The sequence below is a fragment of the Cucumis sativus genome, chromosome 7, assembly GCF_000004075.3.
Source record: "Cucumis sativus cultivar 9930 chromosome 7, Cucumber_9930_V3, whole genome shotgun sequence".
NCBI lineage: Eukaryota > Viridiplantae > Streptophyta > Magnoliopsida > Cucurbitales > Cucurbitaceae > Cucumis > Cucumis sativus.
In genome coordinates, this window is record NC_026661.2 from 13,649,197 (window position 1) to 13,708,322 (window position 59,126).

At 33.9% G+C, this 59,126-nt stretch overlaps 4 protein-coding genes and 1 long non-coding RNA gene across 10 annotated transcripts in view; 1 reads left to right on the top strand and 4 right to left on the bottom strand.

Annotated features, from left to right (window-relative positions):
- The first annotated feature begins 4,610 nt into the window (after positions 1–4,610).
- LOC101215987 (D-3-phosphoglycerate dehydrogenase) lies at positions 4,611–19,043 on the top strand. 6 transcript variants are annotated; one of them, XM_031888688.1, is made up of 11 exons: positions 4,611–4,744; positions 6,247–7,099; positions 7,464–7,499; positions 10,290–10,434; positions 10,516–10,643; positions 11,381–11,452; positions 12,667–12,784; positions 12,861–12,967; positions 13,441–13,482; positions 13,584–13,796; positions 18,727–19,043. In XM_031888688.1, exons 2-11 carry the CDS (start codon positions 7,073–7,075, stop codon positions 18,793–18,795), a joined length of 957 nt encoding a protein of 318 aa, XP_031744548.1. In that variant the 5' UTR covers positions 4,611–4,744; positions 6,247–7,072; the 3' UTR covers positions 18,796–19,043. The 6 variants fall into 6 exon arrangements, 5 of the variants coding, with proteins under 5 accessions (XP_031744548.1, XP_011659111.1, XP_031744549.1 ...); XM_011660809.2 differs by having other exon boundaries at positions 6,247–6,772; XM_031888689.1 differs by lacking the exon at positions 7,464–7,499 and having other exon boundaries at positions 6,247–6,772.
- Positions 11,788–16,674, bottom strand: LOC116405076. Its single transcript, XR_004218152.1, has 2 exons — positions 16,218–16,674; positions 11,788–12,117 (listed from the first exon to the last, which is right to left on the bottom strand). It is a non-coding gene; the product is annotated as an uncharacterized LOC116405076 (long non-coding RNA).
- A 12,866-nt stretch (positions 19,044–31,909) lies between the features above and the next one.
- LOC101215744 (sm-like protein LSM4) lies at positions 31,910–36,815 on the bottom strand. The gene is made up of 8 exons (XM_011660811.2): positions 36,470–36,815; positions 35,171–35,212; positions 34,932–34,973; positions 34,264–34,362; positions 34,080–34,157; positions 33,259–33,298; positions 32,714–32,878; positions 31,910–32,338 (listed from the first exon to the last, which is right to left on the bottom strand). The coding sequence occupies exons 2-8, from the start codon at positions 35,171–35,173 to the stop codon at positions 32,316–32,318; spliced, it is 450 nt and encodes a 149-aa protein (XP_011659113.1). The 5' UTR covers positions 35,174–35,212; positions 36,470–36,815; the 3' UTR covers positions 31,910–32,315.
- A 9,000-nt stretch (positions 36,816–45,815) lies between these two features.
- Positions 45,816–49,197, bottom strand: LOC101215512. Its single transcript, XM_011660812.2, has 3 exons — positions 47,475–49,197; positions 46,533–46,846; positions 45,816–46,172 (listed from the first exon to the last, which is right to left on the bottom strand). Exon 1 carries the CDS (start codon positions 48,691–48,693, stop codon positions 47,809–47,811), a length of 885 nt encoding a protein of 294 aa, XP_011659114.2. The 5' UTR covers positions 48,694–49,197; the 3' UTR covers positions 45,816–46,172; positions 46,533–46,846; positions 47,475–47,808.
- Positions 49,198–53,658: 4,461 nt separating this feature from the next.
- Positions 53,659–59,126, bottom strand: part of LOC101215354 — an 8,568-nt gene continuing 3,100 nt past the window's right edge. The window contains exon 3 of the mRNA XM_011660814.2: positions 53,659–54,152. Coding sequence (XP_011659116.1) covers positions 53,932–54,152 — 221 coding nt within the window. The 3' untranslated portion in view covers positions 53,659–53,931. The remainder of the gene's footprint in view (positions 54,153–59,126) is intronic.

Below are 59,126 nucleotides of genomic sequence, written 5' to 3' on the forward strand. Positions count from 1 at the left end.
GGACTCTGGAGACAATCAAGGAGATTGTCAAGTGCAGAATTCAATAGACCTGCAAAAGCTCTGTATAAAGCACAAGGCTTTTTACGTGAAGAAGAGAAAGGACGATTGGGTGTCGACAGCCGTGTCCTGAAGCAATCCTGAGGAGAGGGCCAATTCTTGGGTCCGTGAGCGTGACACAACCTGTTAAAACTTACGCTGAGGCGTGTAGTCATGCGTTGAGTGGTGTCCTACTGCAGAATAGACACCCTATCACATCTGAGAGTCAGAAGAAGAGTGCCACCGAGGGCAATCATATAGTATTGGAAGAAGAAACACTGGTCATAGCAACCAGTCTGAGAGATGGGAGACAGTGTTCCCATAGATCAACGGTTGTCAGAGAGATGAACAACGACGTTGGCCGCCGTTTCAGTACTCGGCCGAATCTGACTTCAAATCAAGCAAGGAGACGAAGAGTCGTGCTCAAACTTGATTTCGAGTCAGAACGTAGGAAGAGCAGTCATGAGGTTCCACATGTATCGGCTCGTACACAGGTCTGTCAAGCTGATGGCCCAAAGCGAGACACGTCAAAAGAATCCATGAAGGAAAACTCTGTTGCTCATGATGGCATGACTTTGACGAAGGCCGGCAAGTTAGTGCAAAAGAACAGGGGTCGTTCGTTGGAGGCAACACAACCGGGTTTTACAGCTATGAAGAAATCATCAACTGATGGAAGTCCAACAATGAGTGTTGGTGACGGACAATATGTATTGTCGCGTCCTGTTGATTTTTTCTGTATGAAGAAGGAGCCTCAAACTCGTAACCTTGCCAAGAAGTGGAAGCGTGATCAGACACTGTTCGAGCCAATTGAGAGAAAGTCTCGAAGGACTGAGAAGATGGGAAGCATCGCCCCTTGGACCTTCATGTGGAAGGTCAGGATATCGTGACGCCGCGACCTGAACAGATGCGGTTTCTGAAGACACGAAGATCTCCACCTCGTGAGAGCACACGAGGAATCAACAGAAGTTGAAGAAGAAGACCCATGGGGAGGATACACAAGTTTGTGGTGAAGTAGAAGAGCCTCCTCATGGAAGAAGCCTGTGGAAGACGTACCAAGACCGTGAAGCGTGGAGGCAAAAGATCGAAGAATTCCAGCTTTGCCAGTTGACGGTCGACGGGGACGTCAACTGTTTAAGTGGGGGAGTGTGTCACGAACATATTTTTTCAAAGTGTGTTTACCTTTGGTTATATGCTTCGATTACCCCCAGTTTATCCCATCTTTACTTTGCATAACTAGTTTAGGTGTTTGCTTTACATTCTAGGTCATAAAGCTTGGGTGTGACATTTCGGCATTTTCATATGCGCCTGCTGGAGAAGAAAATGTTCAAAATGTACTATAGGGGAGGCATTTTCATATTTAGTCTGCAATAGAAACAACTATATCAATTAGTGTGTATTTAAGAGGTTGGGAGTGAAATGTAGCACTTCTTAAGAACCTTTTAGGTGGTTGAGATTTAAAAAGTGTCATTTAAGCAATTTTTGGATGCTTTTGATAGGCATAGTGACATGAACTTCTTGTTCCAAAATGTTGTAAGGTAGCTAGCTCAAAATTGTTAAAGCATGCATTGAGTGAAACTCATAGTGAAAGTTTGTGAAAGATAGGTGCGAGATAGGTGCAAGATAGATGTGAGATAAAACACGAGGGCTTAATAAACATGCACAAAATCACTCTAAACAAGTTAGAAGGGGTAGCAATTTGATTGTGAACGTTTTGATTTAGTAACTTGGTGAGAATATGCTACTTTTCATGATTCTCAAATATTGTCATTTAGAGTGATTATATGCAATGTCTAGGCTTGTCGAAGTAGAGTCATTTCTTGATTGTCTCCCCCTCAAGAAATGTAATATCAAAAAGCTCTGCAACAATGAAAAGAATCACTATAAATACACACTAATTGATATAGTTGTTTCTATTGCTAAATTCAGATAAGTGAGAGATAGTTGCGAGATATTTTTTTTGCAAAGGTATTGTAATAAATGCTAGGGTGGAGATTTGAACCCGGGACCTCTTGTCCACAGGAACATACAGGTGTCAGTTGAGCTAAGCTCATGTTGGCAAGCGTCTGAGATATTTGCGAGATGTGTGCGAGATAAAACATAAGAGCTTAATAAACATGCACAAAATCACTCTAAACAAGTTAGAAGGGGTAGCAATTTGATTGTGAAACTCATAGTGAAAGTTTGAAACGTGCGAGATAGTTGCGAGATGTGTGCAAGATAAAACATAAAGGGTTAATAAACTTAATAAACATGCACAAAATCATAAAATGACGATGATGATACAGTTTCATGAAGAATTAGTCAATAATAATAACGATGATGAAATTATGGTATAATGTAAAATCCGCACCAAGAACATCAATACATTATAATATCAATAACAAGGTTCATTCTACACAACATTGGCCAATTGAGATCCTTCAATATCCACTTATCTATCTATTCAACATTTGGCGATATAAACCATAATGGAACCTCTAAATTCGTAAACCATTATGGTGCCAAAAAAAAACAAAAAAACAAAAAAACAAAAAAACAAAAAAACAAAAAAACAAAAAACAAAAAAAACAAAAAAACAAAAAGATAGAAAACCAAAAACTTGGAGAAAATGTAGGACTAAGTAAATATATTCATTCATACAGAAAGATGATCACAACTTTTTGGTAGGACTTGAACCATTTAATTTGAGTGATGGTATTGAAGACTCCTTGAATGTAGATGAGCATAGGTCACTAACACTACAATTTCCACATTTTGGTCTAAGGGAAATGCAAATATTTTGTCCAAATCCAACCTATTCACATGTCAACAATGATTAAAAAATTGAAGAAAAAATCAATAAATGGAGATGTAATAAGAAATTACAGGGAAGAATCCACACAACCCAACAAACTTCATATCATAGGAAGCAAAAGAGCACAAGTTACCAATTCATTAATTGCTTAAAAAAAAAGGTAGAGCTGAAGCACAAAAATGAAGAACATTAACGGAAAGAAAAACAATTGAACTTAGAGTTGAAGCCCAAAAAGAAGAACATTAACAAAAAAAAAAAAAAAACAATTGAACTTTGCCAATTTGAAGTATACTTCAACTTTGTTAATGTAAACCCTATTGCACTCCTAGTGCTATGATAGATGCAGTAGGTTGTTTTTCCAAGGGATAAACATCCCACACTGTGTGTGAATGTATAGATATAGAAATGCACAATTATGACTAAAAATATTGTTGTGTATGGGTAAACTATATGGTACAGTATGTTTACAAGGAAATAGTGCCATCAAATTCATCGAATCATGGTACCCCAGACAACAACTATTTGTAAAAGAACATTACATACCAGAAGAGGATTAATTGGAACCCATTCTTCTTTTGGCAGCTACAGTTCTAATCCTACCCGAGTTTCTTCTGAAGATGTTTTCTAGGAAAGAAAAAAAGAAAGCAAATTACAGCAGTGAATGTTTTGGAAGCAATCACAATATGACGAGGATAATTACCACAATGAGTTGAATCTATTAGGATTTCGTTTGATCAATTTCAATACTGATTCATTCCAACTAAAGATGACATCAATTGCTCAAACAGATTTTCCAAACTAATTTGATGGTTTTTGGTCAATTTTCAATTTCCAAAACGAAATTCATAATTTCTAAACCTATAAACAAGAAAATAACGCCCGAAATTTGAAGGAGAGAATAGAAAATTAGGGATTAAGGAAGTACCATAAGCAATTTGAATGTATAAATTGTGTTTGTTGTGTTATATGTATATATTTGCATCTTAAATGTATAAATCAAATATAGTTTTTAATTGTTTCAAGTTGATTTAGGGTTGTTTTAGAGATGTTTCAAAGATGTTAGCAAGTTATTGTTATTGTTATTTTATCTCGCAAACATCTCGCATGTTCTTAAATTCAAATGTTTGATCTGAAATGAATTGATTTAGGGTGACTTTTAACATTTGAATTTCATTTCATTTCAGATTAAAAATTTGAATTTAAGAACGTGCGAGATGTTTGCGACATGAACTACACTGGAGTAAAGGTGTGAAGTAAAATTAAATAAGGGTATTTTCGTCATTTCACCCCAAATTTGTCCTAAATCTCAACTTTTTTACCATCAATCTTAAAACTCTTTTTCTACCCCATTTTTGGCCTATTTTTGACAATTCCCCCTTTGATTGGTAGAAGAGAGCAAGGGAGAAAGGGAACGTGAAAATGAGGGAGGAAAAGAAGAATAATAGTAAAAAGTTTATTTTTAGGGTTTTTTAACTTAACGGGAATATAGACTTTTACTAGTTAATTTGTACTAAAAGTCATCTTTTTAAAATTCCATCCCTACAAAAAGTCATATTTTTTAAATTCCATCCCAAAACTCTTTATACCCTTCCAAATTATTCCATTTTTGATAATTTCCCGTTTATTTTGTACAAATTTCCTTTTATCCCAACCAAAGCCTTGAAGAGGCGGATCGTGAAACACAGCAGTCACAAAGTCTACTGCTGTTCTTGTAAGTTATGGTGATGAGTTTTATTTATTTTCTCTTCATTAACGTTTTAGCTCATTTGGGATGCATTTCTCGTAGTGTTGAAGATGGAAAGAACACACGAGGATAGCAGCAAGGGTTTAATCCGTGTTCTCTTTTGTGGGTCTCAGTTTCCCAGTTCTCATAATTATACATGTGAATACTTGCTCAACTATCCATTTGTTCAGGTATGATGAAGATTTTCCTTTCAATTTCTTTCTCTCCGTGTACAACGTGATGTTCTTCTAATCAACCCGATGGTTAACCAACTCATGTTTGGATTTTGAATCTGCTCTTCACACGCTTCAACTTAGGTAGTTGGGCAACAATATTTTAGAACTGGACTCCATTTTCATTATTTTTTTGTTATTGTAATTCTCTTCCTATGGTTTTGTTTCGGATAATCGAGTGTTTTACATGTAGATTGCATATTCCTTTTATAGTTCTCTAAAGAAAATTCTTGTTTTTGTTCGTGTAATTCTAATGTTTGAACATTTTGCTATGATCCCCTTTTTATTCTTCGTATTGGAAGATTTTGGTTTGTTTCAGAAGCTATTTTCTAAACGTTTGTTTTGTTTTTATATTTATATTTGTTCTTTTACTTGTTTTTAAGATTTATTATTGAATCAATTGTAAAGGTTTAATGTTAATTAACATTGTTATTTATATTGAAATCGTGGTTTATAATGTGATGCTGGAAGAATAAGGAATTTAATGTTATTGTGGATTCTTAGTTCATATAGTTTTTTAATTACTCTTTGATACCCAGACCAATTGGACACTTTATGCAACTCTTTCCTCCTCTTGTACTTTTTAAGTTCTCAATGGAAAGTGCACGTTTCTTAAGGGAAAAAGGACATAAGAAAGTACTTGCAAAGATTTTAGAGAATAGTCAATCAAACATCTTTTCATTAGAACATAGAAATATATTTTCAAAATGTTTCTCAAACTCCTAGGGAGTGAAAAAGAAAAGAAAAGAAAAGAACTACCAACCCAACTGAGCAAAACAAGCTCTTCAAACCTTTTGGAGCAATCACTGATTCAGAACAAATCCATCAAAAAATAAAAAAAGAGCAAAAACTGCTTGGTACAAGATCCAACTCAGAACACCAATTAGGTAGAGCAACAAGAGAATCCACAAAGAAAGCTCCTCAATAACTAAGGTGGATGCTTAGGTTTTATTTCATATAGATTGATTCTGAAATCTTCAAAATAATGTAAAAGATCTTCCTTTATCTGAGGCAATAGAGGCAGGACAAAGAATTTTATTATCCATAAGATGCACCTTAGCAAGCTCACTGTCTTCCAATCTGGAATGCTCATTGTTTTACCTTTTTTTTATATCAGTGAGTATTTAGACCAACTTACATGCCTTGTGACTAATCTTACGGGATAACCCACTTGACCCTACATCATTTAGGTGTCAAGGAAATTAATTCTTAGGTAGGTGACCACCATGGATTTAATCATTGACCTCTTAGCCAATAGAATGCTCGTTATTAGAAAGAAGAAAGTGTTAGAATTAGTGGGCTTGGTCCATAGGGTATTTATGGAAAGATTCACTCTAATTCCTAAATCTTTTCCTTTTTAATTCCATTGTGTATTCTATTTATTCTCTCTCATTGTATCTATTATTCATCATAAAATAATAAAAGAATAATAATATCGTGATTTTTCTTCTGGTACTCAGGTTTTTACGTAAGCCTTGGTTTCGTGTTTATTGCTTTTCAATAAGTATTAGAGCAAAGCAAGAACGAAACCCTAGAAAAGAAACCCATACCAAACCATAACCCGCGGTCGCCGTGGATGCCACCATGGAAAAAATAGTCCACTAGATTTAGAAGCCACCGATCTACACAATGGGCCAATCCTCGCTGTCGTCCGTGCAGCTCTCCAGCCAGAATCAACCTCACGCGCCGCTGCTTGCTCATCTCACTGCCCAGCCTAGCCTCCTCCACGGACCGTCGTTTGTCCAACCATCCTACCCTTCCGGTAATTTGCAGCCCCACGCGTCGCCCATGCCCTCCGGACAGCAACCCTTTACTGCAAATCTGTCAAATCTGTTCGTTCACATGCCGCTGTTCGTCGACCCTTTACAATAACCTTTTTTCTATGGTAACGGGACTGCCTAACTCCATAACAGATCAGGGGTTGAAGCAGGCAAGTCTTCGGTGCATTCCAAAACAACCGAGTTGCTGATGTATTCCAAGAACTCGGTAATTTCGCTTCTTAATTTTGCCTTCGAATTATGTAACTGACTTTGCTGCTGCCTTTAGTGCTTGATCCTCGGCCCATGATAATGGGAAGAATTGTGGGAAACCAATCCCTCTTTATGCGAGCACTGCAAGAAATAGGGGCACACCAAGAATCAATGTTGGAAACTCCACGATCATACCCCAAGATGTAAGAAACATTCATACAACGACAAACTAAACTCAGGATGTGCCTATGTTAGTGAGACTACTAGCACCTCTTAGTTAACTCGCCCTATTGCAAGCCAGACCAGTCCCCCTACTATGGGTGCCATTGCATTGCTCAGTCAGGTATGCCTCAGTCTCTTGGCCTTATCAGTGTTGACGGGAAGAATCATTGGATTTTAAACTCGGGGGCTATAGATCACTTGACAGGTTCTTCGAGCACTTTGTCTCTTTAGCCCCAATCCAGAGAGCCACTCCTTGTACCGGTAATGAGCAATCCAAAGAGCCCCCTTGTACCAGTAATGAGCAATCCATATAGTCGATGGATTTTTAGCCCCAATTGCTGGCAAAGGACAAATAGTTCTCTTTAACGGTCTTTCTCTCCAGAATGTTTTGCATGTGCTTTTCTTACAATTTGTTATCTATCAGTAAGATCACCCATGACCAGCACTGTAAAGCTACTTCCTTACCTGAATTTGTTTGTTTTCAGGACTTGAGCTTGGAGAGGACGATTGACACTGACATAGTAGGAGACTTTACATCCTTGATGATGAGACCTCCAGTAGTAGTATCTCTAGGACTAGTTTATTGTCTTCCTATTTTAGGACTTCTGAACATGACTTTATGTTATGACATTTTCGTTTAAGTCATCCGAACTTTACTTATATGAAATATTTTTTTCTCCATCTATTTTCTAAAATTGATGTCTCCTCTCTATCTTGTGATGTGTGTATTGGAACAAAACAACACTGGGTTTCATTCCCTCACAACCATATAAACCCACACAATTGTTTACCCTTATCCATAGTGACATTTGGGGTCCTTCCAGGGTTACCAACTCATTTGGGAAACAATGGTTTGTAACTTTCATTGATGATCATACTCGTCTTACCTGGATCTACTTCATCACGAGAATCTGAGGTTTTCTCTATTTTCCAAAATTTCTTTCACACCATTGAAACACAATTCCATGCAAAAATTGCAATTCTTTGGAGCGATAATGGTCGGGAATTCCAAAACCATTTCCTTAGTGAATTCCAAAACCATTTCCTTAGTGAATTCCTAGCCTCTAGAGGATTGTTCACCAAAACTCGTGTGCCTACACTTCCCAACAAAATGGGGTGGCCAATCGAAATAACTGTTATCTTTTGGAAGTAGTTTATTTCCTTATGCTATCTACTTCCGTTCCTTCATTCTGTGGGGAGATGTTATTCTTACAACAGTCAACAACTTATTTAATCAATAGAGTGCTTTCTCGTATCCTCCACCTTTAGACTCCCTTAGATTGTCCTAAGAAGTCTTACCCTTCTACTCGTCTAATTTTTTAGGTTCCCCTTCATGTGTTGGGGTGACGGCCATAATCGGACCAAATTTACCCCTCGAGCTCAGGCATGTGTGTTTGTTAGATATCCCTTCATCAGCGTGGTTATAAATGTTTTCATCTGTCATCCAGGAAATACTTCGTCACTATGAATGTTACTTTTTGTAAGAACCGACCCTACTTTCCTGTTAGCCATCTTCAGGGGGATAGTGTGAATGAAGAGTCTAATTGTACCTTAGAGTTTATCGAACCTACTCCTAGTACCATGTCTGACTTCAATTCTCATCTCACTTGCCTACCCACAAATCAAGTTCCTTGGAAAACGTATTACAGGAGAAATCTCATAAAAGAAGTCGAGTCCTCTACTAGTCAGCCGCTGGCTCCAATCCAAGATTCTGAGCCTCCTCGAGATCAAAGTATGGAAAATCCTGCCGAACCTTGTACTAATAATAAGATGAGTGAGAATGATAGTTCTGATATTGCTATTCTTGAAAATGTGGAAGCAAAAAAACAGTGGTGATGATATTGAGGTATGAGCAGGAATCGGTAATAATGAAGCTGAAGAGGGCCGGGAAACTTGATGAGTATGATCTCTCTTTTGACAATCCCATTGCTTTGAGAAGAGGTACCAAGTCCTATACTAAACATCTCATTTGTAACTTTGTTTCCTATGATAATCAGTCTCTATGATAATCTCTCTCGACAGTTCAGAGCTTTTATAGCAAGCCTTGACTCTACCATAATACTTAGAGATATCTACATTGTTTTAGATTATCTTGAATGGAAGAATACTGTCATGGAAGAGATGAAGGCTCTTGAAAAGAATAAAACTTGGGAGATTTGGCTCTACCCAAGGGACACAAAACTATGGGATGCAAATGGGTGTTCTCTCTCAAATACAAAGCAGATGGAACACTTGACATACACTAGATAGGGTTAGTTGCAAAGGGATTTACTCAGACCTATGGTGTAATTATTTAGAAACTTTTTTCTCCAGTTGCTAAGTTGAACACTCTTAGAGTCCTACTGTTTTTTGCTGTGAACAAAGATTGACCTCTATACCAGCTGGATGTTAGAATTAGTGGGCTTGGCCCATAGAATTCCTAAATCTTTTCCTTTTTTATTCCATTGTGTATACTATTTATTCTCCCTCACTGTACATAAAATAATAAAAGAACCCTATTGTGCTTTTTCTCTTGGTACTTGGGTTTCCACGTAAGCCCTGATTTTGTGTTCATTGCTTTCAATAGAAAGTAAGAAATATTACATCTCCAGAAGACTCTTCATCAATTCTCAAGCTTGGATTATCATATTAACGAAGTTAGAAAAACAACTAACACCAACATAAATCTCATCAGCAAAAGGTTTTTGAATGGAGTTATCGGCGGGGGGCGGGTGGGGGGTGGGGGGTGGGGGGGGGGGGGGACTGAGTGTTTCTTGAGAGAAAATGGAATGATCTAAAGTCCAACAATAAAGAGATACCCAGACCAACTAAACATAAAAACTATAATTCAGTGAAATCATCTGTACAGTGAGATTCACTATCGAAAAGACCTAGTTGCAATCGCAACATAATTTAGATGATGAGATAATCAGATTTTTGTTTATGTATACGTAATATAATTTGTAAGAAAAAGAATGCTGCCCTAATCTTTTGTTAATCATCTTTATTTATTTAGAAACTGAGCATTCTTGAGAGAATGGAATTATGTAAAGTCCAACAATAAAGAAAGACCCAAACCAACTAAAAATAAAAACTACAATTCAATAAAATCGATGTACAGTGAATTATACCATGAGAAAGAGGAGGGTTAACCTTTGAAGTACGAAGATTCACTTAGCTTTTGGAATCAAAAAGACCTAGTTGCATTCGCAACATAATTTAGTCGATGATATCCAATCAGATTTATGTTTATGTATATGTATTATAATTTGTAAGAATAAGAATGATGCCCTACTCTTTTGTTAATCATCTTCATTTGTTAAAAATGGTAGGTTGATATCATTCCATGTGAGGATGTACCTAAAGTTATTAGCAACTACCACATTTGTGTTGTTAAAATGATGAAGTTTGATTTTGATTTGATCTCTCGAGCAAGCCAGATGAAGCTCATAGTGCAGTTTGGTGTTGGCCTTGATGGTTGTTACCATGTTTTTTCCTTTTCAGAATTTATGTCCTTTTTTTAAAAAATGTATATATTCGTGAACTGGATAATTGAAGGTGTGGATGTTGATGCTGCCACAAAACGTGGAATAAAAGTTGCAAGGATACCAAGTGGAGTGACTGGAAACGCACTGTCATGTGCAGAAATGGCTATATACCTAATGTTAGGCCTTCTTCGCAAGCAGGTAAAATTATATTTGTTCTGGTAAATATCTTCTGCTAGATGTTATTAGTTAGAGTCTAGGAGAGTTGCTTGCTGTAATGTAAAAATCCCTTGTATTAGTCATGTAACTTGAACTTCCTCAACGTATATCAATAAGCTGTATAAACAGTTTCTCATTAATTCAATTTGTTATAAGCTAAGGTATAGTTCCCTATTTAGAGAGTTACTGGAAGCCGCAAGGTTTATGGAGCCCCATCTCGAAAAGAGAGGGAAGGTTTGGAGGCTCTTTCTTCCCCAACTAAAATTTGTTGAGTCATCTTTAGCTTTGATATGAAACCCTGAACTAGATTGCTTTACAATGGCCTTTGTTTCAAGATAATTGGAATGCATTAAAGATGATATTCGGAAGATATTCACTGTGTTCCATGAGAGGGGTATTATTGATTTTAGTTATAGGTAAAAAAATAATGCAATACTTGGATGCATCCCTGGATGAAGCAATCTTAGTGCATCTAACTCTAATCACTCACATTAAAAAAATTAAAAAATGGTTGGTTTCTTGTTTGAGTAATGGTTGGTTTGCATAATTGAGTATACTTTAAATTGGGGGGTTGTCTTTGTTTGCATAGTCTATTTTCAGAATTGTGAATTTTACTTCTTTCTCTATGTCATGTGATTATCATTTTTCATTAAATGATTATTTTAAAAAAAATTTACTCATTAATTTCATTATATGTGTGTATGATATGTATTTCTCAGAAAGAGATGCAGATTGCAGTTGATCATAAAATGCTTGGAGTGCCAACTGGGGATACACTCCTTGGAAAAACAGTAACTCTCACTCTCTCGTTCTCACTCTTCAGTCAACCAGAGAAGCTACAAATTCATAAATTTCTTGAATAGTCTAAATTGATTAGTGGTAAAGCCTTTAAGTTCTTATTGTTGGAATTCCAAGGCCTTCATACTTTAGGCCTAGGTTTAGGATGTGGAAAGTTGTTGCAGTGACTACTCCCACAGTAAAACAAACTAATCAAGCTAACCACTGATAGGCTAGGTAGCCTAAACTCAATAATTAACTCACTAACTCATTAATTAAGTCATGAAATGATTACAAAGATGCTCCTAATGAGCTTACTTCAATTCACCTTTCCCCACAAAAGTCGAAGGAAAACTCAACGACAGAGTTTTCATTTAAAATTTAGGCAACTAAACTTACAACCAAAATTTGTAGATATGCAGGCATACACCAAAGTCTATCTCATGATGCAAAATTTGGGTTAAACTTTAGCAATAATAACAAACCATTTGCTCTAGTTTAACTATTTGCAATAACTCCATGACATTATAGCGCATCTAAAAAATATCAGTCAAACTAGTTACAGGAAGAAACAAAACCAAACTATTTATGGTACATACGTGCTTTCACATAACTACTGGACAAACTTATGACAGATGGTGTTTGTCTGCAATACGCTTTTCTGAAAGTCAAGTTTTGCCTGTAGGAACAATAAAGGAAATAATGAGCTAATAATCTAAGTGATTAGTATTTATGTATAAAATATTATAACGATACACAACAACAAAAAGTATCATTACTCAAAAGACCTTGCAAATGATGGAGGTGCAAATGATGGAGGTGGAATTATTAAATTGAGCTACTAACTTCTACAAAAGTGGATAAAATTGCTAATATTTTTGTAATTATCTGCATTTCAGAATTTCATGGAAACCTTTACCTTAATACTTGGGAGTTTTCACTAATCGGTACTTCAGGGAGATTGTTGGAATTATTTGGTCAAGTCAAGTTGCACTACTTACTGGCCCTCTCCAGTTGGTCAACATGACTTGCACTAAGGAAATGGTCGACTTCAATGACTTTTGTTGCATTGGGAGCATGAGTATAGCTCACGCATTCTTCTGTCTTTTTCTACTATGTCATAGATTTGAGTCCATCGCACCAGTGGCAGTGGCATAATATTGTCAATAAATTTTATTGAACTCATTTTTCTGTCAACCTTAAAAGAAGTAAATTTCTACTTTTGTAGGTTTTTATCATGGGCTTTGGGAACATTGGTCTGGAATTGGCGAAGCGCTTGCGCCCATTTGGTGTAAGAATTATTGCCACAAAACGCAGTTGGACAGAAAATTCTAGCCAGTTGAATGGTAATAATAGCAAAAGATGATGCTTTCACTGTTTTCATTTCTTACTCATTGGTGAGGTCAATGCCATTTCATAAAGGTGCAAGTGAGGATCTTGTCGATCAGAAAGGTGCTCACGAGGACATTCAAAAATTTGCAAGCATTGCAGACATTGTTGTTTGCTGTTTGTGTCTCAATAGTGAAACTGTAAGACTGCATCTTTGGTTACTTTCTTCTTGCCTCTGCAGAAATGACCATTGGAGAAGCTATGTTTTTGGCATCATTAGATATAGATTGTCATTCTCCTTAATTAGTTTCTGATTCCCATCCCTGTAGATTGAATATCTATATGCTTCACTTCTATATAAAATAGCTGGATGCCCTCTCCCCTTTCACTTGATGACTTTTATCAAATGATATTTGCATCTTTAGCCTTCTAAAAGCTTTCTGATTCCCGTCGGGAAGGTTTTGAACTTAAAACATCTAACCATTTTGTTTTATTTTCTGAATGTTCTTTTACTGCAATTTTATGTTTGTTATATGGTTAAACTAAATCATTGTGGGAAGTCAAAGACTAAGTTTTATGACAACTCAACTTTCTAGTAGTGGTTGTTCTGTTGATACCTTCCAGAAACACAAGTGACTGATTCCCTGAACATGTCTAGTGATTCTACTTTCAGGTCGGTGTCGTGAACAAGTCATTCTTATCTTCGATGAGAAAGGTTTGTGGTTCAAATAGTAAAATCGATGAACTGCTAGAAACTCTCAATTGTACTGTTTACTTCATATGTTCATTATGCTTTAATTTAGTGTTTAATTACAGGGTTCACTTTTGGTAAATGTTGCTAGAGGTCGTCTCCTAGACTATCAGTCCACTTTACATTCCCTTGAGTCTGGTCACTTAGGAGGCTTGGGCATGGATGTTGCTTGGACTGAGCCATTTGACCCCAATGATCCTATTTTGAAGTTCAATAATGTGATCTGCACTCCTCATGTTGCTGGAGTTACCGAACACTCTTATCGCTCTATGGCTAAGGTATTGAATTGACATTTTTCTTAATAGTGCTATGGTGGGTTTAGTTCTTTATAATATGATTTGGTTCTTTATGATACATCATTTAAGCCTTTCCATAAGTTCCTTTAGGTTAATATTATAAAGCTGATTTAGTTCCTTTGTGTAGTACAGATAGAATAAAGGAGAAATATATAATTTGGCTCCTACCGTTTGTCTCATTGTCCAAGTTGTCCCTAATCTATTAAAATTTCAATTCACTTATGTATTTATATTTTGCCATGCTGACTAGGAATTTATGAAGTTATTTTTTTTGAAACGGAGATAAGCCTCCTTACTAATAATAATAATAATAAAAGAGACTAACGTTAAAAGTACAAGAGAATTATACAAAGAGCAAAAGGACTAAATCAAATACAAACAATAGCTAAATCAAACTCAACAATAACACTCAGCTAAACAAAATCCTCTAACTTGGAACCACAAAAGAGTATGTAGAACCTAAACTAGGTACAAAGTAATTAATTAAACCAGATGCCAAAATGAACCCAAAATAAGCTAACAACTTGCCCACAATAAGCTATTATTTATGAAGTTATTAATTTAATATATTTTTTTAGAGAGATTGAATCAGATGACAAAAAAATTTAGAAAAAAACAGTTCATAGTATCTTTTTTGCATATTGCGAATAGGACAAATATGACAAGTAACTAGTGATATCATAGGGCTATTAGAGGGCTATCAGAGGGTGATCCGCTTTTAAATTTGATACTTTTGCAATTTAAAAAATTTAGTGACATGAGCCCTATTATCGTATTTTTTTTTAATTTTTGCTAGCGCCCTTATTTTTTTCTACAGAAACCATCATGGGTTAGCCTAGTGATAAAAATAGACATAGATTCAATAACTAACTAAGAGGTGTCATGGGTTCAATCCATGGTGGCCATCTACCTAGGAATTAATTTCCTTCTCATTTCCTTGACACCCAAATGTTGTAGGGTCAGACGGGTTGTCTCGTGAGATTAGTCGAGGTGCGCATTAGTTGGTCCGAACACTCACGGATATAAAGTAGAAATTTGGGTTCACTTTTTGCAATAGTAATCATTTTGGATTGGGTTTAATTATTCATTATGTTTTCCAATTTTGTGTGTGAAAAGTAGAATAGTGATGTATGTTGACATTACTTGATCTTTTAATCGATAAAATTTAATTTTGTGTAATGATAAATGGTTTAGATGCCAACAAAAGCTTAGTTCAACTGGTATTCGAGTGTAACTACAAAGTATGTGGTTCAAATCCTCTTCGCCAGTTGTTGTACTCAAAAAGAGAAAAAAGGCTTAGATATATGTAATAGAATAATTCTTTCCTAGGTGCAGTTTCACGCCATTACTTGAATAGTAAAAAGAATGTATACATTTCTTTTCTTTTTTTTTAATGAGAAATCACAACTTTCATTAAGTAAAATGAAAGCATACTAGGGCATACAAAAAAAACCAGCCCACAAAAAACACCCCAACTAAAGGAAAGGGGGCCCAACTGAGAAGGATATCACCTGTGGAATAATTACAAAAGGATTTTGAAATCGAAGCCCAAAGGGACATATGAAATCTAATCACATACCAAACCTAGCTAGGATGCCTTTCCCTACCACGAAACACACGATCGTTCCTCTCCCCCCCAAATGTCCCACAAGATAGCACACGCCTCAGCTATCCATAAAAATCAACCCCTTTCTCTAAAAGACGGATTGAGGAGGAACTACTTGATCATCGTACGAACCCCTCTAAGACCAACATGGCTCAAGTCAAACTCCTAAAACAACGTACTCCACAAAGCACGCGTGTAATGGCAATCTCAAAAGAAGCGATCAAGATCTTCCTCTGTCCTCTAACAAAGGAAGCAGGAAAAAGGCCCAGCAAGAGAAGATCTCCTTATAAGCCTATTCACAGTGTTAATCCGATCCAGCAGAACTTGCCAGGTGAAGACTTTCATAGGATGCTTGGTCCTCCAAACCACATTAAAAACAAACTGCCTATAGGGGAGGGATCCAACAACAAACTAAAGAAAGATTTTACATGAGAATTCCTGACTCGGATTAGGACTCCAAATGCAAACGTCCGTCCTTCTCTCCTAAGACTGACGCCCTCAACCAGAAAAGAAGAGAGACCACTTCCATCGTTTCCCTACTGGTACAGAACCGAAAGAGAAGGATATAGAATTGTCGGACCTGACCAAAATGTTAGACATCGTACGATTTTTTCAATAGGATAAATGATAAAGATGCAGAAATTAAGGAGCAAAGGGAAAAGTCCCCACCCATTGATCCTCCCAGAAAAACGTGTCCTAACCCTCCCCCACAAAACAACGGGTGAAACGGGAAAAAGTCGGGAACTCAAGAGAAATATATTGCAGACTGACTGACCAGAGAGTCGCTGATTTCGTACCATCTTCTGACGGTTTCTAAACCACGCCTTATTCGCTCCGGCCTGTGAAAAGTCTGATGGGGTATTAAAACCTTGGTAATTCACGATACAACACACCATAGCGAATCCATCCTCCTTGCCTAAGGCTTACACACTTTCCTCGTCCCATTTTCCTTGAAGAAAGGATCTTCTTCTTCATCAAGACCACCGCACCATGCCGCCAATGATTCTATAAACTCCCTTGTTCGTAAGAAAGGGGGAATGTCAAGGACTCAAGGGTTGTAACCCACCCCCCACCGAGCATCTGCTTCCTCTCCTCTTCAATCACATGAAAGTCCCAAGGGTGGAAAGAGAAACTATCAGTTCTCGAAGCCGGGTGAGTTCTTTGGCCTCTGAAATAGACCCACAAATTTTGACTGCGAGATTCGCACAGAAGATTTTAAACCCGCAACTAATAAACAGAGGATGCTCAAACAATTGCTTTATGGTCCCCCCAATCTGATGAAGCTCTAAATTTCTTAATTGTATTCAATCATTCTAATGAAATTGAATAACGAGCTGCTTGGGTGCAGTCTGACGCCACTCTTACATGGTTTGACGCCATATTGATTAGATAATATGGTGGGCTGCACAAAGAAGGGTGAAAAAATTTGTACATGTAACAAATATTGATTGGATAATCTGGTGGGCTGCACAACGATGGTTGTGCTTTTATCCCTTTTAACTACATAGTATAACAATCAGTATATAGGCAACAATATCATACAAAATACTTAAATGAAAAACTGTACTGCGATTCTAAATTTAGAAAAATCATTGTATTACGATATTTTAATATTTGATTGTAACAAAATTTTTCATAATTTTATTTTGAGTTACCAATTTTTCTTTTTTTCTTCATTTTGGATCGAAAAATGGAAGAGTTGCAGGAATAAAAAATCCAAGGGAGGTTCATGGCCAAGGGTAAAGATGCCCGAGTAACAGTTATTTTGGAATGTACTCGTTGTGTTCGAAACGGTGTTAATAAGCAATCAATAGGGATTTCCAGATATATTACTCAAAAGAATCGACACAATACGCCTAGTCGATTGGAATTGAGAAAATTCTGTCCCCGGTGTTACAAACATACGATTCATGGGGAGATAAAGAAATAGATCGAACCGATCGGCTGTGTGTCACCCTTTTCCAATCCAAGGAAGATGAAAAATTACATATATTAGACATATTTTAGATTTAAATATAAACAAACCAAATCCTATTTCGATCGGATCTAAAATGATTTAGAATTAAGAAATAGGATTTTCGGGATAAGGAATAAAAAAACCATGGATAAATCCAAGCGACTCTTTCTTAAATCCAAACGATCTTTTCGTAGGCGTTTGCCCCCGATTCCATCGGGGGATCGAATTGATTATAGAAACATGAGTTTAATTAGTCGATTTATTAGTGAACAAGGAAAAATATTATCTAGACGGGTAAATAGATTGACCTTAAAACAGCAACGCTTAATTACTATTGCTATAAAACAATCTCAGAGATAGATAGAGAGGTAGGAATTTATCGAACGAACTGCACTCCTTTGTATACGTCAGGAGTCCATTGATGAGAAGGGGCTGGGGAAAGCTTGAACCCAATTCCTACCGTGATGAATATAAGCGCAATTGAAATTCCTGGGGAGTTATACATTTGTGTATTGAGAAGACCATTTACTATTTCTTGAAGCTTGATTTCTCCCCCGGATGAACCATATAGCCAAAAGAAACCATGAACCAGAATAGAACTTGCCCCACCCATGAGTAAACATTTCGTAGTAGCCTCATTTGACCGTATATCTTTCTTGGTATATCCAAATAATAGGTAGGAGCATATATATAACATTTGTCATCTGACAAATATTGATTAGATAACTTGGTGGGTTGCACAAATATGGATGCATGCAGTTGGAGAAGCACCCAAGTATTTTTCTATAAAATATATGGATAAATAGAGAATGGAATTGAAACTATCTCTCATAAATTAAGGACTAAAATACTAAATTATATGTCTAACCTAGAGTAAATACATTATAGAATGAGGACATCCCATGTACCTTTAATTGTTTAGGAATTTTAAGTTCTCACACAGGAAGGAGTTTTTATTAATTCAGACCTGTTTGCTTTGTGCATTTTTATTGTGATAGGAATCTACTGTTTGTTTGTGAATGTGATGGTATTATAAACTGGTTCAATGTAAAAGTTTTGGTTTTAAGGAATGCTGAAAGTATCACATAACAGTATCTTTAACTCCCATGCTGATGCAAGTTGTTATCACTTACGTAGTATATAATTCTAAATTCATAGTCTTGTCGAAGCTCATTATTCAATTTCATTAGATATTATAGACCTCGTCAATATTTCTTTGTATTATAGAATTAAGACGATGGAGTTGCAAATGGTGAATGTTATTTGATTTTGCCTTCATCATTCTTTTCAGTCATATAGTCATATAGCCAATTAACAGAGGATTGATATGCTCTCTACGTGAACTGCAGGTTATAGGGGATGTTGCCCTTCAAATGCATGCTGGATCTCCCTTGACAGGGATCGAGTTTGTCAATTAATTTGTTCCACCTGGCTAGCCAGCCAGTTCAGATGCCTTTTCTTGATCATTACACTTTTCAAATTAAGCATGAACCAACCCATATTCATGTATGCCATAAATGAATCTATATTATCAACAATTTAGGATTTGGTTTATGTTAGCCCTAGATTGGGAAGAATCAGAACTTTGAGACTTAGTTTGTGGTAATGAGATGTTTTGAACACTAAAAATCAAGTTAGTCTTGGGGAGAGTTATTTAGAGGATAAATTGTTTTAGTATGGGTATGAATTAATAAAGTCATAACAAATTAAAAAAGGGATGATGAACATAAAATGACAAACAAGTAAACACTAGAAAAAACTTAAAAATAAATTTTGTGATGATCTAGGTAACATATGAAAAGAAAAAAGAAAGATTGGATTCGATTGTGAAGATATATATTTGGTTAAATGTGAATAGTATATTAGTAGAAAACACTATTTGAATAGTAATAGAGTAACATTATTACATGAAAATTTGTGTGGGGCAAAGAGCTAGTTGTATGTATCCCTTTGCTTTGATCGCTTTTTTCTTAGAATCATATGCCTTCTCTTACGGTATATGTTGTTTGAGAAAGTCGGGAATATAACCCAACAAAGAAAACGACTACAACCAAGTCAGGTCCACTAATCCACCAAGCAAGAAATGTGGATCAAAGTGTCATGAGATTATGCTGGAACGACGGGGTGTTCGGGATTTACAAGTAGGATTTTGCAGGCAAAAATAAGAGAATTGGGTTTGGTAGGAAAGAATGAAGTTTTAGATTTCATAACTGTAGGTTGAAATTTCCTTTCCTAATATGGGTCGACGTCAATCTTCTTCATCAGTTGCATACACAGATGTCACATCGATTTTTTCATATTGACTTTCGATCAAGGGAACAATCTACTTTTGGCTAAGAAAAATGTCTATTGGCACATCTTCTGAGATTGTTAAAGTCGTTGCCAAATTTGCTAGTACATCAACTTTCTTATTTTTTGATCTCAATATATGCTCTAGTATTATACCGTCAAATTTGTCTATCAATTTTCTAGCATAAACGAAGTAGGGCTTTAGATTTTGATGTTTGACCTCGTACTGATAAGAGAGCTAATTTATTACTAGCTTCGAATCACCGAATACTTCTACATATTTTATGTCAAATTCTGAAGCCATTTGTAGGCTAATAACGAGGACTTGGTACTCAACAACATTATTTGAACACAATTCACCGAGTGTGAAGCTATATGGCAACATGTGTTTCTCCAGATAGATGAAAACAATGCTGACACTAACACCACTCCAATTCTTCGTGCTACACCATCAAAGAACATGGTCCAAGTTTCATGCTTTCGACAAATAAAACTTCCTCATTAGGTAAGTGACAAATAAGACTTCCTCATTAGGTAAGCCTTCACATAATTTTCAATTTGATAGAATTGGATATCAACCAAGAAATCTGTCAATGCTTGGCCTTTTATTGCTTTTTGGGAAATATTTACAATATCATATTGTTGGAGTATAATTGCCCATTTAGCGAGACATCCTGAGATGATCGACCTTGATAAGATATAATTGCTCATATTGTTGGAGTTGGGATTGCAGATTGCACTTTTTTAAAGTTGCATTTAACCTTTGAAAGGCAAATAGTCGAGTGGAACCGAAAGTTGAACCTTGACTTTTATCTTCCACTATCGATGTATTCAATCTCTAGAACACTGAAGGACGTGCAGTAGAAGAAATGATGCGGTAAAAAATAGAACTCCTTTAACTTTGACTTTTTTCGCTTTCTTCAATAGTAATGTGGCATGTGCCTACAACTTTTACTTTTCTTTTACCTGATATTTGAATCGGTTTGGAAGACTTATATCCAACACCAACTCTCAAATTAGGTATAAAATATCCTTGCTTTTGAAGCTTATTTTGTGTAGGAGAAAGTCTAGGCCTTTCATCGAATATTTTCATGCTTTTAAGCTTAGTGCGAGTTGTTAAGTCATAACCCGCCTTTGCCATCCACTTATATGTTTTTGGGTCGAACCCCTCAATTGTTCGTCTTTCTGGAAGGAATGCCTGTATGCCCTTTTTCTCAAGTCTTTTAATATTTTGATATTTTGATTGTCAAGTTTTTCGAATATTCTAGGAATGGTGATTCTCCCTTCTTATGTCAAGATAAAGGAACATTGCGTAAAACAGGAGATTTTGTGGCTTTTTCTTGTGAAATTGTCATCTTTTCACTCTTTGGCACCTCAGACTTAGTCCGGGTAGTTGATTCGTCATTCTTTTGACCATTGAGCGCATCCTCTTCATTTGATTTCTTTGTTGTGATCTTTATTTGCTCGAGCTTATAAGTGTCTTTAGCTATAGGAACTTCAGATGATAGGACTTCACTTACATTATCATCTTTTGTGTAAAATTTGGCATCAACAAAGTGCAACTCAGACTCTGAGAATGACTTAGTGTCAGCATCAACCTTCCTAATTCTCTGTTTGTAAAATTTAAAACATTGATGGAGTGTGGAGGTTACGACTCTATTTTCATGTATCCATGGACACCCTAACAACATTTTATAAGTGGTGCTCGAATCCATCACATGAAATATTGCGCTTGTCTGCAAATCTCCTATGGCAATTTCCAAACAAACAGTGCATATCGCCTGTTGTGCTCCTTGATTAAAGCCATGCATCACCAATTTATTGCTTGATAACTCCTTAATTGAGATATCCAATTGATTCATGATTGATTTTGACAGAATGTTGATGGCATAACCATTCACTACAATAATTACGGTCTTCCCCAACGCAGTGCAACGTCGTCGAAAATCCCAAACTGCATCGCGGAAGGCTATCGCAACGTCGTGCATGACGTCGGCAACCACGTCACGGAAAGCACGTTGGGGATACTTTCCGCGATGCAGCTCATTTCGACGTCAAGGAAAGTTTCCCCAGCACACAACCCAGTACGTCATGGGAGCATTTTGCCACGCCAGCGTCGCACATACCTTCTGCGACGTCTGCGTCGCTATAGCGTTTTGTGACGTCTACGTCGCTATTGTGTTTTGCGACATCTGCGTGGTTATATCGTTTTGGGGCGTCCGTGTCGCGGAAGTCATATTTATTGTAGTATTTATCGAATTTGGTAAAGACCCCTTAGTGATTTGCGACGTCATAAGCCGTATTTATTGAATTCGATCTCAAATTTACTAAACCCTAAAAAAATATACATGTGCACTAAACTATACATACATATACATTGCAAATTACACATTAAATATACATATACATATACATTAAATATACACATAAAATTATATTTACAAAAAAATATACTTACATATACACATACATGAAAAAAAACACCTACATGAAAAAAAAAAAACGACATCAAGATGGCAGTAGTGAGCGGTGAATACGGCAGTAGGCGGTGCGGCGAAGACAGTGGGCGGTTCGGCGATAGAGGCGGCAATGGTGACGACTTTTCTCTCCTTCTCTCTCAAACTTTCTCCCTTTCTCTCTTAAATTTGAGTTTGCTAATGAATTCTGAGTTGAAATAGGCAAGACTTTTAGCGACGTCTTTGAAAACGTTGCAGAAAGCGTGTATCCGTGACTCTAGAGGTAGGTACGTCGCAGATAATGTTCACTTTCTGCGACACTTGCTCGGTCACGTCGTAGAATGTCGGATTGTTTCGTTGACGTTTCGACTTTCGACAACGTGGGAGGACACTGCGTCGCGAAAAGTCGGACAACGAATTTATTACGTTTGACCTTCCACGACGTGTGTCATCATTGCGTTGCGAAATGGTTCTCATTTGAATTTATCACGCGACTTTTGCAACATCTTTCAGACTTGCATCGCGGAAAGTATAAAAAACAAATTAAATGTCCAACTTTTCGCGACGTACGTCAGACGTGCATCACGAAAAGTTTATCATTTGAAATTAGGATTAGACTTTCTACGACGTCTCTCGGAGACACGTCACGGAAAGTATAAAAATAAATTAAATATTCAGCTTTTCGCAACGTGGTGGAGACGTTCATCGCGAAAAGTCTAAAACGAAACGAGATGTTTCGACATTTCGCGACGTGTTCAAGAATTATGTCGCAAAAAGGTGCATATGGTGACGTCTTGAGGCGGACGTCGCAAAAAGTCTACTAATGCTGAAGTTTCTTTTAGCGACGTCATTTCGAGCGTCGTGGTAACTCCGTATTCTTGTAGTGATTATCAATGAGAATTTGATTGAGCTTTTGCTCCCAAACATATCTGAACACGAATAAGGGTCGATTGTGAAACTTTGATCTAAGTAACAAGTCCTTATCACTAAATATTATCCATATACAACAAGAATCACATGCCTTCGTTGTGATGTAGAAATATTCGAGACATCATCATTTTTTAACATCTCGATAATTGTATTCTTGATTTCTCACGGGAGTGACAGAAGATCATTTATGTCAAAAGAAGACAATTCCTCTAGCTTGGTGGTTTCTTCCACAGGATCTGAGGGAGAAGCATCATCCTCAGTCGTACTGACTGCATGACATAAAGCGATTTCAATTAGAAAGTTTTCAGAAAAGAAGTCCTTCAAATTTATTGGTTATCGTGGTCGAGGAATCTCCTCATCGATGATTGGTTGAAACTTTCTCACGTTCTTTCTTGTTTTTCTTCTCTAAGACTTACTCTTTCTTCTGTACTATCGGTATGAGCAAGATTCTTTTTTAGCAAAATATTGTTGCGCTTCTTTCGATGCATTACTAGCGTTCATCCCTCATCAACATTCTATACCTGCTTTTCGTCTTCTTTAAAGCCAATAGTTTGGAGGTCGTCATTTTGTAAGGCCTTCGATGAAGAATATATAGAAATAGGCTCTAAAGATTCAAATTGGATCAGACTCTTTGTAGTAGGTATTCGACCATCCAGATGAATCGTTACTGCGGCATGATTTGTTTGTGTCACATCATCGATATCTAGCTCAATCTTTTTGTCTAGAGCTAATTTCATAATCAACTTCATCAATACAAAACATTTCTTTACAGGATGGCTGACAACCTGATGAGATTTGCAGTAATTGGGATCATTTACTCTCCCCATTTCTGTAGGTTGTTTACATTAAGGAAGTAGAATGAGTTACTTTTCCAATAGTTGCTCCAACATATTAGGTAAGACAGATTCTAAAAGAAGATAAACTTTTTCTTGTCTCTCTTTCAATATCAGACGTCTTTTTTCGCCTTCATCTTGGACTTTTTCAATTTTTTTCTTTGGAGACAAACTTCAAAGGGATCGAGCTGACAACCATAGCCTCCTTGGTACCACCCTTCGATACCTTCTGGGTGCTCTTCACTTCTTTATTCTCTTTTCAAATTTTCGGAACCAGCAAATTATTATTCCCTCTATTAGCAACACTTAGCTCCATATCATGAACTTTAGTTGCTAATTCTTCAAAAGTGCGGGTTTTTATTCTTTGCAAGATGTACAGGAGTCCCTAATGCATTCCTTGAGTACACATCTCTACTGTCGAAAGTTCAGCTAATCTATCTTTGGAGTCAAGGCTTAATGCTCTCTAGCGATTAATATAATCGATGACTGGCTCACTCTTTCGTTGCTTGCTGGCAGTTAGCTCTATCATGCTGAGAATACGACGAGTGTTGTAGAAACAATTGAGAAAGTACCTTCTAAGCTGCTTCCAACTATCGATGGATTCAGGCTCCAGGTCAGTGTACCAGTCAAAGGTGTTTTACTTTGAGAGTTCAGACGATCTGTTTCACTAATAAATCTCTTCGTGTATCAGCAGTTTCACATGTTTCGATGAACTGAGCAACATGTTGTTCTAGGTTGCCCTTTCCATCAAACTGTTGGAACTTGGGTGGTTGGTATCCATTCAACATTTTCAAGTTATCGATCCTCTTTGTATATGACTAGGAATACAAAGTGAAAGTTTGAGCAGGTCCAACATATTGAGTTTTGATAGAGTTTGCAAGCATCTCCTGCAATTGCTGAACAGATAACGATGCAATTGAAGTCAAATTTTGTGGTTGAGTTTGTTGCATAATTGTCTTTCCTTTGTCAGTATTCTTGACAGTGTATGTGTGTGGCTTGATTAAGTAGCATCACAACTCTCGATGTGACTCTTTAGAGATTCAATCTCATAGTCCCTTTCTTCAAGCGCCTTCATGAGCATGTTAACCTTCTTTTCAAGCTTTGTCATTCTATTTTTGCTTGTATCCACACCAATCACCATAACTGACATTATATTTGGATGAGGTACCTCCTCATTTGGGCGTTCAGAAGATGAGTTGTACTCATCAATCAGATAATTCTCTTTGATCATAATTCCACCTTTTGGTGAATTGGAGATTTGTTCCCAAATATTCTTTGCGACCTTAAAGGGTGGCATATTCTCATATGAATAAAATTTCCTTAAGCGGCTGTGAGTATTTGGTCGCTTGCTGATATCACCTAGAGTTTTGGAAGTGTTGCCTTGAGATGTCATGATTTTTCTAATGAAGTTCTTCAAAAAAGAGAAAGAGATGAAAGGTAGAGACGGTCCCACTGAATGTGTCAAACTGTTCACATGAGATTTCAGAAGAAATATAATTCATGGAATTGAACTTTGTATATTGATCAATATTGTGAATACAGTCTCTAGTAATTACTCTTTTGATGCTTTCTCTCGAAGCCATGTTAAAAACTTAGAACTTCTTGGTCTTCGGTCTTTCAAATGTTGTAGTTGCAAGTCAGTTTGAACTTCGATCTTTTGGAATCCAAGGAAATTTTAATCTTCCAAGTCTTCAATATTTCAGAAGATATTGATACGAACTTGCACGTCTTGAGAGCTTGTAGAAGTTTGAAGTTTGAATCTTCAATTATTCAGAGCTTCAGTACTTCAGAGCTCCAATTCTTCCTTCAACTGAAGATCTCAAATAAATGACAAAGGTTTCTATTTATAGAGAAACTTCATTGGCTTTAGGTGCTTGGACGTGAGCCAATTTGCTTGTTGGACTTGGGCTAGGACACATATGCTTGTTGGGCTTGGGCTTGAGCCTATTTGCTTATTGGACCTAAATTGTGTTGGGTTGAATAAACTTAATTATCAAAATCCCATAAAAATATAATCATCACAATATTTATTGTGATGACATGGCATAATTTAATTGGTCAAAATGTTATACTCAACACTTAAGCACATCACTATGTTATTTATCATATTCATGACCTTGAGCATGTCCACTCTAGGGTCTGAACCTTTGGTCCAACAAGGTACATGTCTTATACTAAAGCGCATGAGTCATCCTTTGTGCACATTCCATAATCATATCGCCCGTCCACACCATAACCTAAACATATTCACACATATAATGCATTATAGTTGGAGCATGGGGTGTAGTAACATAGAAGGGTCTCATGCCACACCAACGTGGCAAACTGTCCCTACTTGAATGTATTCTAGAAATAAAACTTAAAATAATCAATAATTTTGTTTAATTTAAAATATATTTTATTTAGGGACATTTTTAAAAATAGCAAAATAAACTAAAATATTTACAAGCTATAGCAATGAATTTTATCAATAATAGAATTGATAAACTTTTATCAATGTCTATCAATGTCACTGATAGAAGTATATAAGTGTCTATCAATGTCTTTTATTGATAGAATCTAAAATTTTACTATATATTGTAAATATTCTATCAAATTTGCTATGTTTGACAATTTCCCTTTTAATTGGTTTAATTAATGGATAATAGTTATAAAACTTAAAGTGGGTTTGAAATACATTCTCAAGTGTTTAATTTAAAATACAATTCATTTTGTAAAACTTTAGAGTGTTATACAACTACTTAAAATAATCGGCTATGAGTGTATTTTAAACATTTTTTTTCAAAAGAGTTCAAATAAAAATATGTTTTCTCAAACAAAAAAAAAAAATCAATCCAAATATGCTCTTAGTTCACATAGTCATATTTCATTTTTTTTTTCTAAAAATTAGCCGATACCAAATGAAAATTTGGATTTAAAATAATTAGATCCAAACGTGCTCTTAGTTTCTAATTTTTAAGTTTGTAATTAAAACTTGCAATTTGATTGAACGCTAGATGGTGTCCAATCCAATTACAATTAAAAATGACATAAGGATATTGCTACCATGATCATTATCGTTACAATTATTGAATGGCCCTAAATGATCATGGCAATAGATAAGGTAAGAAGATAGATTACATTTGCAAAACATTTAACTAAACGTGATTAAAAGCAATCCAATAACATTGTGATTGAGATTCATTACCATATAGAATCACTATTTTAATAGATTTAACGAGTGAAATAATCGAAGAGAACAAAAAGATTGAAAGAAAGCTAGATTTGATTTGATGGGACGATTATGAATATGGCATTGTGTATTATTGTAGATAGGGTATCGTATAAAGTAGAAGGCATGTGTATTATTTGATAGAGAGAGAGGGAAGAAATTGAAAGTGGAATTAGTGCATAATGCCGTAGGGATAGCGGTGTGTGACAATGTCCAAAACTAGTGTATGCCTTCCCCCACACCCAACATACCAAACCATATAGTGCACTGAATTCAACTTTTTTTATTAAATAAACATAAAAACCAATGGGGTAATATTGGATCCACCACACGAAAGTGCATGCCATTTCATTTCCACTTCAAAACAATCTTGACTATTTTATTATTATTATTTACCTTTAACCTACCTATAAGAACAATGAAAAAACCAAATAAACAAATAAGTTTCCTTTTCTTATTTAAACAAAATGATAGCTTTTTATTGTCTTGAGCCATTTTAATACATAGTTATGGAGTTCCACCATAAATCATAAATCAAATGTGTGTATAGTTGTATCGTGACATAATCTAACTGTTTTGGTAAGAAAAACAATAGAACTTTATTATTAAATAGTAAGAAGTGTGATTTTTAAGATTAACACGTGTCATGATTCATTTTGAGCATACACTTGTTAAAATAAGGATTAGAATCAAATAAAAAATAGTTAAACCTACAAAAATTAAAAATGATGAAAAAGATGAAGAAATTAGGGTTATGTATTTTGTGTACTCAAAATAATAAATTGCAGAGACTACCGAGATGGGAAACATTGTTTGTAAAACACTTTTATTGATTTTGAAATTAAAAACAAAATGCAATACCATTTGATGAAAAAAAATATAGGAAAAAGTATCTTTTTAGTCTCCAAAGTTTTGAAATATATATGTGTTTGGTCCATGACTCAAGAGTGAGTATGATAGATTGGAAAAACGAGTTGACCAACCAAAACCGACCAGTCGAAGGTGGTTGGTTAGAGATAAGAACGGGTTTGGTTGGTTTCGGTTTGAAAAAAATCTAAACCGACAACTTTTTTTAAAATTTCAAATGTTGATTAGTCCACCTATTGTCGATTTGTACTTCTTTGTAATCAGAGTCAGTTTGAACATTTACTAAACCAACCATAGTCGGTTTGGTCTAAAAACTAACATTGACCGATCGATGCTCATGACCTCTATCCCATGAGTTTTAAAAATATACACTTTTGTTTAGAGTTTATAAACTGGTTTCCAAGTTTTTAAAATGTATTGTTTTAGTCTCCAAAATTTTAAAATTAGATTTAAAAGGTCCCTAAAATAACTTTATAGTTTTATTTGACATTTTAATTTAGATGAACAATTTCTAAAAATCATATGCTTTCTAAAACTATTTTTCTAATTTTAAATATCCTAAAATTACTTTTTTAAAATCAAATAAAAAAATAAGCTTCTAAAATCTTTTGAACCTATTTTTAAAACTCGGAGCCTAAAAAGAAATATTTGAAAAAATTGATATACCAAATAAGTTTATTTTTATAAACTTTGGAACTAAAAATATATTTTTAAAACTCAAGAATCAAACACATACCTACGTCAAAGCTTGAGAATTAAAAAAATAACTATTCTAATATATATATATATATATATATACCCTCTTATCAAATCAAAATGTTTGACGTACGACAAATTACTACATCTCCCTTGGAATATCTTTGACAAGTAATTTTCATGTCTTATGTCAAAACGAGCAATATCTTAATTGACATGTAAATGTGTTAACGACTAAAAGATATACCATTCAAATTTCTCACCTCTAATATATTAAAAGAACAAATTCTCTAAGTTAAAATATAATTCTTTCATATAAACCACATTATATCAATGCTTTTTTTTAGGGAAAAAATAGTTTTGGTGTTGTTAAACTATACTATCAAAATAAGTTTAGTAGTTATGCCATTTTGAATAATAAATTTTTGTACTTTATGTTTCAATCTTTCAACTTTTGTTGAAATAATCATAGACAATGTTTAGAAATTAGTTTTTAGACAATGTTTCTATTCCTAAGTTTATATATATTTTATGCTATTTTTTGTCTACGTTTATTTTCAAAATCCAACAAATTATGACAACTAATAAAGTAGTTTTATAAAAACGTGTTTAATCTTGCGTTTTTTAAATTTGACAAAGAATTCATACATTATTCCGATCAAAGTTAAATGTTAAATGTATAGTTACAATTACAAATAAATAAGCATATATTTAAAAAGCACAACAAAAATTGTAATAGTTATCAAATGAGGTTTTTGTATTTAAGTAGTTTCCATCAATTGCTTTAAAATTGTTTTTCGAACTAATATTTTCAAGGAGAATATTCACAAATCTACACTCTAGATGAAAAAATAAAATAAAAATGAATAAATCATTAGACATCAAATTCAACATATTTGCTACAACAATTAATTCTTTTAAACTGTGAAGGAGTGTATAGTACCTATTAAACACAAAAACTAAAAGTTCACTTACCTATACAAAACTATAGTTTAACTGAAAAAATATGATCTAGTCAACATGAGTTTAGTTCAATTGACACTTGTATGTAGTTCATCTCCTTATTTCTGTATTTACTACCTTACTTTTTTAAAAAAAAATCATTTTTTAAATGTACATTTTTATAATAATTTTGTAATTTTTTCTTGTGGACCTAACCAAACCCTACTTTTTTGACAACTTTGACACTAAGCCCTCTCCTCTTCTTCTACTCTCAACTCAAAGGTTTAAATGCTTAAAAGTAGATGTTATATTGTTTCATTGTGCTAAAGATTGGAGAGACCATGAAGTTTTGTTTGGCAGCTTTCTTTTGCATTTTAACTCTCTCTTTTCTCCTCTTCTCAGGTATTTTTTTCCAAACTAATTAATTTTCCTCTTTCTTTTTCTAACCAAATTGTTGGTTTTTTTTTTCTATAAAACTTTTAATATTATCTCCTTGATTAATTAAAGTCTTACATTTCAATAAGTTGTGAAATTAATATCTTTTCTAAAGAATAACTAAATGAAATGCTGTCTATATGAACCAACTAATAAATCACATTTAATTAACCGACAAAAATAAAATAGAATCATAGAAATGATTAACAGGAAAAATGTGTAAATCAATCTAAAAATTATCTAGCTAGAGAATTTGTTCTATCTTTTCAAGTCAAGGGTGTTTTAAATAAGAAATTGGCAATGCCTAAGTTGATTAAATACTTTTTTTATTTATTTACAATTTATTTAAATAAGAAAAATGTTATTAAATATGAACAGAGATGAAGATGGGAAATGGTAGAGGAAGATGCATGACAGTGATGGATCCTAAAGAATGCAACTTATCATCTTGCAAGAAACAATGCCTTCAATACAACAATGGAAATGGAGTTTGTTTAAGAAACTTCAAAGTGGGTTACCAATGTGCTTGTTATTTTAATTGCTTATCAACTTAGAATTATCAACTCTTTTTTTTTTTTTCTCTTATTTCTTCTTCTTATATTTTGTTTTTCATATTTGTATGGAACGCATGCATCAAATTTGGAATTCTGTTAGGTCGATATTTTCTCCATAAATTATTAGCTTATGAAAAAATCTAGTATTTATACTCAAACTTTAACGGTTGTGTCAAGTTGAACCTTCAACTTTTATAAATGTATCAATTTTATATACTCTATTATGTTCCGTTTGGATAAAATATACTCATCGTGTTAAATCTCAACCTAATTTACTCAAGTACATATAGATATCAATTGAGTTGAACTCAAATTGGTTCTTTGTTAACATCTAAAGTAACGGAAGTTTAGATTTAGAGCTACAAGTTTGCATGTTTGAAGCAATGATTACGTAAGACTATAATAATCCTCATTTGCTATAATAAATACTAGTTAAAAGTCTTTCATTAGCTACCACAAACATTATTTCAAAATTCCAAATTTGCTACTGTTTTTACCGTTTTACATTCATCAATTTTGTATTTTTTGTTACAATGTTTACTATTCTTTTTTCAAATCAAAATAGTTTACACCTCAAACACATACTGTTATAATCCACACTAAAATAATTTACGGCTCGAACACACACTATTTTAATTTAATCTAACTACAATAAGCGTGGATATAATAACTCGTTCCTTACTTCCAAACATTCTCCCAAAGTTGGTTCTTATAAAATTTTTCTAATGTTCGGCATGGAAAATGTGATGCTTGAAATGGGTAATAACTTTATGCTTACAGAGTAATCCAAACGGATTCTCAATCATGTTTGTCAATTAATATTATCATATTACTATATAACAAATCAAACCTTAAGAATGACATTTCTAAACTCATTCAAAGTAGCATAGAGACTACATCTAATCTCAGCCAATCAATACAAGCAAATGTTATCAATAAGCCAATCAATACAAGCAAATGTTATCAATATCAATGTGTGTTTGGCGCAAAGAGTGGTGGGACAAATAGAGTCGTATTCTTTTGTTGTGTATAAACTATTTTAGTTTAATAACAAGATAATAAACACTATAACAAAATAATTTTAATAAAAATTATGGATGTCATATATTAAAAATAATAACTTTTAATATATATACAGAAGAAAAAAGATTTGGAAGTATTTGTTATAACTAATAGAAGACTTTGGATAAGTAAAACTTTTGTTTTATTACTTATTATAGTTTTAGATAGTCTATATTCGTTGTACAGTAGCAATACCCACCCAATATCGCAATCAAAAACAGCACATTGGCATATTTGTTAGAAATATCCAAACAATGTTAAGATAATCAGAATGAACCTCTATATACTCAAAGTACCGATAAATCAACACAGTACTCGAGATTTTGATCGTAGTTTAACTTCCAGATAATTGTGTAGCTAAATTTATGACAGCCTCTCCAAGCCAATAGAAAACATCTGGAAACTTGAAACTCTATCTACATTCCAATCCCCAAAACTATGAAACAATTTTGCAAATCAATTACACCATTAATTAAAATGAACCCGTTTGTCTAGTTCACAACTTTCGCAGAGGTCTGGCACTAAAACCGCACAAATATTCACTCAGGAATCCAGACCAAAAGAAAATGCATAAAACAGAAAACACACGGCTGCCGACGTGAAAACTGGGCAGAGCTTGCATATGCAGTTAGTCCATTTCATCTGTTACCGATATCAATCTGATCAACCTCGTCCCCTGCCTCCAACTACACCAAGAGAAAAAACATGTGATGAGATAATAAGTCCACTTGTAAACGTTTTTGTTTAGAGTTCTTGTTTATACTCTTTTCTATTTAAACCTTTTCCATTGATTTCTAACCTATTCCAAGTCAACTTTGAAGTCAAAGCCAAATTTTAGAAAACTGAAAAACGGAAATAGTTTATGAAACTCCTGTATTTCCTTTGTAAAATTTGGCCCAAGTCTTCTTAAAGGTTGAAAAATTAAACGAAGAAAACATTGAATATCTAAAGGGCATAGTTTATACAGGCCATAGAAAAGCAAAAGCAAAACTGTTACCAAACGGGGAAGCTAAAACAGCAAATGCAAGTTTCATAAATAACAAAGATTCAGTTTAGTTTACCTCTGTTGGCACCAGGTTTCCCACCAGGGCCACCCTTTCCACGGCCGCCAGAAGCAGCTTTTGCACCATCATCAAAGCCTCGCCCCATTCCTTTAGCTGGTCTGACACCAGGACCATCCTCGCGCCCTCTTCCTCTTCCACGCCCTACACCCAGAGGTTTCCTATCTGAAAATTTGGTGGCAAAGCATCAGTTTCCTTACTTGTCAGAAACCAAGAGTAAAGGAGAAATTAGTCTTGGTCTATAATAGCATAGCTTATCTATACTCGTTAGATGTTCTGGACAATCAAGAGTCCAATACATGCATACATTAGCAAATGTATTTAGTATTTTATAAGATGTGATCGAATGTCCATCTTTTTCAGATTTACAACATGGATATTGTACAAGATTTCAGAAATAGAAGATAAGAGTTTTTTTTTTTTTTTTGGAAGAAATATAAGAATTAATTGGTTTTACAATTTCAAATTTCTTAAATGCAAAATACATTTACCATTTTACTTCATTTGACAATCATTATATATTATAAAATGCATAAACAGTATACCTGCACGGCTTTTGGTTTCTTCCTGAACTTTGTCAATAACCTGAAAAACAATACAAATTAAGCGAAATAGAACATTTCACGAGTCTATGTAATTGTACACTCAGGTCCATGCATGTATGAAAGAGATGATAATAATATCGAAACAGTTCATAAAAAACTAGACCATTTACTATAGTTTGTTTGATAGCATGGGGTTCCATCTCAAAACCAATTGGCGATGAAAGGAGTAGCCCATCTATCTTAAAAGTAGTGCGCGTCTCCTTGGTTTTTCCAAGGTGAGACTCTCAACATCTCAACATGCCCCTCAAAATGGTGGTTATGTTGGACCGAATACCTGTTTGAGTTTAATGGGCTCTAATACAATGTTTGATAGTATGGGGTTCCATCTAAAAACCAATTGGCGATGAGAGGAGTAGCTCATCTATCTTATAAGTAGTGTAAGTCTCCATGGTTTTTCGAAGGTGGGACTCTCAACATCTCAACAAGAGCAAATTACAAGAAGGGAGTGATATAACTTAAATCATCAAAAAGAAAAAGAACAATTTTATTGAATAACTTTTTGGTGGATGCCGAGAAGATCACATTCACAACTTAAAGATGATGACAAAGTTGTAAAAGTACAAGTCAAAGAAGAGAGGAAACAATATTAGAAACCAGAAATAAAAATGAGATGCGGCTGACAAGCATGTGACAGAAGTGGGAAAAGAACTAAAGGCAACTGACTTTTTTGTTCCACAACCACATGTTATATGTAAGGTACTCTGATGCATCAAACATCACACAATTAAACAGTAAGAAAAGGCAACAGTTTTCATGAATACCTCATCTGGAACTCGCAAATACTTGATTGTATTACCACGGATGTAACATTCAGGCATTCGCCAAAACCGATCACCGTCCTGACATTTGATAATTGGAAAACATCTATTAGAAGTTCAAACTCCTAGAGAAAGAAGAAAATTCCAAAAGAGAAAAAGAATCATCCATAGAATAGAAGTACATTACTTTAGAAGTACAGATGACTTCCCGAAGATGAATGTTCATCCATGTGTCACAATTAACCAAATGGCCGTTGTAAGTTTCACCATTTTTTAATTCCACCAACTGTTGCAACACAGAAATTATACATTTTTAGAACAAGCACATAAACAAAGTCGTAAAATAGAAGTTCTTGATAACAGCCAGAATAGCTCATGACAAAGCAAAGCAAGATACAACCACCATGTATCACTGGTGGCACTAAAGATTTAGCCAAGCAAAAAAAATCCAAAATAATAATGATAATGATAGACCCCCTATCATTCATCAACAAAGCAGAAGAGGAAAGAAAGTTTAACACATGTGGAAGAGGAAAGAAGTACGGAAATAATAATAAATTTAACACTTCAATTTGATTTGCTATTTTCTTGATTTTGTAACAAGGAAGTTTATTCCTCAATACTATCAATAATATTCTGAAGTTAGATTCAAATTCTGGTTCCCATCATATAACTACAACCATATTAGAAGCGCCAGGGGCTCAATTTGAAACGTATTATCCCACCTATCTGGATATCAAATCAATCAAAACTTTAAAGTAGCAATCAAATGTGATACTCTCTCTTGAATTTACTCTAGGTGCATGTAAGCTCATCTGTGTGTTAACAGAAAGGCAACTGAAAGAAAGCCCTTACCATTGGGTGTCCTTGAGCAGTCTTTAGGAGGGAAAGAGGAAGCTGCAATAGAAAATATCGATTAGAGCACACTCATGAAGGGAAAAGAGGAAACAACAGGTGACAACCACACATTTGAAGGAAATAATTCAATTTATCAGACATTAAATGATTAATACACTCTGAAGTTACACGAGCAAAATTAACCATAGACCAAAAGGAAAACAGGAACAGATGAAAAAACAAGTTCGGGAACATACCATCTTTAAAAATATGAAGCAGACACTAGAAGCAGATACTACCTGTAGAAAAGATAAACCAAAAGAATGTAAGTTCCCAGATGATCATATTATAGTATATATGTAATGTAACTACAGTAGCTTATTGGTCATTTTTCCTTTATTGTAATTCACTAGTTTTTATTTAGGGTTTCCAGGAATGCCTATATACATTGTAGAGAATGAAGTAAGGGAGTTATTTCATATTTCACTCTAACTACAACATGGTATCAGAGAAATCAAGAGTTTAGAACATTCATCTATTTGTTTATTCTTTGACGGCTACATTCCGTTAGGGTTTAAGTTTGGGTCACCAAGTACAAGTGGTCGTTTGTTGACACCTTCACACCGCTCACCTCAGAAGGAGCGCCACCAACATCCACCCCTATCTGAGTTCATCTCTCTCTGGAAGAAGCCACACGTGAGCTTCACACACCACCAGAAGAGTAGGATAAGAGGTGAGTGGTTGATAGAACCTCAAGACAATTTTGAAGGGGGAGTTGGATCATAAAGAAGAGTTTCTTCCTTTGTTTGAAGAGGACGCTCCTTGACCATTTTTATTCAAGGCAACTTAGGAAGTTCTAAACTGTGTACCACCCTTGAACATTTCATTCAAGGCATCCAATGACTAGCTTTACATCATTATAATCCATCAGGGTCAATTTCTATGCATTGTTACTCCCCTAAATCCAATAGTCAGACATCAAACTGATATTCACCCAACTTTCAAGGTTCCCTAACCTACTCCTCACAAATGCATAAGACTACAACATGTCTACCCTCTTCCTCACAAATGCATGAGACCTACAACATGTTTTCCTAAACAACACTCAATAAATCATATAGAACAACAGCACATTCGCATCATGACTCATATGTATAGCAAATGGCCATACTCATAAGCATAGTTGTTCCAATGTCATTATGTAAAAATACCCAAAACACATATAATTCAAGAACATAAGACTTTAATCAGAAATAGATATAATACATACGCACACAGCCAGCGTTTTAAAGCAACATTAAAACTTAATCCAAAACACCTAAAATCAAGACTAAACTACAAATAGAGTACCAAGAAAGTTATAAATATTATAAACAGTGTTCTAAACCCTAAAACTCACCGAAAAGGACTTGGGTCCTTGCTAAAAGTGTCTAAATTGTCCTAAAACGGCACAGAATCAGCAAATAAGAGCTTCCTAAGTGTGCGAGACGAACTAAAGAATTTCAATTGCCCGTAACTGAAATTTAACGCTGAACAAGAATTGGTGAATACCGAACCTTGACGAAAGGGAAAAGAAACTGCTTCTGGTGTGCAAAACGCTCGCTGTCACTTGTGCCTTCGCCGGAGAAGAAGATGAAGACGCAAAGGTAAGAAGGATGAAGGAGAGGAGAAGGACGGGGAAGGTGTCGCGGATGAATCACACAAGATAAAGGGAATTTGGAGAGAGAGCCTCTATATCAAGAGATTGAGGAAGAGGTTGATATAGAGGCGGAGAGGCTACTGGCGGAGGGGGCCAAGGCGAAGGTGCCGAGGCGGAGAGGGTTGAAGGAGACGTGCGATTATGCGAGGTCAAAGACGAAGAGGGTGTTCAGGGAAGAAGAGGTGCGACTATGAGTTATTTATTTTCTCCTATTTCCAAACTCAAACCATCCAACTCAAAATTTAACCCAAAAAAGAATAATTAATTCGTCGTCATATTACCATTTGATTTACATATATTGATGGATAGATATTGATTTCTATACTATGTATTATAAAAATATATATACATTTAAAATTGGTACAATGGAAACAAATTTTATTTGATTGATTAATTGTAATAAGGATGACAGAGACGATGTGAAACATTATGCATTGTTATCGGTTGAAAAATGAACTAGGACTAGATGCAAAAAAAAATTTCTCTAACCGTTAGAACATCACGTGCATAAACAATTAAATCATGAATAAATATAGCCGATGTGAATAATTTTTCAAGTTGGAATTGCTTTTGTTCTGAACATAACTATATTTTAAATTCGTATCACCAAAATGTTGCAAAATCATTATCCAAACACAAATGAAAAATTCGACTTCTCGAATTTGAGTCTGCTAGAAACTTAGAAAGTGAGAATTTCGACTCTCTTTATTCTCTCCTTGTGTATAACGAGTTTTATGTTTTTTTTTTCCTGGTATGTAAATAAAACCCCTAAGGTCTTATTTATGAGCTTCACAAGGCTTTTTAATAAGCTTCCAATTTTCTAACTCGACTTATTAATTAGATCTCCTAATAAGAATTCTCTTATTGGACTTATTAATTACATTTCCTAATAGGACTCCAATTCTTCAATTGAATTTATTAATTACCCAACCTAAAGATAAATTCGAACCAGTTCTTTCGTGAGCGATCTGTTAGGATAATTTAATGACAATGGCCCATAACTCGTTTTGTGGTCATACGTCATAATTGGTCTCTAGCAAGACATTATGATTACCCAAGTTGGTTATCCAACATAACCTAAATCCTTTTATCACATGATATCTATAATTGAATATAAGGTCGGGGTAAAGTCACCATGTCTAATTCAATATTAAAATTATTGTTTATGAGATAAATTTATATTTGAATATGATTCAATTATTAAATTAAATATAAGATATTTAATTTAACTATTAGTTATATGGAGAATTAATTAATAGATTAGTTTATGGGGCATTTTTAAAAATAACAAAATAAATTAAAATATATACAAGCTATAGAAAAATTTTAGATTCTATCACTATAATATATCAATGACTATAAGTGATAGAATTTGCTATAGGTTGTAAATATTTTGTGAAATCTACAATTTTTAAAAATTTCCTTTAGTTTAATTTGATTTGATTTAATTAAATTAATTCAAAACTATAAAATATATAGTTGGAGAAATGTGATTTAAATGAAATATTAATGAGTTAGTTGATTTAAAATTTTTATTAATTTAATATCTTGTAAATTAATAAAATCTCATTATTCTCTCCTACTCCCTCAAGGGGAGTTAAAAGTTAAAATATGCAAAAAAAAAAAAACAGTTTTTCTTAATGATGAAAAATCCAATGCTTTTGCACTCTAAAAAAATAGTTTTCTCTTTAAAACTTTTTTCATCTCAATGGGTTCCAACAAACCAATCTCATCCTAGATGATAGAAAGGTCTTCAACGGGTGGTGTCTCCAAATTTGAAGATTTGGTAGATTAAGAGAGAGTAGACATCAAACTAAGTAAGTTTTTCTCTCTCTAATTTGTACTTAATTAAAGCATGCTTAATAAGAAAATTAATTTCTTGATTATTTTTTGTCAATGTATTGGTATTTTGGGTTTCTCAAATTAAATTGAGGAATGATTCTGTAAAATCTTCCGTTACCAAAGGTTTTTATCCCTTCAACATATCATGCACATCCAAAAATTCTCAAATGAGAAGTATTTGGCTCATGACCATATGTTGCTGGCCAACCTGACCTAATACACACAAGTAGTGATGCAACATGCAAAATAGCTAGCTCTCATAAGCAATTATATACAAACATTTTATAAATGATTTTACTAAACCATTTTGTGTATGAACATGAGCTACATGATGTTCAACACTTATATCCCAATAAACATACAATAATTATCAAATGTTTGAGATGTAAATTCATCAACATTATCAAGTTGAATGTTTTTAATTTATATAATCGGAATAACGTGCTCTTGACTTAATTATTTGAGCAAGTAATTTTGCAAATGCAAGATTTCGACTTGATAAAAAGTACACATATGAGGTTAGCACACGCTAGGCCTTAAGCCAATGCAGCACGGCCAACCCCCTACACCATGTAAATGAGCACCGTTTGGGCTGATTTTAAGTTGTTTTTGGCTATCTTAATATTTTTGGACATTTTAAGGAAAATTTTGGATATTTTTATATTCAAGAAATTAATTAAGGATAAAGTATGAATTTTTTAGGACAAGGAGAATTAGGAGAAATTTCCTAGACCAAGACTATATTCAAGTGATTGTGAGTAACATAATATTTTATATATATATATATTACGTAAAGAATTTATGATGGGCTGGAATATTCTTCTTGGAAACCCTAGCTCTTTTATCTTATTCTCTGAGCAATCATTTTTCTTTTTTTGATTTCATTCTCAACTCAAGCGAGTACACATGAGTTGGGAAAGTTGTGTTAACCTTGGGGAGCAATTGACATAAGCGATTTAGCACCGAGGTCGCACCAAATTTTGCTTTGAGGGCAGTGTTTCGACACAGCACAACTATGATCAACATTTATTTTTCCTACAATCTGAAAGCAAAATTTATTTTTAAATGTTGATCAAATCTGGAACATCATCCGTGAAGAAATTTCCAAAATTTCACAATGAAGATAATGAAGATCTTGAAACATCAGTGTCAGAGGACTTATGTTATATTCTTTGAGTTAGAGGTCGTGGATTACACTATTGCTTTGGATTATTGTGTCCACAAAGGACTTCCATTATCAGCTTATGGGAATCGGCATTTCTCTTGGTTCAAGAGATAATTTTGGTTGTCGTTATCCCACGAATGGAGATGAAGAACGAACACTTTCACTGAAATGAGGTACACATTTCTCAAATTTCATATTTGCTGGGATTGATGATCGAAGGTATTGGAATCGTATCTCCATTGAAGAATTGAGGTAAGTCAGATTCATCTATCAATATCGAAGCTGAACTAACTTGTTTATGTCATTTGACTGCATTGCAATGAGTTTTGTGGAATTAGGATGTGTTAATCAATCTATTCTTGTTGTTTATCATTCATGTTTAAAATGGTGATAGAATTTAATGGAATATATTTTTGGCTCTTGCTTTTCATTAATATCATTTTGTTATATCTGATTGTTTCTTGTGGAATTTTAGAACAATGATTGGCCTAATGTTAGGACACGTGGAAAATATATTTAACTCTCTACCTCTAAACATCTTAAACGGAATGCTTATTCAAAGCGTTAAACTTGGTTATCTCATTGACATTTAATGATCTTTTGAAAGGTTAACTACTAGATAAACCTAATTGTTTGAAGTACTTGAACCATCTAAATTTGACCAATTTACATGATTGTGACAATGTATTTTGGTTTTGTTGGCTTTACTACATAAATAGTTTAAATGTAGACAATCATAATTTGATTGGTGGTTTATTCCACAAATTTAATTTCTACACACGGTATAAGAATTAATAGCTAGTTTAGCTCCATGCTATATTTGAGGATGATATTCCGTATGTATATTTGATGAGCATATACTATAATATCTCGTATAGTGTTTGACAAATTTATGTTATAGTATTGAGATGCTATTGTGACAGAGTTGTGTGTCACTTATGTCCTGAATTGTCACATAATTTGAAAATTTTATTTCATGTCTATATTTGAGCATGATATGCAATATGCGTTTGATAAGTATATATTGAATATTTCATTGGCAAGTATATTGGTTCATAGTTATTGTATTGCTATTAATACCATAGTTGAAATGCGATTATGTTGAATTTGAGTTAATCAACAAAATGATACCATGAAACTTTTGATATATTGTGCATCCAAATATTTGAAAATGTGGGGGTGTCAAACTAAGGTATCATATCTAGTGTTCAAGAAATATTTAGTATGATTAAAAACATTTGACTATGTTTATTGATTATGCTCACAGTAGTATCACATATAGATTTATAAGTTTAAATGATAAATCAATTTGTGAATATTGAGACACTATTTTGATCTACTTGAACATGTTTATTAGCATGATAGTATGAGTAGAAATATTTATCATGTATGTTATATTTAACAAAGTTAATATATGACTTACATCATGAATTGTTAAGATTAGTAGTATAACATCATTTGCATATTACTCAAGTTGGCTAGTAGTATGAAAATATGCAAATTTCATTGCTTATGAAGCTCATAAGATTTTATGGAAGTTTAAGGTATTGTTTAAGCTATCAAATATGTGATATCTTATAAGGCATGAGGACTTATACCCTAAGTTATCCCTAAAAAGTGGTATAAAGAGTCGTGTCCCTGGTTTAGTCTTGTTGATCTAACCCTAGGTTCGAACAAAGGTGTAGTGGAACCATAAAAAAAAAAATAGTTACAATATTATTCATGGTTGAGCTCTATTAAATAATCAATGTGTTCTAAAGAGGAGGAGTTAACCTACCTAGATAAGAGTTAAATGAATAAGTGTCTATTTTAGGGGAGGTTCAGTTGGAACTTTGTTCGAGGGGAGGATTGTTGGGAATGTGATCAAAGTCCCACATTAGATAAGGAAACTAATCATAAATACACAGGTGCAACTTTATACTTATGAAAAATATTTTGAATCAAACGTGGAATCTAGAATGTTTTGATTTTTGTTCTCATATGCCTAAATTAGCCATTATAGAGCACCTTAAAAACTTTTGTAGCTGTATGTGATCTTCCAATACATCAAGTGTATGTAAAGATGATATTCCTCAATGGTAATTTGGAAGATTCAAATTTCGTTATGATCCTTAACTAGTTTAAAGGTTTAATGAGAAAAACTTTAACAACAGTTATTTAGTAAACAATGTCTTGAGAAGTGAATTATTGATATATGTGTTTACTAAAAGTTGTTTGGAGTTGATTGCGTGATTATATGTTTGTATGTTGGTGTAATTTATGTGATACAAACATAAACATTAGTAATGCTATAAAGTTATCACATTTTGAACTGAAAGATTTATGTGAGACTAAATGTTATGCACTTAGTATTATTTGAGAATGTTTTGGTTTATGTCAATCACACACTGAATGCTATTAAAAAGATTTGACATTTTAATGATGCTCTTGTAAGAACATCTTATGATGCTAGTATGAGCCTTAAGGAAAATAAATGAGATGGTTTCTCTCAATCTGAATATGCGAGGATTATAGAAAGTACTATGTTTTGATAAACTGTACAAGGATGTGTTATTGCATATATTGTAAGAAGATTGAGTACATGTATACACATAATTCTTATTAGGATTATTGTATTGCTCTTCATCATTTATTGAGATATCTTAAGGTTACAATTGATTTTGATTTGCATTTTAAATTATTGTCTACCATACCTAGAGAGGCAATATTGCTAGTGAATATGTGTTCTTAATGAAAAATGTATCATTGTATGGGGACATGAGTATGAATGATATAAAGCCCAATGGTAGAAGTACCATTGTGGGGGGCTCTATACCAGTATAATTTTATTGAGATTCATACACTGTTATATAGATTGGTAAGAATAGTATGTTACGGCAATAGAAAGCATATTCGCCTGAATGTGGAGTTGTGAAATGATAGTTGAATGAAAGAATTATCTTCTCAAAGTAGGTAAGGTCTGAAGAACTTTGTAAATCATTTTTTCGAAAGTCTACCAAGGAGAGTAATTCTAGGATTTTCAACAAGTATGAGATTCAAACACTTGATGGTCCATAGCCCTTTATTTGGGTGGTTTACTGCGATAGACTTGATGGTCCATAGCCCTTTTATTTGGGTGATCTATCGTTTATTTGGGTGGTCTACTGCGATAGACTTGATGGTCTGTAGCCCTTTTTTGGGTGGTCCACTGCGGTAAGCTTGATGGTCTATGGTCACGTGTGGGCAATCCTTAAATGGATTTGATGGATGAAATTAAAACATTTGAAAATTTCATAACCCTTATTTGGGTGGTCCTGGTATGGACTTGATGGATAATTGAAAAATCTTCATAGCTCAGTTTTGAGTGGTCTATTGTGATAGACTTGATGGAGCAATAAATATGATTGTGATGGTGTGGCCGCCTTCTATGAAAAAGTTTAAGGATCTTTTTCTAGAGCTTTCACGTTGACCCGAGGTTCTATGTGCATGACCTTAAATAACACAATTTTGAGTGGTCTATGGTGATAGACATTATTGCGGAATCAATGAAAATTTAAGAAGTAAAACGTATTGTGGGGGTCTCAACCGTTGTTATCGAAAGTTCAAAAGGCAATTAACTTACTTTTGATGATTTGGATTGTTGTCCCACCTCACTACGCATCAATTCAAATCGAAAGATATTGATGTTTAAGTTTATACTACTTCTTTCTTTGCTCAAATAATTTTTTCCCTCCCCGTTTTAACTAGAATGCAATGATAGTCATTCGTGGGGGATTGTTGGGAATGACCATCATTGTACTGTTTTCTAATTCATATTTTAATTGGAAATTGATAATTGTTATTATTTATTTTATTTTATAATTATTATTATCATTTATATATATATTATGTAAAGAATTTCTGATGGGCTCAATTATTCTTCTTGGAAACTCTAGCTCTTTTCTCTTATTCTGTGAGCAATCATTTTTCTTTTTTTGATTTCATTCTTAACTAAAGCGAGTGCACGCATGAGTTGGGAAAGTTGTGTTAACATTGAGAAGTAATCGGTATAAGCGAATTAGCACCGAGGTCGCGTCGAATTTTGCTTTCAGGGCAGTGTTTCGACACGACACAACTATGATCAACATTTATTTTTTCTTGAGAAAATTCTATTTCAATTTGGTTTCAAGAATAGGTAATTTTACTTTAAGATTTGATTTAAGATTTGATTTTGTGTTTCAATTTCACACATTTAGCTTTTGTTTCATTTAAAACTCGCTTTCAAACTTTTGTCGATTAATGAATTTAAATTGAAACAAAATTGTTACATGTATCCATCTGCGATTTAACTTCAATCTTTTATTTGTACACAATACTAGTAAAATTTAATTTTTTGTTCTATTTAGTCAATACATTTTAAGTTTCACTCATTTTTTCAAAATAAATATACTCAACTAAGTTATATTTTTCACAATTATTAAAAATAAATATAAATTTCATATAGAATTATTTTTCACGTTGAATTATTTTTCACAATTACGAAACGTATAGATATTCAAATCTAAAAATCAAACTTAAAATCTAAAAATCAAATTGAAACAAAATTGAAAAATGTAACACCTTGTAGTCTTTAAACCAAATTGAAACGTAATTTACTCAAAATTACTTTTTTTTATTATTATTAAAATTATTGCTTAAAAACCTAGGGATAAATTAGACCCAAAATTTTTAAAACAAAAAATACAATTTATAAAAAAATAATATTTGAAAATTTCAATACTAAAATAAGATATAATTTAAAAGAAAAAGAAAAAAAGGAGAAGAAAGAGCCAAATTAATTTTTTTTTTTAAAAAAAAGAAAGAAAGAAGTTAAACGATTTAAATAAATTAAAAAAACAGTGGAATGCATTGTTGAAGAGATACACATCGTAACAAACAAACAAAAACACTATCTTCTCAAATTTAATTTTAAACAACTATTTTCTCAAATTTAGAAAAAAAAAAGCTCATAACACCTCTTTTTTGCATATTGCAAATTTAACAAATTTGATGATAATGAGACCATAATCATATGATAATTTGTTTTCAAATTTGTTATTTTTGTAATTTAAAAAATATAAGTAACAAGAGTTTTATTATCATAATTTATTATTTATTATTTTTATTTTTTGCTATTTTTGCAAACTCCCCCTTAAAAAAGTATAAAACTTATTTAATTTATACAACCTACCAAACCATGGAAGAAGACTTATAATCATATAACTTACACAACCAACACGTATTAAATTCCTAGAATTTAAATAATTTAACTTTCAAGTTATAAGAAGAATGACAGAAGGAAGATATCATTTACAAAACAATATCTAAAATTAAATACCAATAATTAATCAAACGTAAATTAAAAATATTCAATTATTATTTTCATTTCTTTTTGTTCAAAAACCCAATAAAAGAAATAGCCAAATTTCTTACACTCCTTCACTAAATAAGATTTTAGGGGGGAAATTAGGATACTAAACCAAGAACAAAACCTATTATTTTACCTAAAACTGCAACAAAAATTATTTTATACCTGGGACCATCATGAATGCAACCTACATCCTTTGGTTTGTCATATACTTCTACAATCGTTTTAAAACTAGATCACTAAACAAATATAGTCAATGAAAAGCTTTTTATCATTAGTGTACTTCAACCAAAAAAAAATTAATGGCTAAAGAAAATAATTACTCTGTTTATTGGATATGTAAAAGAAAAGAAAATCTTAACAAAAACCTTCATAAATGGAGTCACGGTATCACCAATAATCAAACCATATCTAGAATAGATAGCTTGGAGAAGAATGTGCAAATACAGAGAATGAGAATATGTTATGATTTCTCAGCTTTTTACTTAAACTTCACTTAAAAATCTACATACTCTATGTTCTCCCTAGAACAAACATTAAAAAAACAACTATACAACTTCAAGAAACAGCTAGTTACATTTCGGTATCGCTATGGTTTTATTTAAGTTGAAATTTTTGTTCTTAATCCCCCAATATTTTTATTCTTTAACATTTGAAACCTTGAAATCTTTGTTCTTTTGTGTTACAGTCCCTGTTGATAAATGATAATCCCATAAAAAGTGTTCAAAACCAAAGTTGGAAGAGAAACATGGAACCTCACCAAAAACAAAACATCACTAGGGTCTCCCGCAACACCTCTAAACACGCTATTGTTCTTCTCTAAACACTATGTTGTTCTCCCCTAAATGGATACCATATAGAATTCAGTGCAAAATGTAACATATATACTGTTAATTACATAAGTTTTTAATGTGAAATCCAGAATTCAAGCAATTGAACATAATCAAAATTGAAAATCATAACTCAAAAAGGCAATAAGTAATATATCATTGGTCACAGTCAAAGAATGAAGAGATTAAAGGGAGGAAAAGAAAACAAATGGTTACCCGAAGCTTGAAATTTGGTTTCAGTTTGATTAGTTACCCATTCCCCTGTCTCGCGAAGCCTTTTCAAGAGTGGCCCTTCATAGTTTCCAGTAAAACTCATAAAAACATGTCAAATGCAGCCTTCTTATCTTCTTCCCGATCCCTAAGAATCAAAATTTGGCAATCACACGATAAATCATATACCCTTCCCCAAGTTAACATCTTCTAACTTAAAGGACAAGAAAATCAACATCTCCAAATTTAAGAAAACCAACAAGAACGTTGAATCAAAATAAAAGGTATTAAAAGATAAATAGAACTCTGAGACTTTCCTAGGGTCGGCGTCTCAATATTAGACTAGACTTATAATTTAACAAAATAATCTACATCAATTCACAAAGCATGAAATCAAGAAAACAAGAAATTACAACTTGCAAGAACTAAAAAGTTCAAAAAAATTTAAGAGTTAATTACAGATTTGGTTAACTACAATCAAAATAGAGCTTGGAGAATAGAATCATACCCTCGATATTGTTGTATTCAAGAAGGGAGACGTAGGCGCCCATATCGGCGATGTTCTTGACTTGAATCATGACAACCATATCGACCTCTGGGTACTTTGCCTCGTAAATCCGACACTCGAGGTTAGAGGAATGGGAAGCCATTGTTGAAAGGGTTGGAGAGAGTTCAAAAATCAAGAAATGACATTTACAAAAGAAAATATAAATAGACAAAGACGGTGAGGGAAACGAGAGAGAGGGAAGAGTGAAGAGTGAAGAGTTACCTTTGGTGTTTGGACTCACTACCACTAGAAATCGATGAACTGCAATGAGAGAACTGCCATGAGGGAGATCAACGATGAGCGAACGGTGAGGTGAGGGAGATGAGAAAATCGACACAAGGGAAAAAGGGAGAATAGACGAATGAAGCAAATGAAGCAATGAAGAAGTTAAGGAGATGCAATGGTTGGAAGTTGAAAAGTTATTTGGACAAGCCCAAAAGTCATAAAATTAAATGTTTAAGGACTTATGTATTTATTTAATATTTTAATTAGTATAAATATGGTTGTAATTTATCCCTTTAAGATAAGAATTTGAATGAATGAATTTGGAAATTCTAAAAGTGTAGAATTTTGTTTATGTGTGTTCTTGTGATAGAATGCACGAATATTTGAAGCATTCAAGTGAGAATTGATCTATCTTACTTGTGTGGAGTGCTTTAAAGATCGAGGATTGATGAGAGTTTTTAACTTTATCTAATCCTCGATTTGTTAGATCATCGAACCAATTTAGGGGTTGAAATCAAATTGGTTTTGGGATGTTGGGGTTGTGTTCTTTTTTTTAGATCCAATGTGCAGGGTTTCATATCACTATTGTCAGCAAAGAACTTTCAACAAGAATAGAAAGGTAACGCCCTGAGATTTTTCTATTATAAATAGACTTCAAACAGAACGCCAAAGGCTTACCTTGCCCATGGTCCTTTGGATTTCATGCTGCTACCATGTCCTTACACACCAATGAAGTTAGAATTGGGACTGATATATGTGTCACGGCATGTTTGGTATGTCTCTAGGGAACGATCGGATATGCCAAGCTTTCCTGTCACGTGGCTGGAGGCCAACAATGGATGCAAAAGAGTAGTAGTTAAACTCAAGATGTGCTCGGTTTGACCACATTCACATCATTGTTAGATTCCGCAATTTTCGAGTTAACAAGTACTCCCTTCAAGCTCTGAACCTGAGTCCGAGATTCCTTACTATAAGCTTAGCTATTGAACACAATGTCAATAGATGCAATGCATTAGGTTTGAAGTCTCCCATCAAATTCACGCAAGAGCAACTTAGAATTATTGACAACCCGTCTGCTCTCACAAACTATATAACTACACAGTTCATGCCTGGGTGATGGCCTAAGAGACTTCAGCTCAATGAGGGGATTTGTAACGACATATTTACTACACATCTCCCTTGCAGGTTGAACATGCTTCCACCAAAAATCCGACAAAGCAATCTTCAAGACGTCCCAATATTCGACATCTCGATACAATCTAAACAAACTACTACCATTAGGAGTCCAAACATAAAAGTCCATCCAATCTCTATCCATTATTTCCATCAAACCTTGAGCCTGAGGAATACAGTAAAGAGGAACTCGTGACCATGGTGAAGCATTTCTCATATCACCATTAAAAAATGGGCACTTAATCTCCAAAACACCTTGTGAAGGCAATCCATAAATCATTTTATCAATTGCACCATCAGGTGAAGCAGCCAACCAATCATCTTCCGAGTTTGCTTTACCATAGACTTGAAATTCGGGAAACAAAACAGAGTTTCCAGTAATAAGCTTGTATCTTTCGAGTGCTTCTTCTTCTTTCATATTACTCCAACAAGTAGCAAGATTACCACAAAATTGATCAATCGCCCCAAGTTTCTCCAACCATAGTTGAACCCTTCGACGAGGCCAAAACCCAATTGCCCCAGCAAAAGTACTTGCTGTTAACTTATGCTTTCGAAGCTCTTGCCAATTTTTGAACCAATGCTGAAAACTAGTGGACTGAAGAACAGAATAGTGATTAACCGTTTCAAATTGTAAAGAAGAAGAAGAAACGGAATTGAAATTCCGTATAGAACAGTTCCCAATAGCTTGACTACAGGCAAATAATATCTTTTTGCAATTGAACATCGATTGTTTCTGAAATTAAAGGAACCGAAAGACACAAAGATCAAGAGCCATCCAGAGTTAGTGGACAGAATCAGCTCAGAGAAGAAAGTCCCAGTAAATAGAGAAGAACCTCGGCTTCACCCATTAACTAGAACGCTTGGAAGTACAAGTTAAAGCTCTAAACAGAATACCTGGGGCTCTCATATGAAAAGCCATTTCCATTTCATTTCGAAAAGATTGATACAAGACTATATTCCTAGTAGCACAAATTCTTATCAAATGGGTTTATTTCACTCGAATTCCTCTCAGCTCAAATGAATTAATAAGTTGAAACAAATGTCTATTCCAAACATCTGGGTTTCTTTGTCTACATAGTAATTGAATAAATTTTAGGATCACCTTGCTGGAGGACTTAGAGACGTGACATGGTGGAGTGGAGGTGGCGAAGTTGGTAGTGAGGATGACGAGATGAAGTGGAAAGCGATTTTAGGGTTTTTCAGTTTTAATTTGGTTACTATTATAAACGTACATATCATAAGTTATATAAGCAACGTTCAATTCCATGTTGTAACTTCCAAACCTATTAAATTTTGTATTGCACAAGGTAGACTATGTTATTAGTTTATTTTTTATTTTACATTTGTGAACATTACGTGAACTATTCCACTTATACCTTATACATAGTTTAAATGTTTAAGAACCTAACCTAATTTCTTATGCCTATTGACATGTTGTAATTTTGCATATTGTGTTTACAAAATTATTGTTTGGTTTATCTAATTTGTTTATGATTTATGAAATTGTTTATGTTTATGATTTATAATAAGTTTAGGGTTTGCATGGTTGTTTATGTTTTGTTCTTATTTTATTTTTTTAATGTATAGTTTATAAGTTCTTTATAATTTGTGTCTAATAAATTTTATAATTTTCTTTATGATCTAAATGTTTTTTTTTTTTTTATCAATTTACCTTAGCATGTTGATCATTTTTTAACATGTTATGTATAAGTATGTTGTAGAATTAATGTATTTTTAATGCTCATTGTTTGATAATTTAATTGGTGTATATTGTTGTTAATTTGCCATAATATGTTTATATGTAATTTTAATTATTGTGCGGTAACATGTATGTTTTGAAATATGATATCTGTCCCACTGATTTTTGTATCATGTGAATAATATGATATGATATTCATCTACATTGTTTTAGAATGACAATGTTTATTGAATTTCTAATATAAGTAGATTTCTTTGTTATAGTTTTTACCAAGACAAGTCTTATCAAATTAGAATTTCTAGTTCTTGATATCAATGATGATAATTATTTATCATGAGTACTTAATGTTGAAATTCATTTGGATGTCATGATTCTTAAAGAAAAGATTAAAAAAGGAAACATGACTTCAAGTCAAGAAAATGTGAAACCCATGATTTTCCTTCAACGTCATCTTCATGCGAAGCTAAAGATTGAATATCTTATGGTAAAAGATCCCTATAAACTATGACAAAGTTTAAAAGAAATGTATGATCATAAAATAAAAAATTTGATTCTTCCTAAAGCTCGATATAATTTGATGCACTTAAAGTTGTAAGATTTTAAGTGAGTAAGTGATTATAATTCTGAATTATTTAAAAGTTATTCAAAATTATTGTTACGTGGAGAAAAAATTACTAATGAATATATGTTAGAGAAACATTTTCTACATTTCATGTCTCGAATATGCTTCTATAGCCGCAATATCGAGAAATAGGTTTTAAAAAGTATTATGAATATATATCATGTCTTCTTGTGGCTGAACAAAACAATGAGTTATTAATGAAAAACCATGAATCTCGACCAACTAAAGCAACACCATTCTCTGAAGCGAATGTTGTGTATTTTCAAACAATTATGGTCGTGGTCATCGTAGAGGAAGGAGTAATTACACTTTTTGTGGTAATAATTATTCAGATTTTAGGAAAACAAATGATGATCATAAAGGGAAGACTCCACAAAATAAGAACTTTAAAAGTGGTGAAAATATTTACTTTTGTTATGGTATGAATGACCATTGAACTTGTACTTATTGTACATCCAAGCACTTAGTCAATCTCCATCAAGTCCCATTGAAGAAAAAAATGAAAAAATATTAAAGTAAACTTTGCCTATCAAAATGATGTATTATTTGACCCTTCCAACATGACACAGTTGAATGTTGAAAAATTGATGTTAACAAAGGAGTAGCAAATACTTCCTTTAATTATGATAATGTCCAAAACTAATATTTGCACTATGTTTATTTTGGTAACTCAAAGATGGATAATGAAGACTTATGTTTGACAGATAATGATACTACGCACACAAGACTTAAAGTAAAAAATATTTTTCTATATTGACAATGCTTGAAGCAAATGTCAATACAGTATCGAGTTCTACAAACATGATTGAAGGTTTTAGTAAAGTAAACCTTATTTTGCCTAGAGGAATAAAATTCACAATTAGTAACGTTTCGTTCTCTAGTAAGTAAAAAAGAAACTTATCGAGTTTCAAATATATATATACATCAAAATGGTTATCAAGTTGAAACTAACAATAAATAGAATATAGAATATCTTTATGTTACATTTATTGTTTCACATGAAAAGTACATATTGGAAACAATGTCTACCTTTTCTTTTGGATTATATTATACTCATATACGAGTAATTAAAACATATGGAACCATGAACTCGAAGTTCATAAATTTAAATATGTACATTTACCGTTTGGTATGATCGATCAAGTCATCTTGGGTCAATAATGATAAAAGAAATTATTGAAAATTCTCATGGACATTTACTAAAGAACTAGAAGATTCTTCAATCCAATGAATTTGTTGGGTTTTATGTCCTAAAACTCAAATAATAAATATAATTTATTGACCGTTATTAATATAGTGTTATTATTATAGTTAAGTGTTATTGATTATATTATTAGTTTTGTTTTAATAACCTAAATCCAATAAACTAATATCCTAAACTATTTGATGAGTCTTAAATAGTATGTAGAGACATACATGGACAGGAATAAGGTTGGGTACCTAATCTCCAACCTTATCCTGGTAACACTATGGATACGACTCACTTTGTATTTTATACAAACACAATGATCCAACGTGTTCGTATAGATGACATGCGAGTGAGAGTATTCTATGTAATGAGCTTGTATAAGATCGAACCACAAAATAGTAACCACTAGATGTAATTCTGTTAACTAGTTAGGTTTCTATTTCATTAGAATGACCTAGGTAACTTAATCTTAATATTGAGTGTATTATGAACTCCTGTACATGAGGAATTGTTCTTTGATCTATATGAGTGAGAGTGGCCAGATTGCTAACTCAATATGTTTATCATTTTGGAGACAAGACCGAGTAGAGAGCTGGAAACTTAATCACACAAGATGAAATTCACTCCTTCCTGACTTTAGAGTAAGTAGATGAGTATTCCATTAAATTGTGTCTCTGAGACTTGACCAAAGAGTCCTACCCTCTCTATGGGATGAAATGAGTTTCTATTTTTTAGTTAGACCATAAACAAGTTGTTCATTAGAGAAGCAGTTGTATTTAAGTACTAGAAGTAATCTATGGGTAAAACGATAATTTGATCTAATTGGTGTTACGAACACTTGTGAAGGGCTAACAACTTACTGTTATTGGTCTATATCCGTGGACACTAAAATATATCTACAGTGAGAAGAGTTTATTTGTGAGTTTTTAGTGGAGTGTACACATAGTTAACGAATATTGATTAATGTGGTTAATGAGTTTAACCAATTAATCTCATATCGTTGTAGATTCTGAAATGTAAATCCATTAGGTCCCCTTCCTAGCTTGTAAAGGGTAATAAAATTTATTTATATTGTTTGTAATTTAAAATGTTCAGGTTTACTTTGAATTAATACATTCTATGGTGATACATTATAATATAAAATTTATATTCTAACTAAACTTTATTATATAAATTTAATCTTGGATGTGATTCATAATAAATTTATGAGAGAATAAAATCTTTGAATGAGTTCAAATATTAATTTAATATGAACTATATTCATATTAAAAATATAGGTTAAAATTTAATATGTATATGATACACGTTAAAACTATAGGCTATGAGAGAAATTTATACTTGAATAAGATTCAAATTTGGATTAAATTAAAGAAGATTTTTTAAAAATAGTAAAATAAATTGAAATACTTACTAGACATAACAAATTTTTTAATTTTATCACCAATAGTTTTCTATCCGTGTAATATCAATGACTATTAGCAATAAAATTTGTTATAGATTATAAATATTTTGTAAAATAGTGAGAAATATTTAGGTGATCGTTTTGGTTGGAGCTGAGGTGATGTGAGAAATATTTATTTAAAAATAAATTAAATAAAATATTATTTTAATTATTTTAATATGATTATTAATTTAATTTATTAAATTTATAGGAAACGTGGGTGGTTTTTCTAATATTTTTGTGAAAAAGATTGTTTGTTAGTCATTTGTGAAATATTGTAACAACAGACAACAAACATTGCCCACCATTAAATTAATAATAAAACAAATAAGTATATATGTTTTAAATTTTCTTTCCATGTCTATATATAACAACCCTACAGACGAGAATTTAACACTAAAATAAACAAAAACAGATCTTTTAACATAATTATTTTGTTAAATAACCATTTATCAAATAGAAAATATAATTACTATCTGATTAACTCTAAATTAACATTCGAAACCAACCATAATTTTGATTCTTTCTAAATATATAATATATAAGTTTGATACTAAACATAAATAATAAAATCAATTCTACAACATGATTTAATTTTACAATATGAATTGTACCTTAATCATTTGTTTCACATCTGTTTTCTATATTGATAGAACTTGAGCTACAATACTCACCATTCTATTTATGTGTGTTTGACTCTACTTTATTTCGAAGTGCAATGATTTTTAAGATATCATATTCATTGGCACAGAAAATTTGTTGAAACAAACTAAAAGCAGATGCAGGGAGGGATAATATTTAAACAATTAAATATCTTAATGTGAAACAAAACGGAGCAAAAATGTCGAATTATGGGATGTTAATGAAAAGACTTATTGCCAAAATCAGAATCCACATTCCAAGTTTCTGTGCATTTTGAAATGGGGGTTTATACAAGGTTAAGAAACTAACCGAGGTGCGACGTATCTTCTTCTTGTCGTGCTAAAATGGCGCACACATTCGTTTGGTCAATCATCCAGAGGCTGTCTTCTTCTGCTGAAAGACGACTGCATAGATCGGAACAGCCACGCCAATACTGAATGCAGTTAATACTCCAAGCGTCATGGTCAACTTTTGATTTTTCATCCTATCCAAATTGTACATATGCTTTGCGTGCAAATAATAAGGTTCATCGTGTCCGTGAGCATGTCCTCCCATTCTCTTCACACCAGTTGAGTGAAACCCTCGTTTAGCTGTGGTACGAGGCCAAGCAGAACCATCATTTTTTTAGAATTTAGAAACCTTGATTTAGTGCATTAGGAGACAAACGGATAGAATAATCTATGGAACACAGATATAAACACAAAACAAGAACAAGAGATGGCACACCTTTTTTTCTACATGTCTACATGAATATTACAAAAACATCGTTTGTTAAAAAAAATCATTTTCTTCAAGTATATAATTTTTACTAAAAAGTCCAGAGGCTTGTGCATTTATATTCTAAAGAATAAACGTGATGCATATTGTTCTCGATATTTATTAATTATTTGATGTAACTACACAAAAAATATTTTTTTTATAAGAAACAAGTATATTCATATAACAAAACAGAACAACCTAAGGGCAAGGGACAAGAGGGTCCTCCCCGGAAAAAGCTAAGGAACTAAGAAATGATAGCCTTGTTGAAAATCATTGAAAGGCTATACTTACAAAAGTGTTTGGTGTAATTCGTACTCCACCAAGAAGCTATGTGTTGCAACACAGTCCAAAAAGAATCAAAAGAATTATATCTATCTTAAAAAATTCTACTATTCCTTTCTTTCCAAATGCACCACAAAAGGGATCGAGTCGCACATTTCCATAAGATGTTTCCTTTTGGGCTATAACCTCTAATGTTGAGTCCTTCAATCATCCAGCTATCAAACTTACTAGGAAGACAAAGCTCAAAGTAAAAAATCCTAAACAAAGTGTTCCAAATTTTTTTAGTAAAGAGACTGTAGAAATAGATGATCCAAAGTTTCCTCTTCTTTGGAGCAAAGACAACACATCGAGGGGCTAAGCAATGTGTTCTTAACTTTTTTTTGTAGCTTCTCATGAGTTTTAAGGCTTCTGTAAGCAAGCGACCATAAGAAAAACTTCACCTTCTTCGGAATTTTATTCTTCCAAATATGACGAATCAAAGGAACAGCAATGGAGGGGATCTCTTGGTTAAGTTACGAAAGGTAGACTTCGTAGTAAAGTTGCCATTAACGTTAGGAGTCCATTTAAGACTATCATTCCCTTCAGTGGGGGCCCAATAATGAAGAATTTCTAAAACTGAGGCCGCATTGGCAATCTCGTTATCGAGCATATTTCTTCTAAGGCCCAAATTCCAGAAATGAGTAGCAGTACACCAACATTCAGCCACATAAACATCCTTATTCAACAACAAAGAGAATAAGTTAGGGAATTTTTCTGCAAGTGTTTCCGCGGCACACCATTTGTCCTACCAAAATCTGATTTTTGTTCCTTCTCCCAAAACAAAAGCAGAAAAATTAAAAAAGATCTCCTTGTGCTTTAAAATACCAACCCATAATCTGTAAGATTTTCCCCTGTTTGGATCTTTGGTAGACCACCCATTCTCCTCTAGGCCGTAGATGGCCACAATTAAACGCCTCCATAAGGAGGTTTCTTCCTTACTAAACCTCCAAAACCATTTAGTGAGAAGATCAATATTCTTCTAAACGAGCCAATCCCAAGACCACCATAACAAATCGGGGTGGAAGTGCAATCCCATTTGACGAGGTGAGCAATTGGATTCGTAGACCCTCCTGTCCAAACAAACTTCCTGATCATCTGTACCAATCTATTAATAACACCGACTGGAGCTTGAGCAAGGGAAAAAAGATAACAAGGGAGGCTATTGAGAACTGATTGCACCAGTGTTAGTCTACCCTCTTTGGAGAGGGACACATTCCTCCACCTATCGAATTTATATCTGAATCGCTCTTTATCTGAATCGCTCTTCAAGGTGTTCCACATCTCTTTTCTATTATGACCCCCTCCCCCCCCCCCCCCCCCCCCCCCAATAGAAAAGCCCAAATAATTAAAAGGAAGGCTATCAACCGAGTACCCCATAGAGTTACTAAAAGGAGCTAAGTCACCACTGTTAAGGTTAATACCGATCAGGGAGGTTTTAGATCTATTAAGGGATAGACCGGCTCCCATAAGAAAGATATTATCACCTTCCACCAGTTCTCCAAGTTTCCATCCTCCCAGGAAGAAAAAAGAAGAGTGTCGTCTGCATACTGAAGGTGGGTTAAATCATCTGACAGGTTCTCAAAATGGAAGTCTTTTAAATTCCTTTTCTCATTACAATAGTGAATAAGGCAGCTTAGAGCATCTCCCACTATTGTAAAAAGAAAAGGGGCAAGAGGATCACCTTGACGAATGTCCCTTTTAGCAATAATCTTTCCTCTAGGCCTGCTGTTAACAATGATGGAAAAATTAGTTGTCGACAAGCAGCCCCATATCCACTTCCTCCATCTCTTACCAAAGCCTTTAAGTTTCATGGCCATATCAAGAAAAGACCAATCCACCTTATCATAAGCTTTCTCCAGATCAAGCTTCAAAAGAACGCATTTTCTACCTCTTAAAGACCATTCGTCAACAGCCTCAGAAGCAGTTAGAATAGCATCAAGGATTTGCCTTCCCTCCACAAAAGCCATTTGAGAATCATTAATTATCGAAGGAAGAACTTTTTTAAGTCTTGTTGCAAGCACCTTGGAGATAACTTTATACAAGGAGGTAACTAAGCTTATGGGTCTGAAGTCATTGACACGGGCCACCTCTTTCTTTTTGGGGATGAGGCAAATATAAGTCTTATTACATCTTCTATTAATAATTTTGTTTTTAAAAAAATCTTGGAACACCCTTACTAGGTCGGACTTCAGAATGTTCTACGATTTTTTATAAAACTCTCCAGTCATGCCATCAGGGCCAAGGGACTTGAGACAACTCATCTCAAAGACAGCTTCTCTAATTTCTTTTTCGGTAAAGGGAACCTCAAGTAAACTCGAATCCTGTAAGCTAAGGCCTCTCCGGTTAAGACTGTCACAAATAAACGGCGAGGAGATCCTTGTGCCATATAAATTTGAAAAGAAACTAAGGATCTCATCCACAATTTCCTTCTCTGTGACAAGAGTCTTCCTTTCGATACTAACCAAAGAAGAAATAATACTTTTACATTTACGAGTCAAAACCCATATGTGGAAGAAGCTTGAGTTCTCCTCCCCCTCTCTAAGCCAATGAAGCTTTGACTTCTGAATCCACATTTTTTGTTCTTTCACAATCAAATCAAGCAGAGCCACTCTACAAATTTCTCTTTCCTTCGCATTCTCCTCGTTGAGACAACTCGACTCTTCAAGTGAGTCAAGAGAGTTAATCTTATCAATCAGCACCTGTTTTTGGGAGAAAATGTTACCAAAAGTCTCCTTATTCCAACTCTTTAGGATGGCTTTCAATCCTTTTAACTTTTCCATGAAGGAGAATATAGGTCAGCCATCAACATCCAAACTGCCCCACCAGTTCTCGACATTTTTTAAGAAAAGATGATGATCCAGCCAAGCATTTTCAAATCTAAAAGGTGTGGGACCCCAGAAATGTGCCCCTATTTTCAATAGAATCGGAAAGTGATCCGATGTGGTACGAGGAAGTCTTTCCACACTTACTTCTCTAAAGAACTTCATCCAAGGCTTGGATAGAAGGAATCTGTCAAGCTTTGAGGCAGCTGGCCTAATCCCCGACCGGGACCAAGAGAACCTACCATTTCGAAAGGGAATATCCACCAAATCCAAATCCTCAATCAGGCTGTTAAAGTGAAGCATACTTCTAGTCGGACGAGTGCCAGAGCTCTTCTCATTTAACCATCTGACTACATTAAAATCACCCCCTACACACCAGTTTTCGTTGCACAAACCATATAAGCTAGAAAGCTCCCTCCAGAATTGGTCTCTAAGTCTATAAGAGGAAGGGCCGTAAACACCTGTTATCCATCCATAGAACCCAGCATTAAACTTACAGTGAATAGAAACAAAGAACTCCCCTTGAATTGAGTCATCCACCGTGACCGAGTCCTCTTTCCACAAAATAAGAATACCACCCGACGATCCATAAGCCTCTAAGGCTGCCCAGCCAACAAACCGACTACTCCAAACTGACTTCATCAACTGTCGACCAACAATGCTTACTTTAGTCTCTTGGAGAATTACCACATCTCGATTGAATTTCACAAGCAACTCTTTCACAACCGCTCTTTTGGGGCGAGCATTAAGACCCCTTACATTCCATGAGATAATTAACATAGATCACCCTCGGAGCCCGGAGGATTACTACCTTTTGCCGCTTGGGCTTCCCTTTCCCAACTACCTAGCAGTGCTTTAACTTCTCTAGTAAGCTTTTTGTTGCTGTTCGAGGAGGTCCCACCCTTCCTTCATTGGATAGGGGAAGCTCGTTGGAATCGAGGGGTGTTGTAAGACCTCCTATTGTTCATACTTATAAAAGGAATGGTAGGAAAGTAAATGCACAGGAAATCAATGATGAGGGAATGATGCAGCAGAAGATCGTGCCTAGTGGGGCCCACGGGGTAGGAAAGAGAGGGAGAGCAATAAATATGCCTTTATTGGGTTAGGGTAGCTAGGCTTTTTCTATCATTTTCTGTGAAAGGCTGCTGTAGCTTTTGAGGTATTCTCCCAGCCCCCATGTTATGGAGCTGGGTAAGCTTTATTGTATTTTTCTTCTTATTTCATCTTGAGACTGTATGTTATCCTATTTTAGCTGATATATATATAAATAATCAGAGTACCGCCTCTGTTTTAGCCTCTTGGTTAGGATTTATTTGATCTAGCTTGTTAGTATCAATTGAGGCTTGGAATATAAAAAACAGAAGGGTGTGGTGATAAAACTTGATGTTCAAAGTCAAAGGCTATGAAACTTATTGAAATGAGAAACAAAGAGCACACACCGAGAGAAAAACCACGATTGTTAGTTGTTATTATTTTCTAATGAATAATACAATAGGTACAAGGGAGAATAAATATAATATACAAGGGAATAAAAAAGGAAAAGATTTAGGAAATAAAGAAAATATTCTTATAATCTTTCCATAAATCTTCTAGGATTCTAACATAACTAAATGGAGACTAGGAGTTTCGTCAGCAAACTTTTCTATTATCATCCATGGCAAT

What these genes read in the sequence shown, in the direction of transcription:
- LOC101215744 (XM_011660811.2), bottom strand. An exon ending in CTGCTCAAGGACACCCAATG is followed by an intron (nt 34,363 to 34,931) that starts GTAAGGGCTTTC and finishes GTGTTGCAACAG; the next exon opens with TTGGTGGAATTAAAAAATGG. An exon ending in GAAACCTGGTGCCAACAGAG is followed by an intron (nt 32,339 to 32,713) that starts GTAAACTAAACT and finishes CTCTTGGTGTAG; the next exon opens with TTGGAGGCAGGGGACGAGGT.
- LOC101215512 (XM_011660812.2), bottom strand. Translation starts at nt 48,693, where the DNA reads ATGTTCAATTGCAAAAAGATATTATTTGCCTGTAGTCAAGCTATTGGG.
- LOC101215987 (XM_031888687.1), top strand. Translation starts at nt 8,443, where the DNA reads ATGAATGTTACTTTTTGTAAGAACCGACCCTACTTTCCTGTTAGCCAT. An exon ending in ATACACTCCTTGGAAAAACA is followed by an intron (nt 11,453 to 12,666) that starts GTAACTCTCACT and finishes CTACTTTTGTAG; the next exon opens with GTTTTTATCATGGGCTTTGG. An exon ending in AAATTCTAGCCAGTTGAATG is followed by an intron (nt 12,785 to 12,860) that starts GTAATAATAGCA and finishes CATTTCATAAAG; the next exon opens with GTGCAAGTGAGGATCTTGTC.